We start from the raw sequence: 72,089 nt of genomic DNA on the forward strand, positions 1-72,089 counted from the left end.
GCCATCTCATTCTCCGTCGTCCCCTTCTCCTTCCGCCCCCGACCTTTCCCAGCATCAGAGTCTTTTCCAGTGAGTCAACTCATCGCATGAGGTGGCCAAAGTATTGCAGTTTCAGCTTCAGCATCAGTCCCTCCAATGAACATCCAGGATTGATCTCCTTTAGAATGGACTGATTGGATCTCCTTGCAGTATAAGGGACTCTCAAGAGTCTTCTCCAACACCACAGTTCAAAAGCATTGATTCTCAGGCTCTACTGAAAAGCCACAGTCATCAAGACAGTATGGTACTGGCATAAAGACAGAAATATGGATCAATGGAACTAAATAGAAAGCCCAGAGATAAATCCACGCAACTATGGACACCTTATTTTCGACAAAGGAGGCAAGAATATTCAATGGAGAAAAGACAATCTCTTTAACAAGTGGTGCTGGGAAAACTGGTCATCCACTTGTAAAAGAATGAAACTAGAACACTCCCTAACACCATACACAAAAATAAACTCAAAATGGATTAAAGATGTAAATGTAAGACCAGAAACTATAAAACTCCTAGAGGAGAACATAGGCAAAACACTCTCCGAGATAAATCAGAGCAGGATCCTCCATGACCCAGCTCCTGGAATATTGGAAATAAAAGCAAAAATAAGCAAATGGGACCTATTTCAAAATAAAAGTTTCTGCACAGCAAAGGAAACTATAAGCAAGGTGAAAAGACAGCTTTCAGAATGGGAGAAAATATAGCAAATGAAGCAACTGACAAATAATTAATCTCAAAAATATACAAGCAACTCCTGCAGCTCAATTCCAGAAAAATAAACGACCTAATCAAAAAATGGGCCAAAGAACTAAACAGACATTTCTCCAAAGAAGATATACAGATGGCTAACAAACACATGAAAAGATGCTCAACATCACTCATAATCAGAGAAATGCAAATCAAAACCATAATGAGGTACCATTTCACACCAGTCAGAATGGCTGCTATCAAAACGTTTACAAGAAATAAATGCTGGAGAGAATGTGGAGAAAAGGGAACCCTCTTACACTGTTGGTGGGAATGCAAACTAGTACAGCCACTCTGGAGAAGAGTGTAGAGATTCCTTAAAAAACTGGAAATAGAACTGCCATATGACCCAGCAATCCTACTCCCGGGCAATACACACCAAGAAAACCAGAATTGAAAGAGACACATGTACTCCAATGGCGGAGAAGGCAATGGCAAGCCACTCCAGTACTCTTGCCTAGAAAATCCCATGGACGGAGGAGCCTGGTAGGCTACAGTCCATGGGGTCGCTACGAGTCAGACATGACTGAGCGACTTCACTTTCCCTTTTCACTTTCACACATTGGAGAAGGAAATGGCAACCCACTCCAGTGTTCTTGCCTGGAGAATCCCAGGGACGGGGGAGCCTGGTGGACTGGCGTCTGTGGGGTCACACAGAGTCGGACACGACTGAAGTGACTTAGCAGTAGCAGCATGTACTCCAATGTTCATTGCAGCACTGTTTATAATAGCCTGGACATGGAAGCAACCTAGATGTCCATCTGCAGATGAATGGATAAGAAAGATGTGGTACATATACACAATGGAGTATTACTCAACAATTAAAAAGAATGCATTTGAATTAGTTCTAATGAGGTGGATGAAACTGGAGACGATTATACAGAATGAAGTAAGCCAGAAAGAAAAACACCAATACAGTATACTAACGTATATATATGGAATTTAGAAAGATGATAATGATAATCCTGTATACGAGACAGCAAAAGAGACACATATGTATAGAACAGTCTTTTGGACTATGTGGGAGAGGGCGAGGGTGGGATGATTTAGGAGAATGGCATTGAAACATGTATATTATCATATGTGAAATGAATCGCCAGTTCAGGTTCGATGCACGATACAGGATGCTCGGGGCTGGTGTACGGGGATGAACCAGAGGGATGGGATGGGGAAGGAGGTGGCAGGGGGGTTCAAGATGGGGAACACATGTACACCCGGGGCAGATGCATTTCAGTGTATGGCAAAACCAATGCAAAAATTTAAAGTAAAAAAAAATATATATATATATATATATGTAAAATAAAACTAATTGGTAGAACAGAAAACAGAAAAAAAAAAAAAAATGAAACCGGGAAGTTTTTGGTGGAGAATCACCACTAACATAGAGGTCTGTTACTCCATTTTATGAAACAAATTATAGAGCAGTCAGAACTTTAATGTTTAATATACACTCTATTACTCTTAAAGATGTCAAATTTTGGGAAACAATGTATATGTTAACCTTAATTTAAAGACTAAAAGTGTTTTATATACATGTTCCCTCGTGGCTCAGATGGTAAAGAATCTGCCTGCAATTCAGGAGGCCCACATTCGATCCCTGGGTTGAGAAGATCTCCTGGAGAAGGGAATGGCTATCCACTTCAGTATTCTTGTCTGGAGAATTTCACGGATGGAGGAGCCTGGTAAGCTACAGTCCACGGGATTGCAAAGAGTCAAACACAATAGCAAATAATACTCTACAGGTTTCTGTCTTGTCTATCGTTATATCTTTGTATAAAGGTAGGCATTACAGGTTCAAAACAGAAAACCTGGATAGAATGGAAACATGTAGACCTTGAATTTCCCTTAACCAAGGCTAATGCAGCCACATGAGATATGGAGTCTGCCATAATTATCAAGAAGGATGATAAAAGATTAGAGACGATAGTCCTACAAAAATTGCCCTTGGAGTCTGTGATAAACTTAAATTCATAAAATCTAATAGTTGAAAAAAACACTGAGCTTCATATTAAGGTTTATGAAAATAAAATGTTTCATCGGTAATAAATATAGTCACTGACTGATGCATTTAAAATTCATTTCTATGTCAATATCAAGCAAAATTGTTCTTGAAAATTACTTTGGCAGAGTTTTGTTTTAAAAATCTAGCTATACTATCATGACTTTGTCATATATTACTTAATATATTTCCAGGCTATCCTGATTGCAAAGTAGGTATATGAGAAGTATTTGATTTATTTTGGATCATTCTAGCTGGCATCAAAAACAAACAACAACAACAACAACAAAAAAAAAAAACTGCTATTATGTAGAAAATCTTTATCTGTGCAAGGATGATGATGTAGAAGCACTTCAAACAGGGTTTCCTTAGTTGCAGGACTTCTCAGTGTATTAACATGCTAATATAACATATTATGAATCTCCAAGAGAAGGGATTAATAAGCACCATTTCCCATTTAAAATAAGAAACCTCTGCTCTTCTATCTCTTTGCCCTGCATAATAATATAACATTCTGTCAGTTACAATTAAAAGCTAAATCTTAAATTGGCAAAACTGTGACAAAACTTAATTTCAAGAGTCAATGAAAATATATGACCAAGTAAATATAAACTACATTATATTATTGGATTGTACTTGTCAAATTTACCTCCTATAACTAATGCTTTATCTGGCTCAAGCTCACTTTTTAAAACATCCTACTCAACCAGTCATTACAATAATGTTTTAAGCATCTAGATTTTTATAAGATGCATAAAATGTGTGTATATCTCATCATGCTTTAGAAGGAGCTGTTAAGGATTTATGTTGGGGACTATTTTTACTACTTTCAGTTCAGTTCAGTCGCTCAGTCATGTCCTATTCCTTGTGACCCCATGAATCACAGCATGCCAGGCCTCCCTGTCCATCACCAACTCCCGGAGTTCACTCAAACTCATGTCCATCGAGTCGGTGATGCCATCGAGCCACCTCATTCTCTGTCATCCCCTTCTCCTCCCGCCCCCAATCCTTCCCAGCATCAGTCATTTCCAGTGAGTCAACTCATCGCATGAAGTGGCCAAATTATTGGAGTTTCAGCTTTAGCATCAGTCCTTCCAATGAACACCCAGGACAGATCTCCTTTAGAATGGACTGGTTGGACCTCCTTGCAGTCCAAGGGACTCTCAAGAGTCTTCTCCAACACCACAGGTCAAAAGCATCAATTCTTCGGAGATCAGCTTTCTTCACAGTCCAACTCTCACATCCATACATGACCACGGGAAAAACCATAGCCTTGACTAGACAGACCTTGGTTGGCAAACTAATGTCTCTGCTTTTTAATATACTGTCTAGGTTGGTCATAACTTTCCTTTCAAGGAGTAAGCGTCTTTTAATTTCATGTCTGCAATCAGCATCCGCAGTGATTTTGGAGCCCAAAATATTAAAGTCTGACACCATTTCCACTGTTTCCCCATCTATTTCCCATGAAGTGATGGGACCAGATGCCATGATCTTTGTTTTCTGAATTTTGAGCTTCAAGCCAACATTTTCACCCTCCTCTTTCACTTTCATCAAGAAGCTTTTGAGTTCTTCACTTTCTGCCATAAGGGTAGTGTCATCTTCATATCTGACTTTATTGATATTTCTCCTGGCAATCTTGATTCCAGCTTGTGCTTCTTCCAGCCCAGTGTTCCTCATGATGTACTCTGCATAGAAGTTAAATAAGCAGGGTGACAATATACAACTTTGACGTACTCCTTTTCCTATTTGGAACCAGTCTGTTGTTCCATGTCCAGTTCTGCCTCTTGCTTCCTGACCTACACACAGGTTTCTCAAGAGGCAGGCCAGGTGGTCTGGTATTCCCATCTCTTTCAGAATTTTCCACAGTTTATTGTGATTCACAGAGTCAAAGGCTTTGGCATAGTCAATGAAGCACAAATCACTGTTTCTCTGGAACTCTCTTGTTTTTTCGATGATCCAGTGGATGTTGGCAATTTGATCTCTGTTTCCTCTGTCTTTTCTAAAACCTGCTTGAACATCTGGAAGTTCACAGTTCATATATTGCTGAAGACTGGCTTGGAGAATTTTGAGCATGACTTTACTAGCATGTGAGATGAGTACATTTGTGCGGTAGTTTGAGCATTCTTTGGCATTCCCTTTCTTTGGGATTGGAATGAAGACTGACCTTTTCCAGTCCTGTGGCCACTGCTGAGTTTTCCAAATTTGCTGGCATATTGAGTGCAGCACTTTCACAGCATCATCTTTCAGGATTTGAAATAGCTAAACTGGAATCCCATCATGTCCACTAGCTTTGTTCATAGTGATGCTTTCTATATCCCACTTGACTTCACATTCCAAGATGTCTGGCTCTACGTGAGTGATCACACCATTGTGATTATCTGGGTCATAAAGATCTTTTTTGTACAGTTCTTCTGTGTATTCTTGCCACGTCTTCTTAATATCTTCTGCTTCTGTTAGGTCCATCCCATTTCTATCCTTTATCGAGCCCTAATACAGTGCAAGTGGGTACTTAGTTTCCTGACATGGGCAAACCATAGTGATAAGGAATTTAGGAGAGCAGACTATGATTAGAAATCTAGTCAGGTTAGCCGTTGAATTCAGGAAATGTTGTCAATCTTTCAGACTAAATTTTTAAAAATCATTACCCTGGATGACCATGACTGCCCTATGTGCTGAATATGGAGTTTCTTCATCAGTGCTGCTAGTTAGTGTGGCCTAATTTGCCACAGGAAGGACTTACTTCCCTACACTTTTTAGCATTTCTTTTGTCTTTCTTCTTTTAAGTCATCCTACTTCATCCTAACTTTGAATAGCAGCCTGAGGATCATACACTCTCTTAGAATATACCTGTGGGAAAGGGCATTGACTCAGTGTTTGTAAGTTGTCCTAGGCTGGATTTTTTTTTTTAACCTTTGTTGTTTTTAAGCCTCAAGCTTTACATCTCCTCTCTGATGATCAAGTCTTATTTGTTAAGATTAAGGAGGGCTCACATGTAATATGGATTGGATTCCTCTTGAGTTTTAGTGGGACATATTTGTAAACCTAGAGTCAAATAAGAAAGAAATCAGAAAACAAGACTGTATACTTGTTTGTTCTGGATGATATTGCAAAATTGCAGCCAAATACTCTCTCCATATATATACATATATAAAAGCTGAAGAAAGGTCAATTCATGTAACTAAATGTTTTAATTGCTATTGCAAATTTCCCTAAAGGGCCAATCTGCATGAATTCATTCTCCATTTCTCCTTGAAAATATAATAAAATCATTTTTCTTTCCCCTGCATTTATTTATGTGCATTTTTACTGTACTTGTGTGTATTTATCTACTCTGTCCTTCACTCTAAATTAAGCCATAAAAATTTGATTTCATAAAAATGTCTATTCAATCCTACCACAGAAATTTAAATGGGGAAAAAAGAAAACATAAACTGTGATTTCTCATCGACTGGCATGTCATTTCAAAAGTACATGTTTAGAATATGCTGTCTTTTGAAATACATTGATAGATCTCTAACAGTTTTATTGCCATATGAACTTCACTTTCAGCTCTAACATATTGTATGGTTTCAAATTGTAACAGACAAATGAAATTCAAATACCTCTCAAATTAAGAGACATGTTTTGAAGTTGTCCTTTCATTCTGTACAGCCATTTAGTTTTCTTTGTAAATCATTTGAATACAAGTTATATGCTGCTGATGCCAAGTCACTTCAGTCGTGTCCGACTCTGTGCAACCCCTTAGATGGCAGCCAACCAGACTTCTCTGTCCCTGGGATTCTCCAGGCAAGAATACTGAAGTGAGTTGCAATTTCCTTTTCCAACAAGTTATATGACTAAAGCATTAATTTATTTGGTGTAACAATGATATTAATTTTTAGAGGAGCTATTAATTTTATTTACAAAAAGTTGGTAATGTGTTCAAATCAATTAAGTGTCCAACTATAAAAACCAATTATTAGTTAAAATGACTTTTTTAAAGAACACCTTTCAATAGTTCCATAATATTTTACAGAAGGATGCACAAATTGTTGGTTAAAAAGTCATGAAGCTGCAGTCACCTGAAATGAAACTAATGATAAGAAAAACTACTTTATTTTTTAATAAATTTATTTATTTTAATTGACGGCTAATTACTTTACATTTTTGTGTTGGTTTTGCCATACATTGACATACTATTTTGTCAAATCATACTTAAGAACACTTTTTTAGAAATGACTGCTCAAGTCTTAAAATGTAAGCAAATTTCTAGCTAATATGGTAAAACATGCCCTTATGAAACATTACAATGAAGGTACAAAAAGTTTCAGTTTACAAGGAGAAATAAAACAGAAAAGAAGGAAACAGACAACAGCATTTTAGAAGTGTTGACAGAGTTTTGGTTGATGGAATGGTAACTGACTTTGTTGAGATGGAAGGCTGAGACCTAAGGACTACAGTAAAGAAAGTGACCAAAAACACACATACCTGTGCCTTATTGACCAATAATGCTGCTCTCTCACAGAAGCTTTTTCTATATATTTCCTCTTTCTTTAGTGTATTTAGCCAAAAATCCATGTCTACAAATCATGAATATTATTATTTCAGCATTAAAAATATTTTTAGTATTCACTCAATGAAAAGAGACCTTGCCTATTAAAAACAATCTTTTTAAATTCTGTATTTCCTCAAGATACCACCCTCTTTTTATCTATTAACAGCTAGTCTCCTCTATTCCTCAATTGAATATAATTTGATTTTTGTCTTTATCATTCAATTTAAACTTCTGTTCTGGTGGTCACTAGTGACTTTGTGTCTAATAAACATTTCTCAGTCTTCATCTTTCTTGACTTCTTAGCAGAATTTGACTCTCCTGACTACACTTTACATTATGAAATATTCTTGGCCCTTGTCTTCCTAACAAAAACCAAACAGAGCAATCCCTCTTTTCTAACTTTAGGGAGTTTTCATTTCCCTAACAGTTCACTCCTTTTCTATCTTCATTACAGGCTCATTTTCTCTATCTATTAAGTCAATATTGAAGTTCATCCACTTTGAATGGCAGGCCCTCTTATTCTCTCATTTTATATTCCCTCAGGCAAACTCTCTAGGTCTGCAACTGTCCTAACCATTTATATGATGTCCAGTCTCAAATCTTTATCTTCATCATAGGACTTTCTTCTGTAATCCATATTTAAGAATGCATTTATCTAACTAGCATATCCTCTAGGTTGTTTCCAAGGAAATTCAAAACACTACAAGACCAAGATGAAACTGGGTGATCTTCCATGCCTGAACATGATCTTCTTTCATCATTCTCTATTTGATTTAACGGACACCACCATAAACCTAGAAATACAGGAGTTAGCCCTGACAAGTCATTTTCTCTCACTTCTCCTTCTTCCACAATGTCATCAAATCCTGTCTACATCTCAATATCTCTCAGACCCATCCATGTCTCTCATCCTCCATTTCCATTTCTCTTTCTGATTCTAAATTACTAAAAACTTTCTCTTGAGTTAGTACTTCAATCTTCTAACTCCTGGCTTCTCTTCAAGACCTTTCTAACATTTTGCATAACACTGAAGCCAAAATGACATTAATAAAATGCAAATCTCCTTAGGTAACTCACTACTGAAAATCCTTAAATAGTTTCAAACTGCTATTAGAATATAGACAAAACCTAACATAGTTTATATGGCCTTGTATGGTCTGGATTCTACCTATTCTTCCAGTCTTATCTCAAACCACAGTTTCCCTTGCTCTCCTCATCCCACGTTTAAGTTATTTAAATGCGCTTTTACTGTGTTTCAAAATAAGGCATTTGTGTATGCTACTAACTTGTTTCACAGTTTTTCACACATCCATCTACTCCCAATCATCATTTATAGACATATTTTCATTTTTCAGAGCTCAGCTCAAATACAACTTTGTCAAAAGTATTTCCCTAGTTAACCTCACTTGTACCCTCAAATCTATACCCCTCAAGTCTAGGTCAGATTACTTCACTATAGATTCTCATGGTGATATATTTATTCAGATCGTTTTTCTCTGTTTGTTATTAGACATCCATTAGTATGATTATTTGATTTTCAGTGATGTCACTAGATTTTACACTCATTAGGGCAGCAACTATGCCTCGTTAACTCACTGATGTCTAATACCTCACACCCTGATAGACACCTTGCTTGATAGACAGTAGGAGTTTAATAAATATTTGCTAAAAAATCTATTAAATAATGAATTATTATGCTTGGAGAAAGAGCTTTGTGTCTCATACATAGGAATCCTGAGATCAATGAAGAAGCATTCTATGGTAAGCTCCTACGGATAGCATCAGTGAACTTGAAAATGGGTTAATATAAATTACCCAATAAAACATAGAAACAGATTGAAAAAGAGAGAGAATAGAGTGTTCAAGAGCTACAGAGACAATAATTATCTGAGACATAATTATGAGACAAATTATCTGACATACAGATAATTAGAACACAAGAGAATTGACAGCAAATGGGCTGAAAAGAAATATTTGGAGACATATTGGTTAATATTTTTCTGAAATTAATGGAAATATTAAAACCACAGTTCCAAAAATCTCAGAGATCCTTTCTTCAAGAAGGTAATCCACTGTTGTTGCTGTTGTTGAGTTTCTAAGCCATATCTGACTCTTTGCCACCTGATGAACTGCAGCATGCCAGGCTTCTCTGTCCTCTATTATCTCCAGGAGTTTGCTTTAATTCATTTAAACACCAATACAGTATACTAATGCATACATATGAAATTTAGAAAGATGGAAATGATAACCCTGTATACGAGACAACAAAAGAGACAAGATATATAGAACAGTCTTTGGAACTCTGTGGGAGAGGGCGAGGGTGGGATGATTTGGGAGAATGGCATTGAAACATGTATATTATCGTATGTGAAACGAATCACCAGTCCAATTTCAACGCATGATACAGGATGCTCCAGGATGGTGCATGGGAATGACCCAGAGGGAGCATAAGGGGAGGAGGGAGGTGGGAGAGGGGATCAGAAAGGGGAACTCATGTACACCCGGGGCAGATTCATGTCAATGTATGGCAAAACAAACCAATATAACATTGTAAAATATTTAGCTTCCAATAAAAAAAATTGCTTGCCAAACTATGGTTTAAACGAATAAATTAATGACATTGGCAAAGAGAATATTTTAAGGAAAAGATACAACAATTTTCTGTCTATAAGGAAAGTATTTTAAATATGAGCAGATTTAGAAAAAAAAAAAAACATGTCATACGTGCAGTAATCAAAAAGAAAACTAACATGGCTATCTTAGACAAGTAAACTTCAGATTGATAAAAACATCAGGGATGAAGATAGACATTCAGTTCAGTTCACTTCAATTCAGTTGCTCAGGCATGACCGACTCTTTGCGACCCCACGAATCACAGCACGCCAGGCCTCTCTGTCCATTACCAACACCCGGAGTTCACACAAACTCATGTCCATCGAGTCGGTGATTCCATCCAGCCATCTCATTCTCTGTCGTCCCTGTCTCCTCCCACCCCCAATACCTCCTAGCATCAGACTCTTTTCCAGTGAGTCAACTCGTCGCATGAGGTGGCCAAAGTATTGGAGTTTCAGCTTTAGCATCAGGCCTTTCAATGAACACCCAGGACTGATCTCCTGTAGAATGGACTGGGTGGATCTCCTTGCAGTCCAAGGGACTCTCAAGAGTCTTCTCCAACACCACAGTTCAAAAGCATCAATTCTTCAGCGATCAGCTTTCTTCACAGTCCAACTCTCACATCCATACATGACCACGGGAAAAACCATAGCCTTGACTAGATGGACCTTTGTTGGCAAAGTAATGTCTCTGCTTTTTAATATGCTATCTAGGTTGGTAGTAACTTTCCTTCGAAGGAGTAAGCGTCTTTTAATTTCATGGCTGCAATAAGTATCTGCAGTGGTTTTTGGAGCACAAAAAAATAAAGTCTGACAGTGTTTCCAATGTTTCCCCATCTATTTCCCATGAAGTGATGGGACCAGATGCCATGTTCTTCGTTTTCAGAATGTTGAGCTTCAAGCCAACATTTTCACTCTCCTCTTTCACTTTCATCAAGAGGCTTTTGAGTTCCTCTTCACTTTCTGCCATAAGGGTGGTGTCATCTGCATATCTGAGGTTATTGATATTTCACCCAACAGTGTTGATTCCAGCTTGTGCTTCTTCCAGCCCAGCATTCCTCATGATGTACTCTGCATAAAAGTTAAATAAGCAAGGTGACAATATACAACGTGGATGTACAACTTTACCTATTTGGAACCAGTCTGTTGTTCCATGTCCAGTTCTAACTTTTGCGTCCTGACCTACATACAGGTTTCTCAAGAGGCAGGTCAGGTGGTCTGGTGTTCCCATCTCTTTCAGAATCTTCCACAGTTTATTGTGATCCACATGGTCAAAGGCTTTGGCATAGTCAATGAAGCGAAAATAGATGTTTTTCTGGAACTCTCTTGCTTTCTCCATGATCCAGCGGATGTTGGCAATTTGATCTCTGGTGCCTCTGCCTTTTCCTAAATCCAGCTTGAACATCTGGAAGTTCACGGTTCACATATTGCTGAATCCTGGCTTGGCGAATTTTGAGCATGACTTAACTAGCGTGTGAGATGAGTGCAACTGTGCAGTAGTTTGAGCATTCTTTGTCATTGCCTTTCTTTGGGATTGGAATGAAGACTAACCTTTTCCAGTCCTGTGGCCACTGCTGAGTCTTCCAAATTTGCTGGCATATTGAGTGAAGCACTTTCACAGCATTATCTTTCAGGATTTGAAACAGCTCAATTGGAATTCCATAACCTCCAGTAGCTTTGTTCATAGTGATGCTCTTTAAGGCCCACTTGTCTTCACATTCCAAGATGTCTGGCTCCCGGTGAGTGATCACACCATCGTGATTATCTTGGTCGTGAAGATATTTTTGAACAGTTCTTCTGCGTATTCTTGCCACCTCTTCTTAATATCTTCTGCTTCTGTTAGGTCCATACAATTTCTGTCCTTTATCAAGCCCATCTTTGCATGAAATGTTCCCTTGATATCTCTAATTTTCTTGAAAAGATCTCTTGTTTTTCCTATTCTGTTTTTTCCCTCTATTTCTTTGCATTGATTGCTGAGGAAGGCTTTCTAAAGTCTCCTTGCTATTCTTTGGAACTCTGCATTCAGATGCTTATATCTTTCCTTTTCTCCTTTGCTTTTCGCTTCTCTTCTTTTCACAGCTCTTTGTAAGGCCTCCTCAGACAGCCATTTTGCTTTTTTGCATTTCTTTTCCATGGGGATGGTCTTGGTCCCTGTCTCCTGTACAATGACACGAACATCCATCCAGAGTTCATCAGGCACTCTATCTATCAGATCTAGACCATTAAATCTATTTCTTACTTCCACTGTATAATCATAAGGGATTTTATTTAGGTCATATCTGAATGGTCTAGTGGTTTTCCCTACTTTCTTCAATTTCAGTCTGAATTTGGCAATAAGGAGTTCATGATCTGAGCCACAGTCAGCTCCTGGTCTTGTTTTTGCTGACTGTATAGAGCTTCTCCATCTTTGGCTGCAAAGAATATATTCAATCTGATTTCGGTGTTGACCATCTGGTGATGTCCATGTGTAGAGTTTTCTCTTGTGTTGTTGGAAGAGGGTGTTTGTTTTGTCCAGTGCATTCTCTTTATAAAATTCTATTATCCTTTGCCCTGCTTCATTTCCTGCTCCAAGGCCAAATTTGCCTGTTACTCCAGGTGTTTCTTGACTTCCTACTTTTGCATTCCTATCCCCTATAATGAAAAGGACATCTTTTTTGGGTGTTAGTTATAAAAGGTCTTGTAGGCTTTCATAGAACCGTTCAACTTCAGCTTCTTCAGTGTTACTGGTTGGGGCATAGGCTTGGAATACTGTAATATTGAATGGTTTGCCTTGGAAACTAACAGAAATCATTCTGTTGTTTTTAAGATTGCATCCAAGTACTGCATTTCGGACTCTTTTGTTGACCATGATGGCTACTCCATTTCTTCTAAGGGATTCCTGCCCTCAGTAGTTGATATAAATGATCATCTGAGTTAAATTCACCCATTCCAGTCCATTTTAGTTCACTGATTCCTAGAATGTCGACGTTCACTCTTGTCATCTTCTGTTTGACCACTTCCAATTTGCCTTGATTCGTGGACCTAACATTCTAGGTTCCTATGCAATATTGCTCTTTATAGCATCGGACCTTGCTTCTATTCTGAAGGAGATCAGTCCTGTGTGTTCATTGGAAGGACTGATGCTAAAGCTGAAACTCCAATACTTTGGCCACCTCATGCGAAGTGTTGACTCACTGTAAAAGACTCTGATGCTAGGAAGGATTGGGGGTGGGAGGAGACGGGGACAACAGAGAATGAGATGGCTGGATATCATCACTGACTCGATGGACATGAGTTTGAGTGAACTCCGGGAGTTGGTGATGGACAGGGAGGCCTGGCGGTCACAAAGAGTTGCACACAACTGAGCAACTGAACTGAACTGAACTGAAGGAACAGAGCAAGAGAATTAAGAATGATGAGGAGAAAATTATGAAATTGTAAAATTGAAAACAAGAATGAATGGACAAAATAATGAAAACAAAGATAGATTATTTCACAATATTATTAAAATTGATAATTCTCTACCCAAACTGATCCACAGAAACAGAGAAATAACATTAACCCACAAATTTGACAAAATAATAAGAAATGTACAAATTGGTGAAAGATATCTATCACATGACAGTCAAGAAGAGATAGATAAATTGATGATGTAAATTCATAGTTAAAAAGACTTCTGCATTAAAAAAACCTCACTTCTCCTGTGTGTTTCTCATTTATTCTCACACTACTATAAAACAATACTTCTGACATCTGATGTGTGGGTTTCATTCCCACACCAAGCAATTCTCTGTGACATCAGTTGAATGTTCTATGATTTAACTATATCCTGACACTCTCTACCTGAAGACAGTATCAGATAACATAGGTTGAGAGTTCAATCCTGTGAGACTGAACACCACTTCAGGTGCCAATGACAAGTAGTAGGTCTCCATGTTGCCTACAACTTTTGTCTAATTTGGTTACAAATCAGAGGTTCCCATGACCTCCTTTTTTTCAGATTTTATTATTATCTAGAAGAGCTCACAGAACTCAGGGAAGCATTCACTTACATCTAACAGTTCATTATATAATAAAGAATAAAAGCACTACTATCAACCAGGGAATTCCAAGAGATTTAGGAACTCTGTGTCAAGAATGAGAGTCAAAGACGAAAGTATTAGAACAAAAGATGCTCCTACTGCTTATATAACTTAAGATATTACAAGGGTTTTGGCAGTTCTATGTCAGGTATCAGAGGTCTAGACCAATGCTTGTATTTACTATTATCTCACATTTTCCAATAAAGAAAACTTTAGACAGAGGAGGTCTCACTGATGAAGCATACCCATCCTTGAAGAGATAATAGTATCTCCTCTACAAAAATTCTTCACCACAAAAGAGATCAAAGATTTACAGCTGTTTTCATGCAGACAACAGTTCAGTTCAGTTCCTTAGTCATGTCCGACACTTTGTGACCCTGTGGACTACAGCACACCAGGCTTCCCTGTCTATCACCAACTCCCAGAGCTTGCTCAAACTCATGTCCATCGGCTTGGTGAAGCCATCAACCATCTCAACCTCTGTTGTCCCCTTCTCCTCCTGCCTTCAATCTTTCCCAGCATCAGGGTTTTTGCAGAGACAGTTTTTCACATCAGGTAGCCTAAGTTTTGGAGTTTCACCTTCAGCATCAGTCCTTCCAATGAATACTCAGGACTGATTCCTTTAGGATATACTGGTTTGATCTCCTTGCAGTACAAGGGACTCTCAAGAGTCTTCTTCAACACAACAGTTCAAAAGCATTAGTTCTTTGGCACTCAGCTTTCTTTATGGTCCAACGCTCACATCCATACATGATGAATGGAAAAACCATAGCTTTGACTTTGTTGGCAAAGTAATGTCTCGTTTTTTAATATGATCTCTAGGTTTCTCATAGCTTTTCTTTCAAGGAGCCAAGTGTCTTTTAGTTTCATGGTTGCAGTCACCATCTGCAGTGGTTTTGGAGCCCCCAAAAATAAATCTGTCACTCCTTCCATTGTTTCCCCATCTATTTGCCATGAAGTGATGGGACCGGATGCCATGATCTTTGTTAAATAGGCAGGGTGGCAATACATAGCCTTGATGTATTTCTTTCCAAATTTGTAACCAGTCGGTTGTTCCATGTCCGGTTCTACCTATTGTTTCTTGACCTGCATACAGATTTCTCATGAGGGAGATAAGGTGGTCTGGTGTTCCCATCTCTTTAAGAATTTTCCATGGTTTGTAGTGATCCACACAGTCAAAGGCTTTGGTTTATTCAATAAAGCAGAAGTTTTTCTGTAATTCTCTTGCTTCATCTATGATCAAATGGATGTTGGCAATTTGTTCTCTGGTTCCTCTGTCTTTATAAAATTCAGTTTGAATATCTTGAAGTTCTCAGTTTACGTACTGTTGAATTCTTGCTTGGAGAGTTTTGAGCATTACTTTGCTAGAATGTTAGATGAGTGCAATTGTACAGTAGTCTGGACATTCTTTGGCATTGCCTTCCTTTGGGATTGGAATGAAAACTGACCTTTTCCAGTCCTATGGACACTGCTGAGTTTTCCAAATTTTCTGGCATATTGAGTGCAGGACTTTCATAACATCGTCTTTTAGGACTCAAAATAGCTTAACTGGAATTCTGTCACCTCCACTAGCTTTTTGTAGTGATGCTTCATAAGGCCCACTTACACTCAAGGATGTCTGATTCTAGGTGATTGATCACACAACCGTGGTTATCTGGGTCATTAAGTTCTTTTTTGTATAGATCTTCTGTGTATTCTTGCCACCCTTTCTTAATATTTTATGCTTCTGCTAGATCCATACAGTTTCTGTCCTTTGTTGTGCCCATCTTTGCAAGAAATATTCCATTGGTGTCTCCAATTTTCTTTAAGTGATCTCTGGTCTTTCCCATTCTATTGTTTTCCTAAATTTCTTTTCATGATCACTGAGGAAGGCTTTCTTATATCTCTTTGTTATTCTTTGGAACTCTGCATTCAGATGGGTATGTTGTTCCTTTTCTCCTTTTCCTTTAACTTCTCTTCTTTTCTCAGGTATTTGAAAGGTCTCCTCAGACAACCATTTGGCCTTTTTGTATTTGTTTTTCTTGGGGGTGATCTTGATCCCTGCCTCCTGTACAATGTCACAAACCTCCATCCATAGTTCTTCTGGCACTCTGTCTATCAGATCTAATCCCTTAAATCCATTTGTCACTTCCACTGTATAATCCTAAGGGATTTGATTTAGGTCATACCTGAATGGTCTAGTGGTTTTCTGTACTTTCTTCAATTTTAATTCTGAACTTAGATTACTATGATAGTGAATGTTTTGATTTGGAAACGAACATAAATCATCTTGTCAGTTTTGAGATTGCAGCCAAGTAGTGCTTCTTTTGACTATGAAGGCTACTCAATTTCTTCTGAGGGATTCTTGCCCACAGTAGTATATATAATGGTCATCTGAGTTAAATTCACCAATTTCAGTCCATTTTACATCACTGATTCCTAAAATGTCGATGTTCACTCTTGCCATTTCCTGTCTGACCACTTCCAATTTACCAATTCATGGACCTAACATTCCACATTCCTATGCAGTATTATTTTTTACACCATTGAAATTTACTTTCATCACCAGTCACATCCACAACTGTTGGATCCACAAGTGTTGTTTTCACTTTGACTCCGTCTCTTGATTCTTTCTGGAGTTATTTCTCCACTGATCTCCAGTATCATACTGGGCGCCTACTCACCTGGGGAGTTCATCTTTCAGTGTCATATCTTTTTGCCTTTACATAATTTTCATGGGGTTCTGAAGGCAAGAATATTGAAGTGGTTTTTCATTCTCTCTCCAGTGGACCATGGTTTGTCAGAACTCTCCACCATGACTTGTCCATCTTGGGTGGCCCTACAAGGAATGGCTCCTAGTTTCATTGAGTTAGACAAGGCTGTGGTCCATGTGATCAGTTTGATTAGTTTCCTGTGATTGTGGTTTTAATTCTGTCTGCTCTCTAATGAACAAGGTTAAGAGGCTTATGGAAGCTTCCTGATGGGAGACAATGACTGTGGCAGAACCTGGATCTTGTTCTGGTGGGGGGCATGCTCTGTAAATCTTTGATCCAATTTTCTGTTGATGGGTGGTGCTGTGTTCCCTCTCTATTATTTGGTCTGAGGCCAAACCGTGGACCCATGCCTCCACCTGAGACTCCTGGACACTCACAGGCAAGCCTGAATCAGTCTCTTGGGACACTGCTCCTTTCTCCTGGCTCCTGGTGTGCACAAGGTTTTATCTGTGCTCTCCAAGATTATTTTCCCCCTGTCCTGTGGAAGTTCTGTAATCAAATCCCACTGGCCTCCAAAGTCAGATTCTTTGGGGGTTCTTAATCCCTTTGCCGGATCCCCAGGTTGGGAAATCTATTGTGGGTCCTAGAACTTTATGGCGGCTCTATGGTGGGGGTCAAGGCAACCTCCTCCAAGAGGGCTTATGCCACGTCCTGTGTCACCCAGGCATGCTACAACCAGAGCCCCTGTCCCTATGGCAGGCCACTGCTGACCCTTGCCTCTTCCCTTAGACTATAACTAAACAAAAACATTAAATCAAAATTACAAGTCAATATCTTTCATTAATACAGACAGAGAAATACAGAACAAATATTATTAAGTCACATTATTAATGCAGAAAAAGGATAATAACTCAAGATGAAGTGGAGTTTATCCCTGGAATACAAAGTTAGTTCAACATTCAAATATCAAACTGTATGAGATATCTCCTGAAAGGGAGAGTAAGGAAGTCTGTATATCCATTCTTCCCTAAAAGCTGTGAAATCAGCTTTATGAAAAATTTTTAAATTAACCAAATGCAACAGTTGCAAGTGTATTGACGAAAAACTGTTGAACCTTGCTAAGAAAAGCAAGTTCTGTAATATTTTTACTTAGTCACTTCTCATCCCCTCTTATAGCTTCATCAGTTCAGTTCAGTCGCTAAGTTGTGTCTATTTGTGACCCCATGGACTGCAGCACACCAGGCTTTCCTGTTCATCACCAACTCCCAGAGCTTGCTCAAACTCATGTCCATTGAGTTGGTGATGACATCCAGCCATTTCATCCTCTGTCATCTCCTTCGCTTCCTGCCTTCAAACTTTCCCAGCATTAAGGTCTTCCCAGTGAGTCAGTGCTTCACATTGGATGCCCAAAGTATTGGAGCTTCACCTTCAGCACCAGTCCTTCCAATTAATATTCAGTACTGATTTCCTTTGTGGGCTGGAAGAAGCACAAGTTGGAATCAAGATTGTCAGGAGAAATATCAATAACCTCAGATATGCAGATGACAACACCCTTATGGCAGAAAGTGAAGAGGAACTCAAAAGCCTCTTGATGAAAGTGAAAGAGGAGAGTGAAAAGGTTGGCTTGAAGCTCAACATTCAGAAAACAAAGATCATGGCATCTGGTCCCATCACTTCATGGGAAATAGATGGGGAAACGGTGGAAACCGTGTCAGACTTTATTTTTGGGGGCTCCAAAATCACTGTGGATGCTGATTGCAGCCATGAAATTAAAAGACGCTTACTCCTTTGTAGGAAAGATATGACCGACCTAGACAGCATATTACAAAGCAGAGACATTACTTTGCCAACCAAGATCTGTCTAGTCAAGGCTATGGTTTTTTCAGTGGTCATGTATGGATGTGAGAGTTGGACTGTGAAGAAGGCTGATCGCTGAAGAATTGATGCTTTTGAACTGTGGTGTTGGAGAAGACTCTTGAGAGTCCCTTGGACTGCAAGGAGATAAATCCAGTCCATTCTAAAGGAGATCAGTCCTGGGTGTTCATTGGAAGTACTGATGCTAAAGCTGAAACCAATACTTTGGCCACCTCATGCGAAGAGTTGACTCACTGGAAAAGACTCTTATGCTGGGAGGGATTGGGGGCAGGAGGAGAAGGGGACGACAGAGAATGAGATGGCTGGATGGCATCACCGACTCGATGAACATGAGTTTGAGTGAACTCCGGGAGTTGGTGATGGACAGGGAGGCCTGGCATGCTGTGATTCATGTGGTCGCAGAGAGTCGGACACGACTGAGCGACTAAACTGAACTGAACTGAAGGATTTTAATCCTACAGGGAATATACTGTGATAACCTATAATGGAAAAGAATCTGAAAAAGAATATTAAATATATTCTGAATCATTTTTTTGTAAACTAGAGTCTAACACAACACTGTAAATGAACTACACTCCAATTAAAAAAATATTCTAAGAGGGTTGTAAGCAAGAAGTCTTCATGGAGGAAGTGGTATTCAGTGTGAGGACTTAGTTATGATAGTAGGCAGGGGAAGCAGGAGTGGCTGGGCTGGGGAGATGGTGGGAGTGAGTGAAAGGGACAGTACATTGTCCCTTGAGTATTAGAAAAAAAATTCTATTTATAAGAAAGTGGAATTACTTTTTAATTCTCCAATAATCCTTTGAATATCCTTTAAGACTGTGTTTTTCTAACTTAATTTCTGATATTTTTTTTTCATTTAAACTCTGTAAGATTTAAACTTATATGCATTTCAGCTAGTGTAATTAGACTAGTTGAACTTGTTTCCAACAAGTAGAAAAACACAGTAAACATATTAAAATCCTTACATAGACATTTCTTCCTTTTTTTTTCCCAGAAGCTTTTAATTTTAATTAGGTCCCATTTGTTTATTTTTGCTTTTATTTCCAGTATTCTGGGAGGTGGGTCATGGAGGATCCTGCTGTGATTTATGTCGGAGAGTGTTTTGCCTATGTTCTCCTCTAGGAGTTTCATGGTTTCTGGTCATAGATATTTCTAAAACCAAAAAAAAAAAAAAAAACAAAAAACTTAGTGTCTAAATCTGGTTAGATTCTTTATATTTAATATATGAAAACTGAAATTTCATGAACAAAGGCATAATTTGTAAAAAAATTTTGTGAAGTCCAAGGAGATGAATTATCTGTATGTTACAGAATTTCCAAATGAGAATTATATACATGTATATAAGTAATTTTGCACTGAAAGTTTTGAGAAACAATGATAACTGGTATATTTCCTAATCTAATGTGCACTATTTTAACACACAGCAAACCTAACACAATTATGACAAAATGTCTCTTTTGTTTCAGTGAAAGTGAAAAGTGAAAGTCGCTCAGTCGTGTCCAACTCTTTGTGACCCCATGGACTATACAGTCCATGGAATTCTCCAGACCAGAATACTGGAATGAGCTATGTAGCCTTTCCCTTCTCCAGGGGATCTTCCCAACCCAGGGATCCAGCCCAGGTCTCCTGCATCACAGGCAGATTCTTTACCAGCTGAGCCCCAAAGGAAGCCCAAGAGTACTGGAGTGGGCAGCTTATCCCTTCTCCAGCAGATCTCCCTGACCCAGTAATCGAACTGTGGTCTCCTGCATTGTAGGCAGATTATTTACCAACTGAGCTATGATGGAAGCCCGTTCACATATTATATTTTCTGTTGTGCTGTGTGTCCTGTGCTTGACTGCTTAGTCGTGTTCGACCCTTTTCAACCCCAGCGACTGTAGCCCGCCAGACTCCTCTGTCCATGAGATTCTCCAGGCAAGATTATTGGAGTGGATTGTCATGCCCTTCTCCAGAGAATCTTCCCATCCCAGGGTTGGAACCCAGGTGTTCCATATTGTAGGCAGATTCTTTACCAACTGAGGCAGCAGGGAAGCCCATATTTTCTGTTAGTGCCCAATATTTCTCTTTCGCCACATCTATTATAGCCATACTGAATTTCTTTTAGTCTAACAAATGTTTTATTCTTTTTGACTTACAGCCTTCATAAATGTGGTTCTCCCTGGCTAGAAGATCTCAGCTCTCCACTCCCACCCCCAATACCAGCTCCATTTTGCTAAATCCTTTGGAACTTTTACTCCAACTCAATCTGCTAAAATATAGCTTCTTGAAGGAAAAAAATTATTGCTAGAGTGTGTCAGCTCCTTTGTTATACATTTTTATAGCTAATGTTTCCCTTTCTTTTAAACATGCATCACACTTGTAGTGATTTGTAAATGACTATATTTCCCATTTGAGTTTTTACTTTATGAGGAGTATCTCTAGTGTTTACAGCAGAATTCTCACATAGTAATTGTTAATCAATATTTGTTGAATGAAAGAATAAATGGATGGTGCAGAATAAAGAACATTTTACTAATTGCTGTGGAATCTTCAGGAGTGGGACTATTTCAGTTAAAGAAAGTGTATGAGATATAAGAAGTTTATTAACAAAAGCGAAAAGCAAGAAACACACATAGGAGACATTTGGAAAGCAGTTATCAGAAAAAAAAATTGCCTGTAGAAAAGGGTTTAAGTAGAAAAATGATGATACCTAAGGGTGAAATTTAGATTTGAGGCAGTCTGTATCACATAGAACGCTGTGATAAACTATATGAGTTTGTCATTTAGTTTGAAAGAGATGGGAGGCCATATCATTATGAAGGGAGTGACAAGATCAAGGTTGCAAATTAAGAAAAAAATATTGTAGTATTATTTAGATCTGGGGAAATAGCAAAGCAGTTATGCTATTATTGTGTCATTCGCTCTTACTCCATAACTCAGATTATATCCAGTTTATAGAAATTAGGAATGGGCCATGGCATTAGTTACCTATTGATGATTCTGCTACTGCTGTTAGTTTTAGCTAACATTCACTTAGCACGTACTTAGAGGTGCAGAACTATTTTATGACCTGTATGTGTATTACAAAAGTAAATCTTTAAAACAATATTTTGAGATATGATCTCTTATTGTCCTCACATTTCAGATTATGAAAATGAATCTCTGAGAGATTATTTAACTTGTCCAAGGTGTGCAGGAGATGTGAAGGTATATGAAAATGAATCTCTGAGAGATTATTTAACTTGTCCAAGGTATGCAGGAGATGTGAAGGTATATTGAAATCCTTTTTTTTTTGGAAGGGGATACACATGATTCAATAAAGACTAATATCTGATGGACATAAGGTAAGCAAGTTTTGAAGAAGGGAATGGAGAAGGAAATGGCAACCCACTCCAGTGTTCTTGCCTGGAGAATTCCATGGACAGAGAAACCTGCTGCTGCTGCTAAGTCACTTCAGTCATGTCCAACTCTGTGTGACCCCATAGACGGAAGACCAGGCTCCCCCATCCCTGGGACTCTCCAGGCAAGAACACTGGAGTGGGTTGCCATTTCTTCTCCAATGTGTGAAAGTGAAAAGTGAAAGTGAAGTCGCTCAGTAGTGTCAGACCCCTAGCGACCCCATGGACTGCAGCCTACCAGGCTGCTCAATCCATGGGATTTTCTAGGCAAGAGTACTGGAGTGGCTTGCCATTGCCTGGCAGGTTGCAAAGAGCTGGACACAACTGAGTGACTAATACACACTCATAAGCAAACTTTATCCTGGGTATGGGTGGTAACTACCATTCCAAGCTACCAGAGTGACAGACACTTTCTGATTTACCCAATATTCTAATAGGATGTTATTCAATGCACATACTATTGTTATTAAGGGCTTATTCATTGCTTCATTTTTCCTTTGCTCCCTATATAATAGGCAGTACTAAACACAGTTTGTACTTTTTTCTTATGTTCCACAATTACTGCCATGCATCTCAGCATTACACAATCCTGATTGAATACCAATAATTAAGAACATGCTTATTTACAATGAATTATATTTCATAACCAAAACTTTATATTCACTTGCAGATAGGATAACTTTTAGATTAGTATTTCTGAAATGCACTGGGATATTAATGGGTCTCTGCTGCATGTTTGTAAAAATAATTTAATTAGTTTAATACACACTGGCTTGAATGAAAATGAATCAGATTTCTTTACATCATGCCTTTTCAGAAATATTTATTATGTAAAGATATATACACATATATATTTGCATTTATGTGTGTATGTGTATGGGCTTCCCAGGTGGTGCTGGTAGTAAAGAACTCACCTGACAATGCAGGAGATGTAGGAGATGCGGGTTCAATCCCTTGGGTCAAGAAGACCCCATGAATGAGGGCATGGCAACCCACTCCAGTATTCTTGCCTAGAGAATCCCATGGATAGAGGAACCTGGTGGGCAGCAGTCCATAGGGTCACACAGAGGACATGACTGAAGGTATTTAGCATGCATGCATGAATGCATGTATGTATATCTGCACAAATGAATAAAATGATGGTTTTTAAAGACACTAAAAATGCTGTGGAATTTGGTTTTTTTTTTCTATCATTGGTTATCTTTGAAAAAATACTTTCAAGAGATCAGTGAACATATAAACAAAACTGTAGTAAATAAAGGTAGTAGTATAGCATGATTTGGAGAAATAACCGAAATCAAAAACAATAATATTTTATTATTGTTACTATTGTAAGTGTTTTTCATATTGTTTTAAAGCTGAAGAGACATTATCATATTTGAAAATCATAAGATACCACTTGAGGAGGGACTAAAAACACAGTGAGTGAGTGGGTAGGCAGATAACTGGTGGATAAAAATTAGGAGATAATAAGAATGTGGTCAAAAGTACACAAAAAAAATTAGAGTTGCAGTTTCTAAAAGGAGAAAAAAGAAAGAAATTGAAGTCGCTCAGTAAGGTCTGACTCTTTGTGACCCCATGGACTGTAGCCTACTAGGCTCTTCCGTCCATGGGATTTTCCAGGCAAGAGTACTGTACAAAAGAGGACATACAACCTATACGTTCAACTTAACATTTATAAAATGAAAACTAATATAACCATATCCTGATCAAGAAATAGAATATTGCCAGTACTTCAGAAGCGTCACATTTACCCTGACTAAACCAAATAAGCATCTCTTCTACTTAGAGAGAACAAGAAGCCCAATTTTCATAATAATTATGCACTTTCTTTCATTATAGGTTAATCATCTATGTAGGCATTACTATATAACCTAGATTATTTTTTCTATCTTTGAAACGTATATAATTGGGATCATACATTATGCATTGTTTTGTGTTTGTCTTACTTTGCTTAGCATTATGCTTGTGAAATTCACCGGTACTCCACACATCTTCAGGTCTTCTATTTTCATTGCTCTATAATGTTCTGTTTGCCAGCTATACTACTGATGGATACTTGGATTATTTCCACTGTTGACTGGAAGAAAAATTCACTAGAGAGTTGCAAATTTAGTTTTATCTAAGATCTTACCAGGGTCTACAGTCCAGAAATCAACCTCTCAAATAACTGAGGAAATGTTCCAGACAAACATGGTTTTCAGGAAAATTTTATATTTTTTCAGAACAAAGGACATCAAGCATGACAGGGGTATATTCTTTCAATATTTCAGAAGAAACAGATTAGTATGAACACAATGAGTTAGCATTACTTTGGCATTTGGGAAAGGAATTTTATCTTCCAAGGAGTACTAGAACAGGCATCCCAGGAAAGGAGTTTCAAAGTGGACATTATCTGGATACTGCATTCTCTTGTTCCCACTAGGTGGAGCCAGTGGTAAAGAACCTGCCTGCCAATGAAAGTTCAACCTCCAGGTTGGCAAAATCCCCTGGAGAAGGGAATGGCAACCCACTCCAGTATTCTTGCCTGGAGGATTACATGGACAGGGGATCCTGGCAGGCTACCATCCATAGGTCGCAGAGTCAGACACGACTTAGCACTCAAGTCAAGCTGCCTTAGCACGCAATTTGACTTGCCTATTCAGGTCAAATCATGAATAAGCCAGAATGGTTTCCTCATACTTACCTCAATATGTGAAAATTTCTTCCATCATCATGTTGCTTATTGTGAAAAATGACACCCTGTAGATACTAATATATTTCCCAGTGCATATGAGAGTTTTAAAAATATTTTCTTGTTAGTGAGATAACTGGATAATAGTATCTGCATATCTTGGGGAGATTAATAACCAATTATCTCACACAGTGTGCCAATTTATATGCCAATCATTGCTATATGAAATATCTCTTTGCAGCACGTCCCTGTTAGCATCTGATATAAACTAGCTTCAGCTTTTGTCAGTCTAATAGAACCGCAGTGCTATTTTTTGTTAGTTTGAATTTGTATTTGCCTGATCACTTATCTGTATGCAGGTCAGTAAGCAGCAGTTAGAACTGGACAATGGAACAGCAGACTGGTTCCAAGTAGGGAAAGGAGTTCTTCAAGGCTGTATATTGTCAACCCACTTATTTAACTTATATGCAGAGTACATCATGAGAAACGCTGGGCTGGATGAAGCACAAGCTGGAATCAAGATTGCCGGGAGAAATATCAATAACCTCAAATAGGCAGATGACACCACCCTTATGGCAGAAAGTGAAGAGGAACTAAAGAGCCTTTTGATGAAAGAGGAGAGTGAAAATGCTGGCTTAAAAATCAACATTCAGAAAACTAAGATCATGGCATCTGGTCCCATAACTTCATTACAAATAGATGGGGAAACAGTGACAGACTTCATTTATTTATTTATTTTTGGATCCAAAATCACTGGAGATAGTGACTATAGCCATGAAATGAAAAGAACACTTACTCCTTGGAAGAAAAGTTCTGAGCAACCTACACAGCATATTAAAAAGCAGAGACATTACTTTGTCAAAAAAGGTCCGTCTAGTCAAAGCTATGGTTTTTCCAGTAGACATGTATTGATGTGAGTTGAACCATAAAGAAAGCTGAGCACTGAAGAATTGATGCTTTTGAACTGTGTTGCTGGAGAAGACTCGAGATTTCCTTGGACTGCAAGGGGATTCAACCAGTTAATCCTAAAGAAATCAGTCCTGAGTATCCATTGGAAGGACTGATGCTGAAGCTGAAACTCTGATATTTTGACATAGATGCGAAGAGCTGACTCATTTGAAAAGACCCTGATGCTGGGAAAGATTGAAGGCGGGAGAAGGGGACAACAGAGGATGAGATGGTTGGATGGTATCACCAACCCTATGAACATGAATTTGAGTGAACTCCGGGAGTTGGTGATGGACAGGGTGGCCTGGTGTGCTGCAGGGGTTGCAAAGAGTCAGACATGACTGAGAAAATGAACTGAACTGATCACTTATGAAGTTGAGTACATTTTCCCTAGTTTATTGGCTATTTGGATTTCCTTTTTTATGAAACATTGATTCTAGGAGTTTTGCCCATATTTCTACAGAGCTATCTTTTTGCCTTTGTAGGAGTTACTTTCACATTTTGCATATTAACCCTTTGTTGATTTTATATGTTACCAATAACTCTACCAAGCTTGAGCTTGTACTTTACTCACTTTATTATATAACTTGATGAACAGATGGTGAGCCTAGCAACATTTTGTATTACGTGTGTGTGTGTCTTAAGAAATCCTTGCCTGCCTTGTGATTGTTAAGAAATTATTTTTTGTCACCTAAACTTTTCAAAATTTTACTTTTCAGATTTGAGATTTTAATCTACCTGCACTTCATTGCTGTGTTTGACTACATGTTGGAGTCCTTTTTATGTGTATATGAATTGCCCTGAAAGCATTTACTGAAAAATACATTATTTTCCCCCTAGTTTTTATTGAAAATGCACCATAAATGTGCCCATAAATGTAAGAATATGCTTCTGGATAGAGTTGTATTCTATCCTACTGGTCTATCTGTGTAATTATCACACTGTCTTAATGACTATAGTTTTGTAATGAGTCTTAGTATATAGCAAGATCACATCTTTCATATTGTTCTCCTTTTTTGATAAAGACTTGGCTATTCTTGACCCATGACATATCCTGTTAAATATTAGAATCAGATTTTCACTTCTGCACTGAAGCTTTATTGGAACATATATGATATTGTGTGGAATTTATACATTAATTTGGGAAACAATTGAAATTTTTATAATATTGAGATTTCCTGGCAAATATATGATACAGGTCTCTATTGAGTTATGTCTGACTTTTACTAATAAGAGAAAAAATTCCCTCTAGAGGTTTTCACTTTTAAAGATATCCATACATGCTTGATATCTGAATGTTATTTTTACAGCTTTCTTTTAAGTTGCATATTTTGTTTGTTGCTAACATATTTGGAATTTATACTTATATTGATTTTTTAAAAAATTTTATTGGAGGCTAATTATTTTACAATAATATATTGGTTGGTTTTGCCATACATTGACATGAATCCACCCTGGGTGTACATGAGTTCCCCCTCCCGAACCCCCCTCCTTCCTCCCTCCTCCCCTTAGCCTCCCTCTGGGTCATCCCCGCATACAAGCCCCGAGCATCCTGTAACATGCATCGACCCTGAACTGGCTATTTATTTCACATATGATAATATACATGTTTCAATGCCATTCTCCCAAACCATCCCACCCTCACCCTCTCCCACAGCGTCCCAATTTTTATCCAATAACCTTGAAAATGTCTTATTAATTATAACAGAATTTATAAATACAAATTCTGTATCATCTTTTATTCCAGTTCTCATGCCTTTCTTTTTCTTTGCTCCAGTGCAATGTAGAATGGAAACAATGGCAGTAGTTATCCTTCTATTGTTAAAAATATGAAAGGTAGAACTTTCAATATATATTTACATTTATTAAGTTTATTGTATAATGATCTTGTATCTTGCAATCTTGTTCTAATATTAATAGTTTTTTAGTTGATTCTTTATGTTTTTCTGTACAAAAATCATGTCATCTGCAAATATAGCTTTAGTTTTTATTTTCTAATTTATATGTTATTTCATTTTCTTGTCTAATTTTTCTGGCTACAACCTGCAGTACAATGTTGAATAGAAGTAGCAAAAGTAAGCATTGTGTTTAATTCCTGAACCTAAGAAGAAAACATTCAGTATTTTGACATTAAGTATAATGTTTCTCGGAGAAGGCAATGGCAAGCCACTCCAGTACTCCTGCCTAGAAAATCCCATGGATGAAGGAGCTTGTTAGGCTGCAGTCCGTGGGGTCGCTAAGGGTCGGATACGACTGAGCGACTTCACTTTCACTTTTCACTTTCACACATTGGAGAAGGAACTGGCAACCCACTCCAGTGTTCTTGCCTGGAGAATCCCAGGGAAGGGGGAGCCTGGTGGGCTTCCGTCTATGGGGTCACACAGAGTCGGACACGACGGAAGTGACTTAGCAGCAGCAGCAGCGTAATGTTTCTAGTGGGATTTTTATTGATACCATGTATCAGGGACATGAAGCTACTTTGTATTCCCACTTGATTGAGTCTTATTTTCATGAAAGAGTGCTGCTGCTGCTGCTGCTGCTAAGTCACTTCCGTCCTGTCCAACTCTGTGTGACCCCATAAACGGAAGCCCACCAGGCTTCCCCGTCCCTGGAATTCTCCAGGCAAGAACACTGGAGTGGGTTGCCATTTCCTTCTCCAATGCGTGAAAGTGAAGTCGTTCAGTTGTGTCCGACCCTTAACGACCCCAAGGACTGCAGCCTACAAGGCTCCTCCGTCCATGGGATTTTCTAGCAAGAGTACTGGAGTGGCTTGCCATTGCCTTTAGACTTCCTCAAATGCTTTTCTGCAACTGCTGAATTGATAGTATGATTTTTGGCCTGAATTCTGTTATTATGATAAATTTCACTAATTGATTTATTGAATAATAAACCAACTTTGCATTCCTGGGATAAGTTCCACTTGATCATGGTAAAAATCCTTTGTATTTGCTGCTGGATTCAGTTGGCTAGTATTTAATTGAAAATTTTTGCACCTTTATTTCATAGGGAATATTTATCTGTAGTTTTCTTGTGATATATTTGTCTGGGTTTGGAATCATTATTGGACTCATAGAATGAGTTAAGAAATCTTCTATACTATTTATTGTAAGATTTTGTGACAGATGGGTAGTATTCTTTTAAAGTTTTTGATGTGCTGTTCTTAGTTGCCCAGTAGTGTCCGACTCTTTGCGACCTCATGGATTGTAGCCACCAGGCTCCTCTGTCCATAGGGATTCTCCAGGTAAGAATACTAGAGTGGGTTGCCATGCCCTTCTCCAGGGGAGAGAAAACAGCAATAAGGCCGTGTTCTCCAAGGCTTTATTGGTAGGAATATTTTACATGACTAATTCAAGCTCTTTACTTATAAATCTGGTCAGATTTTCTATTTCTTCTTGAGTAGTTTCTATCTTTCTGAAAAGTAAAATTTTTAATCTAGGATATATATATATTTTCTTTTTAATAAAAATAAATTGTTATCAAATTACTGTTTTAAAAATTTACAGTGTGTGCAATTCAGTAGATTTTAGTATATTAGCAATGTTGTGCAACCTCTCACCACAATCTAATTCTGGAACTTTTACATCAACCAAAAAAAGGACACCTTCACTTGATATTAATAGTAATCTCTCAAACCTAGTTAACTTATCAGATTCTAAAGTTATCCTGAGTCTTTTCTTTCTTCTTGGAAAATCAAGTATCCCAGTGTAACTTCAGATCAGTTCAGTTCAGTCGCTCAGTCGTGTCCGACTCTCCGCGACCCCATGAATCACAGCACGCGGGCCTCCCTGTCCATCACCAACTCCCGGAGTACACTCAAACTCATGTCCACAGAGTCAGTGATGCCATCCAGCCATCTCATTCTCTGTCGTCCCCTTCTCCTCCCGCCCCCAACCTTTCCCAGCATCAGAGTCTTTTCCAGTGAGTCAACTCGTCGCATGAGGTGGCCAAAGTATTGGAGTTTCAGCTTTAGCATCAGTCCCTCCAATGAACATCCAGGATTGATCTCCTTTAGAATGGACTGGTTGGATCTCCTTGCAGTATAAGGGACTCTCAAGAGTCTTCTCCAACACCACAGTTCAAAAGCATCAATTCTTCGGCGATCAGCTTTCTTCACAGTCCAACTCTCACATCCATACATGACCACGGGAAAAACCATTGCCTTGACTAGACGGACCTTGGTTGACAAAGTAATGTCTCTGCTTTTTAATATACTATCAAGGTTGGTCATAACTTTCCTTCCAAGGAGCAAGCGTCTTTTAATTTCATGGCTGCAATCAGCATCTGCAGTGATTTTGGAGCCCAAAAAAACAAAGTCTGACACTGTTTCCACTGTTTTTCCATCTATTTCCCATGAAGTGATGGGACCAGATGCCATGATCTTTGTTTTCTGAATGTTGAGCTTCAAGCCAACCTTTTCACTCTCCTCTTTCACTTTCATCAAGAGGCCTTTGAGTTCCTCTTCACTTTCTGCCATAAGGGTGGTATCATCTGCATATCTGAGGTTATTGATATTTCTCCCGGCAATCTTGATTCCAGCTTGTGCTTCTTCCAGCCCAGGGTTCCTCATGATGTACTCTGCATATAAGTTAAATAAGCAAGGTAACAATATACAACCTTGACGTACACCTTTTCCTATTTGGAACCAGTCTGTTGTTCCATGTCCAGTTCTGACTGTTGCTTCCTGACCTGCATACAGGTTTCTCAAGAGGGAGGTCAGGTGGTCTGGGATTCCCATCTCTTTCAGAATGTTCCACAGTTTATTGTGATCCACACAGTCAAAGGCTTTGGCATAGTCAATGAAGCAGAAATAGATGTTTTTCTGAAACTCTCTTGCTTTCTCCATGATCCAGCGGATGTTGGCAATTTGATCTCTGGTGCCTCTGCCTTTTCTAAAACCTGCTTGAAAATCTGGGAGTTCACGGTTTACATACTGCTGAAGCCTGGCTTGGAGAATTTTGAGCATGACTTTACTGGCGTGTGAGATGAGTGCAATTGTGCGGTAGTTTGAGCATTCTTTGGCATTGCCTTTCTTTGGGATTGGAATGAAGACTGACCTCTTCCAGTCCTGTGGCCACTGCTGAGTTTTCCAAATCTGCTGGCATATTGAGTGCAGCACTTTCACAGCATCATCTTTCAAGACTTGAAATAGCTCAACTGGAATTCCATCACCTCCACTAGCTTTGTTCGTAGTGATGCTTTCTAAGGCCCACTTGACTTCACATTCCAAGATGTCTGGCTCTAGGTCGGTGATCACATTATCATGACTATCTTGGTCGTGAAGATCTTTTTTGTACAGTTCTTCTGTGTATTCCTGCCACCTCTTCTTAATATCTTCTGCTTCTGTTAGGTCCATACCATTTCTGTCCTTTATCGCGCCCATCTTTGCATGAAATGTTCCCTTGGAATCTCTAATTTTCTTGAAGAGGTCTCTTGTTTTTCCTATTCTGTTGTTTTCCTCTATTTCTTTGCATTGATCACTGAGGAAGGCTTTCTTATCTCTCCTTGCTATTCTTTGGAACTCTGCATTCAGATGCTTATATCTTTCCTTTTCTCCTTTGCTTTTTGCCTCTCTTCTTTTTACAGCTATTTGTAAGGCCTCCTCAGACAGCCATTTCGCTCTTTTGCATTTCTTTTCCATGGGGATGGTCTTGGTCCCTGTCTCCTGTACAATGTCACGAACCTCCGTCCAGAGTTCATCAGGCACTCTATCAATCAGATCCAGTCCCTTAAATCTATTTCTCACTTCCACTGTACAATCATAAGGGATTTGATTTAGGTCATATCTGAATGGTCTAGTGGTTTTCCCTACTTTCTTCAATCTAAGTCTGAACTTCGCAATAAGGAGTTCATGATCTGAGCCACAGTCAGCTCCTGGTCTTGTTTTCGCTAACTGTATACAGCTTCTCCATCTTTGGTTGCAAAGAATATAATCAATCTGATTTCGGTGTTGACCATCTGGTGATGTCCATGTGTAGAGTCTTCTCTTGTGTTGTTGGAAGAGGGTGTTTGCTATGACCAGTGCATTCTCTTGAGAAAACTCTGTTAGCCTTTGCCCTGCTTCATTCCGTGCTCCAAGGCCAAATTTGCCAGTTACTCCAGGTGTTTTTTGACTTCCTACTTTTGCATTCCAGTCCCCTAGAATGAAAAGGACATCTTTTTTGGGTGTTAGTTCTAAAAGGTCTTGTAGGTCTTCATAGAACCGATTAACTTCGGCTTCTTCAGCATTACTGGTTGGGTCATAGGCCTGGATTACTGTAATATTGAATGGTTTGCCTTGGAAACGAACAGAAATCATCCTGTCATTTTTAAGATTGCATCCAAGTACTGCATTTCAGACTCTTTTGTTGACCATGATTGCTACCCCATTTCTTCTAAGGGATTCCTGCCCACAGTAGTAGATATAATGGTCATCCGAGTTAAAGTCACCCATTCCAGTCCATTTTAATTCACTGATTCCTAGAATGTCGACGTTCACTCTTGCCATCTCCTGTTTGACCACTTCCAATTTGCCTTGATTCATGGACCTAACATTCCAGGTTCCTATGCAATATTGCTCTTTACAGCACCGGACCTTGTTTCTATCATTGGTCACATCCACAACTGGGTATTGGTTTTGCTTTTGCTCCATCCCTTTATTCCTTCTATAGTTATTTCTCCACTGATCTCCAGTAGCATACTGGGCACCTACCGACCTGGGGAATTCCTCATTCAGTATCCTATCATTTTGCCCTTTGTTACTGTTCATGGGGTTCTCAAGGCAAGTATACTGAAGTGGTTTGCCATTCCCTTCTCCATCAAAAACACCTCCTAGCTTGTAAGCTATTTCTTTTATATTTCTTTTCTTTCTCATTCTCTCTTGTCAAGATCTAAAGTTACTATTATAAGCCAGTGTTTATTTCATCTCACAAATTTACAATATCCTTTAAGCTGCTTCTGGTTCCTCTTATCTCAGGCCTTCAATCCGGGTTCACTTTCCTTTAAAATGTCTTTTAGTGTTAATTAGAAAACTATATCCTACAGTTTTAATTTTTGTGAAATGTGTTTATGTCATTCTTATTGTTAAAACATATTCTTACTTGGTCAGAACTCAAGTACTGACTTTCTTTTTTCCCAATAATGGAAAGTATTCCATTGTTATAGCAGAGGATTAGCTTTAAGTAAAGCTTTTACTCCTTTGAACGTACTCTATCTGCTTTCAATTCTACTCAGCCAGATAACCAAGAACTTATTTATAGCTGAACAAGTGATATCTATTACTCATTGCAGTGAGGGAAAATATGCACCATGGAGAATCATGGGGTGTCTGAGTAAGCAGATATGAAAAAAAATTACTGAATATAGGAGTCAGGCTTTGACTGGGTGATTTGGAGGAAACTCTAACAAAATGAAGGTTAATTATACACTGAATACTACTGTAATGTGAGATCATTTCAAGATTGCATCTATGAATAAATTTTATTTATAGGAAAAAAGACTAGAATGAGGTTAACATTATAATTGCTAAAGAAGTGGCACTCATTCATGTTGATCAAGAGAAGAGGTTTCTGTTACTTATTAGTTTTGCAGTGACCCTATTTTTTGTTGTTCTTTGCTTAGAAAAACTTATGAAGCAGTCTTATTTTATCTCATTTATCAAAGTAATCTTGTCTGAGGTTAGTGTTTACTGACATTATCTTTAATAGGAAAATGGCACCACCTAGTTGTGACTGTCAGGGCATATCCTGAATGATAGAATCTGTTGTCTATTTTGTTGTTGTTGTTGTTTGTTTGTTTACTATTATCTCTGGAAAAATTTAACTCTTATTTTAACCCATAGTGTTCTATGGATTAAAGTGCAACATTCAAAAAATTAAGATCACGTGTTAGTATACGTATTGGTGTTTTTCTTTCTGGCTTACTTCACTCTGTATAATAGGCTCCAGTTTCATCCACCTACACAGTATACTAACTCATGTCTATGGAATTTAGAAAGATGATAATAATAACCCTGTATACGAGACAGCAAAAGAGACACACATGTATGGAACACTCTTTTGGACTCTGTGGGAGAGGGCAAGGGTGGGATGATTTGAGAGAATGGCATTGAAACATGTATATTATCATATGTGAAACAAATCGCCAGTCCAGGTTCGATGCGTGATACAGGATGCTTGGGGCTGGTGTACTGGGATGACCCATAGGGATGGGATGGGGAGGGAGGTGGGAGCAGGGTTCAAGATGGGGAACACATGTACACCCGGGCAGATTCATGTCAATGTATGGCAAAACCAACACAATAATGTAAAATAATTAGCCTCCAATTAAAATAAATAAATTAAAAAAAAAAAAAACTAAAAGAAAAAGAACCAGTATCCTTGAGACTGGGCCCCAGCTCTACTGTTTATTGACTAAGTTACCTTAATCATTCTAGCCTTAGGAAAAAAAAAAAATAAGATCATGGCATCTGGTCCCATCACTTCATGGCAAATAGATGGGGAAACAGTGGAAACAGTGGCTGACTTTATTTTCTTGGGCTCTAAAATGATTGCAGATGGTGACTGCAGCTATGAAATTAAAAGACGCTTGCTCCTTGGAATAAAAGCTATGGCCAACCTAGACAGCATATTAAAAAGCAAAGACATTACTCTACCAACAATGGTCCATATAGTCAAAACTATGGTTTTTCCAGGAGTCCTATATCGATATGAGAGTTATACCATAAAGAAAGTTGAACACTGAAGAATTGATGTTTTTTAGTTGTGGTGCTGAAGAAGACACTTGAGATTCCCTTAGAAAGCAAGGTGATCAAATCAGTCAACCCTAAGTGAAATAAGTCCTGAAAATTCACTGGAAGAACTGATGCTGAAGCTGAAGCTCTGATACTTTGGCCATCTGATGAGAAGAACTGACTCTTTAGAAAAGACCCTGATGCTGGGAAAGATTGAAGACAGGAAGAGAGGGGACAATAGTGGATGTGATGGTTGGATGACATCACTGACTTCATGGACATGAGTTTGAGGCAAGCTCCGGGAGTTGGTGATGGACAGGGAAGCCTCACGTGGGCAGTCCATGGTGTTGCAAAGATTAAGACATGACTGAGTGACAGAACTGAACTAGAGGAAATGGAAAACAATAAAAAAGTATATGAATAAATATACACTTACAACTTTTAGTAAGTGTCGTTAATGAAACAAATAGGGTTACATGATACAATGAAAAGAAACCACCTAATGTTTTAAACAGGGAAGTAACATGCCATAATTTATGTTTTGCTTTTAAAACGTCAAAGCATTAGATTGTTCAGTTCAGTTCAGTCCCTCAGTCGTGTCCAAATCTTTACGACCCCATGAAACACAGCACGCCAGGCCTCCCTGTCCATCACCAACTCCCGGAGTTCACTCAAACTCATGGCCATCGAGTTGGTGATGCCATCAAGCCATCTCATTCTTTGTTGCCTCCTTCTCCTCCTGCCCCCAATCTTTCCCAGCATCAGAGTCTTTTCCAGTGAGTCAACTCTTCTCATAAGGTGGCCAATATTGGAGTTTCAGCTTTAGCATCAGTCCTTCCAATGAACACCCAGGACTGATATCCTTTAGAATGGACTGGTTGGATCTCCTTGCAGTCCAAGGGACTCTCAAGAGTCTTCTCCAGCACCACAGTTCAAAAGCATCAATTCTTCAGTGATCAAATTTCTTCACAGTCCAACTCTCACATCCTTACATGACCACGGGAAAAACCATAGCCTTGACTAGACGGACTTTGTTGGCAAAGTAATGTCTCTGCTTTTTAATATATTATCAAGGTTGGTCATAACTTTCCTTCCAAGGAGTAAGCGTCTTTTAATTTCATGGCTGCAATCAGCATCTACAGTAATTTTGGAGCCCAAAAAATAAAATCTGACACTGTTTCCACTGTTTCCCCATCTATTTCCCATGAAGTGATGGGACCAGATGCCATGATCTTTGTTTGCTGAATGTTGAGCTTCAAGCCAGCATTTTCACTCTTCTCTTTCACGTTCATCAAGAGGCTTTGAGTTCCTCTTCACTTTCTGCCATAAGGATGGTGTCATCTGCATATCTGAGGTTACTGATATTTCTACCAGCAAACTTGATTCCAGCTTGTGCTTCTTCCACCCCAGCATTCTTCATGATGTACTCTGAATAAAAGTTAAATAAGCAGGGTGACAATATACAACCTTGACGTACTCTTTTTCCTATTTTGAACTAGTCTGTTGTTTCACGTCCAGTTCTAACTGTTGCTTCATGATCTGCATACAGATTTCTCAAGAGGCAGGTCAGGTGGTCTGGTATTCCCATCTTTTTCAGAATGTTCCACAGTTTATTGTGATCCACACAGTCAAAAGCTTTGGCATAGTCAATGAAGCAGAAATCGATATTTTTCTGAAACTCTCTTGCTTTCTACATGATCCATCAAATTTTGGCAATTTGATCTCTGGAGCTTCTGCCTTTTCTAAAACCTACTTGAGCATCTGGAAGTTCATGGTTCACATATTGCTGAAGCTTGGCTTGGAGAATTTTGAGCATGACTTTACTAACGTGTGAGATGAGTGCAATTGTGTGGTAGTTTCAGCATTCTTTGGCATTCCCTTTCTTTGGGATTGGAATGAAGACTGACCTTTTCCAGTCCTGTGGCTACTGCTGAATTTTCCAAATTTGCTGGCATCTTGAGTGCAGCACTTTCACAGCATCATCTTTCAGGATTTGAAATAGCTCAACTGGAATTCCATCACCTCCACTAGCTTTGTTCGTAGTGATGCTTTCTAAGGCCCACTTGACTTCACATTTAGATTGTTAGCTGTCTCACAGTATCTATTCCTCCATTTTTTTAAATAACAAAGACTTGACTGGACTACAGTCAACTGATGAAATTTTTATTTCCCAGCTTCCTTTACAACTAGATATGGCCATATGACTAAGTTCAGGCCCATGGAAATGGAAATATAATATAGGTCACTTTTAGAACTTCTTAAAAGGATTGAGCATTCTCTTTCCTGAGCTGTTTCTTTCCTCCCCATTCTCTGGCATCTGATATAAACTTCAAGACACTGTTTTGAACCCAGAGATGAAAGCTAAATATTGAAAACACAGAGCTGGTGTGCCAGTCTTCAACTGCTTACACCTGAAATGTTACATAAAAGAGAAATGCAGATATATCTTATTAAATCCACTGTACTTTGGAGTCTCGTCATAGCAGCTTTGTGTCATTACTAATAGCTTCTTTGTCGAGAAGGAATTGTTAATGGTCAATAGTGGAAGCGGGAAAATCCATTTGGAGGCTATTGCAGTAATTGAGAAGATAGATGATGGTACTTGAAATAGGATGGTGGTAATAGATGTTGAGAGAAGTGGATGGATTGGTGGTATGTTTGAGAGATAAAGGTAACATGACCTGCTGAAAGGTGGGATCTTGGGTTGAGGGAGAATAATAAATAAAGGATCAGTCCAAGGTTTCTAGCTATTGATTGAAATGGGGAAGTATAGATTGGAAGAGCACAAACTTTTGTGGGTGGTTTGAATAGGCAGTAAAATCAAAAGAAACAAGGGAGAGAAAATTGATCAATAAGTTGTCTTCTCATCTGTGAAATTTTCCCCAATTTCCTGGGCAGAATTAGTCAAAAGGTCCATATATCTTCAAGGCCATTTTGTGCACGCTTTCATAAGAACATTTATTGAATTGAAATACTTTTTTCAGTTGTGTATCTCCTTGAGTGCAACAGACCTTGCCAGCATTCATCTTCACACCTCTAGTTTCCATCAAAGTTTTCAAGGCTATATTAGATACTCAACAATTTTATTTCCATTCTTTTTTGAAGCAGTGTTAGTAGTAATGCTAAGACTAATTCTTTCAATTTTTACGTCTATTTTTGTTAATTTTTCTTTGTTTTCCGTATAAAATTTTTTGGAAAATTTGGCATACATAAAACAATAAGATTTCGGCACACATAAAAATTTATTATATGGTAGAGATGATCATAAATGATATGTTTCTTCATCTTGGCACTTTCATCACTTTTTTTTTTTAAATTTCATTAGAAGTATTGATAAGCAGTAAGGATTAATTTGGAAAATGGAAATAGAAGTCGCTTCTTAGTGTGGCTATAATGAAACAAAGCAAACCTAGAATTTGAAGTTACTCAATATATATATACAACAACATTAATTTGAACAAACTAGAAGGCATTTCGGAGAAGGCAATGGCAAGCCACTCCAGTACTCTTGCCTAGAAAATCCCATGGATAGAGGAGCCTGGTAGGCTGCAGTCCATGGGGTCGCTAAGGGTCAGACACGACTGAGCGACTTCACTTTCACTTTTCACTTTCACACATTGCAGAAGGAAATGGCAACCCACTCCAGTGTTCTTGCCTGGAGAATCCCAGGGAAGGGGGAGCCTGGTGGGCTTCTGTCTATGGGGTCACACAGAGTCGGACACGACTGAAGTGACTTAGCAGCAGTAGCAGAAGGCATTTGCTTAAGTTGTATAATTGAAAAAGCCCATGGAAAGCAGAAGGATGGAAAACTCTGGATTCTACTGAGTTTGAAGCTGATATTTTAAAAGACGACAATTTAGCAGTGGGTTTTCTGATAGATTTCAGGTGTAAGAGAGGCATGTGAAAAATGCTTGTGGAAGTAACTTTGATCAACTTCATGTAAAAAGGGATAAAGTGTGAGGAGCCAAAATACAAGCTAAGAAGTAGGAACTTGGTTATTTTAAACAAAAGTTAAATACTTCAGAAATACACTGAGACATACATTTTAAAATCAGCTTCACAATGAGTGTAGGTAATTTGCTATCATGTTTTGAGTAATATTCCTGATTCTTTCACATGACTCTTCTGTAGGATAGTTTCCAATATATTCTAGAATTATGGTACTTAAATTTTTCTAAGTAAATGGTAGAAAAAATGAATGAGTTCTTTTATACATACATTTCCTTTTGAATACAAGTAGAATAAACCTTATTATATATCCTTAATTCTCTAAGACAAATCTGCAGTTTCCTCAAATACAGAGGACAGTTCAGTTCAGTTTAGTCATTCGGTTGTGTCTGACTCTTTAGGACACCATGAACCACAGTGCGCCAGGCATCCCTGTCTATCACCAACTCCCATAGTCCACCCAAATCCATATCCATTGAATCGGTGATGCCATCCAACCATCTCATCCTCTGTCGTACCCTTCACCTCCTGCCTTCAATCTTTCCCAACATCAGGGTGTTTTCAAATGAGTCAGCTCTTTGCATCAAGTGGCCAAGATATTGGAGTTTCAGCTTCAACATCAGTCCTTCCAATGAACACCCAGTACTGATCTCCTTTAGGATGGACTGGTTGGATCTCCTTGCAGTCCAAGGGACTCTCAAGAGTCTTCTCCAACACCACAGTTCAAAAGCATCAATACTTCAGCGCTCAGCTTGCTTTATAGTCCAACTCTCACATCCAAACATGACCACTGGAAAAGCCATAGCCTTGACTAGACGGACCTTTGTTAACAAAGTAATGTCTCTGCTTTTTAATATGCTGTTGGTCATCACTTTCCTTCCAAGGAGTAAGCGTCTTTTAATTTCATGGCTGCAATCACCATCTGCAGTGATTTTGGAGCCCAAAAAATAAAGTCAGCCACTGTTTCCACTGTTTCCCAACTATTTGCTATGAAGTTATGGGACCGGATGCCATGATCTTAGTTTTCTGAATGTTGAGCTTAAGCCAGCTTTTTCACTCTCCTCATTCACTCCCATCAAGAGGCTCTTTAGTTCTTCTTCACTTTCTGCCTTAAGGGTGGTGTCATCTGCATATCTGAGGTTATTGATATTTCTCCCAGCAATCTTGATTCCAGATTGTGCTTCCTCCAGCCCAGTGTTTCTCCTGATGTACTCTGCGTATAAGTTAAATAAGCAGGATGACAATATACAGCCTTAACGTACTCCTTTTCCTGTTTGGAACCAGTCTGCTGTTCCACGTCCACTTCTAACTGTTCCATCCTGACCTGCATACAGGTTTCTTAAGAGGCAGGTCAGGTGGTCTGGTATTCCCATCTCTTTCAGAATTTTCCACAGTTTATTGTGATCCACACAGTCAAAGGCTTTGGCATAGTCAATATAGCACAAATCATTGTTTTTGATGATCCAGCGGATGTTGGCAATTTGATCTCTGCCTTTTCTAAAACCAGCTTGAGCAACTGGAAACTCACGGTTCATGTATTGCTGAAGCCTGGCTTCACAATAGATTGTATTGGTAGGCTTCTGAGGTGGCGCAGAGACGTGGGTTCAATTCCTGGATTGGCAAGATTCCGTGGACTAAGAAATGGCAAACTGCTCTAGTATTCTTGCCTGGAAACTCCATAGATAGAGGAGCCTGGCAGGTTATGATCCTTGGGGTTACAAAGAGTCAGACACGACTGAGCAAACACAGACACACAGACACATAAAATTTGCATTTTTGTCTCCAAATATTTACTCTCCTTTTCTCTAAAAGGATTCTACATTTCTGCAAGCAAAATTAAGCATGAGCTAAAATAATAATACACATTGTTTTCTAAGCAACAAATATTGAGTTACTTGTTATTGTAGTATGACTAACAAAAACTAACTTAAAAAATGCCTAGACTCAATTTAGAATGCAAGAATAAAGATTACTTAATTTCATTATCCTTTTGTTGTTGTTCAGTCGCTAAGTTGTGTCTGACTTATTACCTTTATTAGCTTTTAAAAGTATGGACTGAAATATGAAAATATCAGAGTCAAACTGAAGGAAAAAATTAAATTCTTTGAGATGGACTAGCTGGAATCCACAGATGGCCCATGATATTCCTCAGTTCAGTTCAGTTCATTTCAGTCCCTCAGTTATGTCCAACTCTTTGCGACTCTATGGACTGCAGCACGCCAGGCTTCCCTGTCCATCATCAACTCCTAGAGTTTACTCAAACTCATGTCTATCGAGTCGGTGATGCCATCCAGCCATCTCATCCTCTGTTGTCCCTTTCTCCTGTCTCCAGTCTTTCCCAGCATCAGGGTCTTTTCAAATGAGTCAGTTCTTCACATCAGGTGGCCAAAGTATTGGAGTTACGGCTTCAGCATCAGTCCTTCCATTGAATATTCGGCTCTGATTTCCTTTAGAATGGACTGGTTGATGTTCCTAAGATGTTAATAAATTCCTGTTTGTTTATACTGCTATTGAATATAATTTACATGATTAAAATATAGAGAGAGTAGCTCTTAAATGTTCTCACCATAAGAAAAAAAAAGCTGTAACTATGTATGGTGACGTATGTTAACTAGACTTATTGTGGGGGCCTTTTCACAATATGTTCATATACAAAATCATTATGCTGTGCACTTGAAACCAATATAATGTTATATGTCATTTAATGCATATAAAATACTATAATAGCATTAAACTAGAAATCAACAGTAGAAAGTGTGTATGTTAGTCACCCAATTGTGTTTGACTCTGCTACTCCATGGACTGTAGCCCACCAGGGTCCTATGTCCGTGGGATTCTTTATGCAAGAATACTGGAGTGGGTAGCCATTCAGGGGATCTTCCCAACTCAGGGATCAAACCTGAGTCTCCTGCATTGCAGACAGATACTTTACTGGCCGAGCCTCAGGGAAGATCATCAACAATAGAAAGATAGCTGATATATCACCAAATTCTTGTAAGTTAAATAAAGATTTCTAACTGACACATTAGTCAAACCTGTTTGTAGGTCAAACAGCAACAGTTATAACAGGACATGGAAAAATAAACTGGCTCAACACTGGGACAGGAGTACCTCAAGGCTGTATATTAGAGTACATCAGGTGAAATACTGGGCTGGGTGAAGCACAAGCTGGAATCAAGTTTGTCGAGAGAAATAGCAATAACCTCAGATATGCAGATGACACCACACTAATGGCAGAAAGGGAAAAGGAACTGAAGAGCCTCTTAATGAAGGTGAAAGAGGAGAGTGAAATAGCTGGCTTAAAACTCAACATTCAGAAAAGTAAGACCATGACATCTGGTCCCATGGCAAATAGACAGAGAAAAGACAGAAAAATTGACAGACTTTATCTTCTTGGGCTCCAAAACCACTGCAGATGGTGACTGCAGCCATGAAATTAAAGGGTGCTTGTCCCTTGGAAGAAAAGCTATGACAATCCTAGACAGCATATTAAAAAGCAGAGACACTGTTTTGTTGTCAAAAGTCTATATAGTCAAAGCTATGGTTTTTCCAGTAGTCATGTATGGGTGTGAGAGTTTGACCATAAAGAAGGCTGAACACCTAAGAATTAATACTTTCAAGCTATGTTGCTAGGGAAGACTCTTGAGAGTCCCTTGGACAGAAAGGAGATCAAGCCAGTCAATACTGAAGGAAATCAGTCCTGGATACTCATTGGAAAGACTGATTCTGAAGCTGAATCTCCAATACTTTGGCCACCTGATGTGAAGAGACAGCTCATTGGAAAAGACTCTTTTGCTGGGGAAGATTGAGGGCAGGAAGAGATGTGGGCAACAGAAGATAAGATAGTTGGATGGCATCCTTGACTCAATGGACATGATTTTGAACAAACTCTGGATGATAGTGAAGGACAGGGGAGCATGGCATGCTGCAGTCAATGGGGTCACAAAGAGTCAGACACATGCCACACTGAACAACAGCAAATAAACATTTCTGACTGATCCAAGAAGAAATTCAAGAGACTTTTAAAATGTTTTGATAAATGATAAGGAAAATGCAATGAAAGTGGTGATTAGAAGGAGATATATAACATTGATTTCCTATATTAGTAAAGAATAAAGATCTAAAATCAATAATCTAAGCTCCCACTTTAGGAAGCTAGATAAAGAAGATAAATTTAAATCCAAAGTTAGTAGAGAAAAAGAAACTAATAAAAATTCATTCAGTATCAATGGAATTGAGAAGATGAAATTAATAGAGGATAGGGACTTCCTCAGCAGCTCAGTGCTTAAGACTCCCCAGTTCTACTGCAAGGGAAGTGGATTTGATCCCTGGTAGAGGAACTAAGATCCCACATCCTACATAGCTTACAGTGTGATTAAAAAAAAAAAAAGTAACAAGAAAACCAAATATGTTTCTTTGAAAAGATCAATAAAATTGATAAATTTCTTGTTTTAGCAATAATACATTTGAAGAAATATGGAAATATGGTGAGATAGGACACATTGAAAGAGAGATACCAGTCGAGTTGGGAGACTGACCCAAGAAAACATTGGTATAATTTAGGTCAGAAAACGTTTTGCCTATGTTTACTTTTATTTTTATGGTGCCATGTTTTATAGTTAAGATTCTAAGTGATTTAGAGTTTGTTTTTGTGAATGGTATAAGGGTGTGTTCTAAGTTCATTGATTTACATGCAGCTATCCAATTTTCCTAGCATCACTTGCTGAAGAAACTGCAGTTTTCTCATTTTATATTCTTACCTCCTTTGTTGAAGATTAATTGACTGTAGGTGTTTGGTTTTATTTCTGAGCTCTCTATTCTGCTTCATTGACCCATATGTTTGTTTTTGTGGAAATATTAATACAAACAAAAACAAAAATAAACAAATGGGACCTAATCAAACTTTCAAGCTCTTGTACAGAAAAGGAAACCATAAACAAAGTGTAAAGACAATGTACAGAATGAAAGAAAGTATTTGCAAATGATGCCACTGACAAGGCTTAATTTCCAAAATATACAAACAGCTCAAACAGCTTAACGGCAACAAGAAATAAACAAACGACTCAATCTAAAAAATAAAAGACCTAAATAGATATCTCTTTAAAGAAGTCATTCAGATGGCCAACAGGCACATGAAAAGATGTTCAATATTGCTAATTATTCAGTTCAGTTCAGTTCAGTTCAGTCGCTCAATTGTGTCCGACTCTTTGCGACCCCATGAATCACAGCACGCCAGGCCTCCCTGTCCATCACCAACTCCTGGAGTTCACTCAAATTCATGTACATTGAGTCGGTGATGCCATCCAGCCATCTCATTCTCTGTCGTCCCCGTCTCCTCCTACCCCCAATCCCTCCCAGCATCAGACTCCTTTCCAGTGAGTCAACTCGTCACATGAGGTGGCCAAAGTATTGGAGTTTCAGCTTTAGCATAAGTCCTTCCAATGAAAACCCAGGATTGATCTCCTTTAGAATGGACTGGTTGGATTTCCTTGCAGTCCAAGGGACTCTCAAGAGTCTTCTCCAACACCACAGTTCAAAAGCATCGATTCTTTGGCGATCAGCTTTCTTCACAGTCCAACTCTCACATCCATACACGACTATGGGAAAAACCATAGCCTTGACTAGACGGACCTTGGTTGGCAAAGTAATGTCTCTGCTTTTTAATATGCTATCTAGGCTGGTCATGACTTTCCTTCCAAGGAGTAAGCGTCTTTTAATTTCATGGCTGCAATCAGCATCCGCAGTGATTTTAGAGCCCAAAAAAATAAAGTCTGACACTGTTTCCACAGTAATCAGTAACAATTCTTATCACTCCTGTGTGCCAAATGCAGTCAGTGGCCTCACACTCTAGTAAAAGAGACAGAAAATAAATGGGTGGATTTTAAGGTAGATTTGACTTGAACTATTGAAAAATGTACCTGGCCATATATATGTGAGGTACACAAAATTTCTTTGGCATGAAGAAAAATTATTAGAAGGTAAATAAAGGTCTGCAGGGAGTGATGGGAGACCACTTGTGACCATCTGTGGAGCAATGTGCCACTCAATCTGTGGATATTCAGATTTTCTGGTTTGTTCCATCGTTTCTGCCAGGCTTCTAAATCTCCTTTGTGACTAAAATGAAATCCTGCTGCCTGTCTGGAAATGAAGCAGGAGGTTATTTCTCTGGATGTTCATTTCATTGATCTCAGAATGTGTTTTTGAGTCTGGGGAGCTCTCATCATCTATAGCTAACGGGGACAAGGTTTTAAATGTGGGTTGTTCTCTGACAATTTTCTAATTAGGTCAATAAACAAGTATACTAAAGAAATGCTATCTTTGCAAGCATTTGCTAGCTGTGCATCTGAAGATTGCCCTGGAGACCTCGCTTTAATCAGATTCAGCAGGGTGTCTACACAGTTTCATCGTCTGTAGAATTTTCAGTGTTTCACTTCAGACACAAATTTAGGAAACTGTAGCTAATATGTGATGTCACAGTGACACATATCAAAATATAAATTTACTTTTCACCATTTGCACTAGATCTTCACCAAAGCTCTGCCTGGTCCTCCACTTTTCAAATATTTACTCCTCAGATTTGGGGAATTCAGCCTTGTTTGTCACAACATTGTTGATAAGAGTAAAAATCAGCATAACTTGGTTGTGGAACCATAGACACAGTGTCTGTCTATGGAACACGGTGCAGCCCTGTAATTTCTATCCCTGTGCTGCTGTTGCTGCTGCTAAGTCACTTCAGTCGTGTCCGACTCTGTGTGACCCCATAGACAGAAGCCCACCAGGCTCCCCCGTCCCTGGGATTCTCCAGGCAAGAATACTGGAGTGGGTTGCCATTTCCTTCTCCAATGTGTGAAAGTGAAAAGTGAAAGTGAAGTCGCTGTGCTAGAATACTGAAAAACCAGTTGGTAGGGGGATATGTACTTTACAAATTTATTTTTTAATACATGTGTGCTGTGCTGTGCTAAGTCGCTTTAGTCATGTCCAGCTCTTTGTGACCGTTTGCACCATAGCATGCCAGGCTGTTCTGTCCATGGGATTCTCCATGCAGGAATACTAGAGTGGGTTGCCATGCCCTCCTCCAGGGGATCTTCCCAACCAGGGTATTGAACTGAAGTCTATTATTGCTCCAGCATTGGCTGGTGATTAGAAATAAGGATGGACTGTTAACAGTGTTCACATAATTTACAGCTGAATCACGGGAATATTTTTTTCCATATCTGAATACTCTATTTTCCAAATACCAGTGGATCACTGGTATATGCATAACTAGCATGTTGCTGCTGCTGCTAAGTCACTTCAGTCGTGCCCGACTCTGTGTGACCACATAGAGGGAAGCCCACCAGGCTCTGCCGTCCCTGGGATTCTCGAGGCAAGAACACCGGAGTGGGTTTCCATTTCTTTCTCCAATGTGTGAAAGTGAAAAGTGAAAGTGAAGTCGCTCAGTCGTGTCAGACCCCTAGCGACCCCATGGACTACAGCCTACCAGGCTGCTCCATCCATGGGATTTTCTAGGCAAGAGTACTGGAGTGGCTTGCCGTTGCCTTCTCCGGCATAACTAGCATCAGTTCAGTTCAGTTCAGTTCAGTTCAGTTCAGTCGCTCAGTCGTGTCCGACTCTTTGCGACCCCATGAACGACAGCACACCAGGCCTCCCTGTCCATCACCAACTCCCGGAGTTCACTCAAACCCATGTCCATCGAGTTGGTGATGCCATCCACCATCTCATTCTCTGTCGTCCCCGTCTCCTACTATCCCCAATACCTCCCAGCATCAGAGTCTTTTCCAGTGAGTCAACTTGTCGCATGAGGTGGCCAAAGTATTGCAGTTTCAGCTTTAGCATAAGTCCTTCCAATGAACACCCAGGATTGATCTCCTTTATAATGGATTTATTGGATCTCCTTGCAGTCCAAGGGACTCTCAAGAGTCTTCTCCAGCACCACAGTTCAAAAGCATCAATTCTTTGGCGATCAACTTTCTTCACAGTCCAACTCTCACATCCATAAATGACTACGGGAAAAACCATAGCCTTGACTAGATGGACCTTGGTTGGCTAAGTAATGTCTCTACTTTTTAATATGCTATCTAGGCTGGTCATAACTTTCCTTCCAAGGAGTAAGCGTCTTTTAATTTCATGGCTGCAATCAGCATCCGCAGTGATTTTAGAGCCCCAAAACATAAAGTCTGACACTGTTTCTACTGTGTCCCCATCTATTTCCCATGAAGTGATGGGACCAGATGCCATGATCTTCATTGCTAATTATTAGAGAAAGGTAAATCAAAACTACAGTGAGGTATCACCTCACACTGATCAGAATGGCCATCATTAACAAGGTTACAAATAACTAATGCTGGAGAGGTATGGAGGAAAGAAAAATTCCCTATACTGTTGGTGGGAATGTAAGTTAGTGAGGCTATTATGTAAAACAATATGGCGACTCTTCAAAAAATTGTTTAACAAAAGTCCATGTAATCCAGGATTCCCACTCCTTGGCATATATAATTCACCCCTATGTTCATAACAGCACTATTTATAGTAGCCAAGGCAAAGAATCTATGTAAATATCTACCAGCAGTGTAATGGATAAAGAAAATGCAGTACATATATACAATAGGATATTATTCTGCCATAAAAAGGAATGAAATAATGTCATTTGCAGAAACATAGATGCAACTGGAGATTAGCATACTAAGTGAAGTAAGTCAGAAAGACAAAATACCATATGATATCACTTATATGTGGAATCTAAGATATGACATGAACTTATCATACATAGAGAACAGACTTGTGGTTGCCAAAGGGGATGTGGGGTAGGGGGTAGATGGATTGGGAGTTTGGGATTGGATTAATAGATACAAACTATTATATATAGAATGAATAAACAACAAGGTTCTACTCTATAGCACAGAGAAATACATTAAATGTCCTGTGATAAACCATAATGGAAAGAGTATATATAAATGAATCACTTTTCTGTACAGCAGAAATTAACACAACACTGTAAATCAACTATACTTGAATAAAATAAACAAGAAAACAAAAAGTCATACCCTCCTAAACAATGCATATGTCAAAGAAAACAATTATTATTACTTTGAACTAAAAGAAAGTAAAAATACAATTTATTGAAATGTGTGGATGCAATGAAAGCTTAGAGAAGAGTTTACCTCACTGAATACATACACTAGAAGAGAATAAAGATCTAAAATTAATGATCTAAGCTTATATCTTCGAAAATTTGAAAAATAAGAGAAAATTAAATTGAAAACATACAGAGGGAAAGAGACAAAACATAGAGCTCAATGAAATTGGAAACAGAAAATCAACAAGGAAAATAAATAAAAGCCAAAGCTGCATACTTTGAACAAATATAAAATCAAGAAGGCTTTCAGTTCAGTTCAGTTCAGTCACTCAGTTGTGTCTGACTCTTTGCAACCCCATGAATTACAGAACGCCAGGCCTCCCTGTCCATCACCAACTCCCAGAGTTCACTCAAACCCACGTCCATCGAGTCGATGATGCCATCCAGACATCTCATTCTCTGTCGGCCCCTTCTCCTCCTACCCCCAATCCCTCCCAGAATCAGAGTATTTTCCAGTGAGTCAACTCTTCGCAGGAGGTGGTTAAAGTATTGGGGCTTCAGCTTTAGCATCAGTCTTTCCAATGTACACCCAGGACTGATCTCCTTTAAAATGGACTGGTTGGATCTCTTTGCAGTCCAAGGGTCTCTCAAGAGTCTTCTCCAACACCACAGTTTAAAAGCATCAATTCCTCGGCAATCAGTTTTCTTCACAGTCCAACTCTCACATGCATACATGATCACTGGAAAAACCATAGACTTGACTAGATGGACCTTGGTTGGAAAAGTAATGTCTCTGCTTTAGTAAAGCTAACTAAGAAAAATAAGGAAAGCACAAATTACTAATATCAGAAATGAAAGACAGGGCTGTAACTACTGAGCTCATGAACATTAAAAGGATAATAAAGAAACACTATGAACAACTCTATGTCTACACATTTGATAACTTCAGTTAAAAAATTCTTGACAGATAAAATTTGCCAAAACTCATTAGAAGTCATACAGAATATGAATCAGCCTATATCTTTTAATAAATTTAATCAATAATTAATAAACTTCCAAAACTGGATGCACTAGGTCCAGATGGGTTCACTGATGAGTTCTACCAAACATTTAAAGAATTCTTACAAAGTCTCTATAATATCTTTCAGAAAATAGAAGCGGAGAGAGTATGTCCAAACTTATTTTATGAGGCCAGCATTATCCTAAAATTAAAACCAGATAAAGACATTAAGATAAAAACAAAACCTACATATCAATATCTCTCATTAATATTGATGTAAAATTTCTCAGCAAAATGTTGGGATATCAAATTGTATATATAAAAAATTATACACTATGACCAAGGTGAATTTATCTCAGTTATGCAAGTGCAGTTCAACATTTGAACATCAATTAATGCATTTCATCACATTAACAAACCAAAGAAGAAAAATTGCATGATCATATCAATAGATACAGAATATACATTTGACAAAATATAGCAGCTATCTATGATTAAAAACTCTCAGCAAGCTAAGAGTACAAAATAATTTTCCAAACTTGGTAAAGAATATCTTCAAAAGGCCTCCAGCTGACGTAATACCTATGAATCAATTTTCTCACTAAGATCAAGAACAATAGAAGAATTTCTCCCTCACCACTCCTTTTCACTCCTGGATCTAATCAATGATTATAGCAAGGTTACAGGATACAAGGTTAGTGTAAAGACGTCTGCTTCCCTATATATCATAAATGAACAAGTGAATTTTGAAATAAAAAATGCAATACCATTTACATTAGCCCCCAACACAGAACACTTATGTATAAATCAAATAAAATATTTCTAAGATCTATATGAAAGTGAAAGTGATATTTGCTCAGGACTGTCCAATTCTTTACAACCCCATAGACTACAGTCCATGGGATTCTCCAGGCCTGAATACTGGTTGGATAGCCACTCCATTCTCCAAGGGATCTTCCCAACCCAGGGATTGAACCCAGGTCTCCCGTATTGCAGGCAGATTCTTTACCAGCTGAGCCACCAGGGAAGTCCAAGAATACAGGAGTGGGTAGCCTATGGCCTATCCTTTCTCCAGCGGATCTTCCCCACCCAGGAGTTGAACCTCGGTCTCCTGCATTACAGGTGGATTCTTCATCAGCTGAACTACCAGGGAAGCCAGGAAAACTACAAAATTATGATAAAAGAATCAAAGAACTAAACAGCATAGAAATAGTCCATGTTCGTAGACATTATGAACATTGTCAAGATTTTATTTCTTCTCAACTTGATCAATGAAATTCCTTTAAAATGCAGCAAGTTATTTCTGAATATCAATAAACTGATTCTTAAGTTCATTTTGAGAGGCAAAGACCAAGAAGAACCAATACAACATTGAAGGAGAAGAACAAAGTTGGAGGACTGACACCATCCAGCTTCAAGACTTACTATAATGCTAGAGTAATCAAGACTGTGTGGTATTAGCAAAAAAAAAAAAAAAAAAAAGAGAGAGAGAGAAATAGAGCAATGAAATAGAATAGAAGCTCAGAAGTAGACTTATTTAAATATAATTAACTGATCTTTGACATAGAATCAAATGCCATACAGCACAAAGAGTCGCAGTGTCGGACACGACTTAGCTACTGAAGTGAACTGAACTGAAACTGTACTTTCTCCTACCGCAAGCATCTGTAGGTTTTAACTTGTTGAAAGTCATTCAGAAATGAATGTAACTTAAAGCATTCCCCTTGCCAGTAAAATTTAACTTTTAGAAACCTCTTCAAATGTACAAGTATGTTAGCAAAGTTAGAGCTTTACCGATGACTTTTTCCCCCTTTAGTTTTTAATTATCTGGCACTAGTCACCTGAAGATTCAAACTAGAACAGATGATAAGCAGATAAAAAACTGAAAGAAATGTCATATCACTTTCATCCAAGGGTATTCTGATAACATTATCACACAAATATATCCCATAACTACATACATTTCAGCGTCTATGAACACTAAAATATTCTTGCACTTTTCACAGTGGTTTTGTTTCAATTTACAACAAAGGGCTAACCACAAAAGCTGCAAAAAGTGGTCACACATAGTGTGATCTTTAAACAAAAGTTTATTCATGAAGTACCCACTTCTCTGCCAGTGTTCTCCAACTGACTGGTTGCTCAGCTGGTACTATAATAATCACCACATGGTACACTAGCAGGCACTGAGCAACCAGCAATCAGGCATTTGCTATGCATTTAAAAACAAATATCAAATGTAATTCTCTAGAAAAGTTTTGTACATTTTATATAGACTATCGATGATTTGACTATTTGCACCTTTTGGGGGACATTTTTTTCTTAGAACAATGATATATAGAGAATATGACAACATATGTATATGTTTATATATATATATATATACATATATTCCTATTATTTGGGATGCATGAACTCTTTGGAAAATGTTGGTAAACATACACACACATTGTCTGCCAAATATAGACTGGGTGGTAAAGCAAACATCTATTTTTCACACTTCTGGAATCTGAAACTCTGAGATCAGAGTACCAACATGATCAAATTCTGGTGAGGAATCTCTTCTAGGTGGCAGATTGAATATTGATCCTTATTTTTGTATCCTCACATGCCAGAAAGATGGCTGGAGAGCTCTCTGGAATCCTTTCTATAAGGACATTGATCGCATTCATGAGAGCTTCACTCTCATGACCTAATACTTTCTAATGCCAGCATACTGGAGGTTAAGATTTCAACATATAAATTTTGATGGAAACTCAAACCTTCAGTCCAATGTGCATGCACACATGAACACATATACACACAAAGAAACCTTGATGCTCCACAAAATATGAAAGGGCTATTGTCCTCTAAATAAGGGGATATCAACTGTTTTAATGGGAACTTACAGTACAAAATAGAGTCTATACAATTCACCCTAAAATACATAGCTGTATGTTTCTTTATGTAGCTAAATGAAAAGTTTCATGAAGTTTAAAAGTGAACACTAATATTTTTCTCCTGTTCTATTCAATTTCATAAAATTAACCTCTCTGAATGTGACCTACTAATATAATTTTGTAAAACATCATCATGACTGTCATATGAAAATAATTCTAAATGTTATGCAATAATATCAAGTACCAATATTCATATTTATTTCAAACTAAATGAATTTATTAAAGTAACACTTTGGGAAAATGTAATAGAAACTGCACTAAATGTTATTTATTATTTTTTTCTTTTTTAAAAAAACTCAGTATTATTTATTTATCTTACATTACAATATTGTATTGGTTTTGACATACAATGACATGAATCCGCCATGGGTGTACATGTGTTCCCCATCCTGAAACCCCCTCCCACCTCGCTCCCCATCCCATCCCTCTGGGTCATCCCAGTGCACCAGACCTGAGCTCCCAGTATCATGCATCAAAACTGGACTGGCGATTAGTATCACATGTGATAATTTACATGTTTCAATGCCATTCTCCCATGTCCTCCTGCCCTCCCACTTGCCCTTTCCCACAGAGTCCAAAAGAGTGTTCTATACATCTGTGTATCTTTTGCTGTCTCGCATACGGGGTTATCTTTACCATCTTTCTAAATTCCATATATATGCGTTAGTATACTGTATTGGTGTTTTTCTTTCTGGCTTACTTCACTCTGCGTAATAGGCTCCAGGTTCATCCACCTCATTAGAACTGATTCAAATGTATTCTTTTTATTTTATTTTAAATCTAGCACAGATTACACATTAAAAAATAAATTTTATGCTTGAAACTAGCACAATATTTTAAATCAACTATGCTTCAAGTTAAAATATTTTTAAAGAAAGTTTTTCGCATTTGCAGTTTCAAAAAAATGCTTTAATACAAAAAATCATATAAATATTAATTTTGTTACTGCTGCATTTATATTTGAGCCAGATCACAGCAAACAGCAAGAAAATATTTTTTAATTCTTGTATAAATTTGTATCTTAACTAGATTTTTATTCAGAATGTTTGGCTTATGATTTTTTCTTTTTTGTGTGGCTTACATGTTCTTTTTTTTTTAATTTTTCTATTTTAATTGGAGGCTAATTACTTTACAATATTGTACTGATTTTTGCCATACATTGACATGAACCACCCCAGGTGTACATGTGTTCCCCATCTTGAAAGTCCCTCCCACCTCCCTCTCCATACCATCCCTTTGTTTCATCCCAGTGTACCAGCCATGAGGATCCTGCATCATGCATCGAAACTAGACTGGCGATTCGTTTCACATATGATAATATACATGTTTCAATGCCATTCTCCCAAATCATCCCACCCTCAACCTCACCCACAGAGTCCAAAAGACTGTTCTGTACATCTGTGTCTCTTTTGCTATCTCGTATACAGGGTTATCGTTACCATGTTTCTAAATTCCGTACATATGCTTTGTATTGGTATTTTTCTTTCTAGCTTACTTCACTCTGTATAATAGGCTCCAGTTTCATCCACCTCATTAGAGCTCAAATGTATTAGATTCAAATCTATTCTTTTTAACTGCTGAGTAATACTCCATTCTGTATATGTACCACTGCTTTCTTATCCATTCGTCTGCAGATGGACATCTAGGTTGCTTCCATGTCCTGGCTATTATAAACAGTGCTGCAATGAACATTGGAGTACATGTGTTTCTTTCAATTCTGGTTTCCTCGGTGTGTATGCCCAGGAGTGCGATTGCTGGGTCGTATGGCAGTTCTATTTCTAGTTTTTTAAGGAATCTCCACACTGTTCTCCATAGTGGTTGTACTAGTTTGCATTCCCACCAACAGTGTAAGAGGGTTCCCTTTTCTCCACACCCTCTCCAGCATTTATTGCCTGTAGAAGTTTGGATAGCAGCCATTCTGACTGGAGTGAAATGGTACCTCATTGTGGCTTTGATTTGCATCTCTCTGCTTATGAGTGATATTGAGCATCTTTTCATGTGTTTGTTAGTCATCTGTATGTCTTCTTTGGAGAAATGTCTGTTTAGTTCTTTGCTCCATTTTTTGATTGGGTAGTTTATCTTTCTGGAATTGAGCTGCAGGAGTTGCTTATATATTTTTGAGATTAATTCTTTGTCAGTTGCTTCATTTGCTACTTTTTTCTCCCATTCTGAAGGCTGTCTTTTCACCTTGCTTATAGTTTCCTTTGCTGTGCAGAAGCTTTTAGTTTGAATTAGGTCCCATTTGCTTATTTTTGCTTTTATTTCCAATATTCCAGGAGTTGGGCCATGGAGGATCCTGCTCTGATTCATGTCGGAGAGTGTTTTGCCTATGTTCTCCTCTAGGAGTTTAATAGTTTCTGGTCTTACATTTACATCTTTAATCCATTTTGAGTTTATTTTTGTGTATGGTGTTAAGGAGTGGTCTAGTTTCATTCTTTTACAAGTGGTTGACCAGTTTTCCCAGCACGATTTGTTAAAGAGATTGTCTTTTGTAAATTGTATATTCTTGCCTCCTTTGTCAAAGAAAAGGTGTCCATAGTTGTGTGGGTTTATCTCTGGGCTTTCCATTTTGTTCCATTGATCTATAATTCTGTCTTTATGCCAGTACCATACTGTCTTGATAACTGTGGCTTTGTAGTAGAGCCTGAAGTCTGGCAGGTTTATTCCGCCAGTTCCATTCTTCTTTCTCAAGATTGCTTTGGCTATTTGAAGTTTTTTGTATCTCCATAAAAAATGTGAAATTATTTGTTCTATCTCTGTGAAAAATATCATTGGTAGCTTGATAGGGATTGCATTGGACCTATAATTTTTTGGGGTAATATATTCGTTTTCACAATATTTATTCTTCCAATCCACGAACACGGTATATTTCTCCATCTATTAGTATCTTCTCTGATTTCTTTTCCCAGTGTTTTATAGTTTTCTATATATAGGTCTTTTGTTTCTTTAGGTAGATATATTCCTAAGTATTTTATTCTTTTCGTTGCAACGGTGAATGGAATTGTTTCCTTAATTTCTCTTTCTATTTTCTCATTATTGGTGTATGGGAATGCAAGGGATTTCTCTGTGTTGATTTTATATCCTGCAGCTTTACTATATTCATTGATTAGCTCTAGTAATTTTCTCGTAGAGTCTTTAGGGATTTCTGTGTATAGGATCACGTCATCTGCAAACAGTGAGAGTTTTACTTCTTCTTTTCCAATTTGGATTCCTTTCATGTCTTTTTCTGCTCTGATTGCTGTGGCCAAAACTTCCAAAACTATGTTGAATAGTAGTGGTGAGTGTAGGCACCCTTGTCTTGTTCCTGACTTTAGGGGAAATGCTTTCAGTTTTTCACTATTGAGGATAATGTTTGCTGTCGGTTTTTCATATATAGCTTTTATTATGTTGAGGAATATTCCTTCTATTCCCACCTTCTGGAGGGTTTTTATCATAAATGGATGTTGAATTTTGTCAAAAGCTTTCTCTGTATCTATTGAGATTACCATATGGTTTTTATCTTTAAATTGGTTAACGTGGTGTATTACATTGATTGATTTGCGGATATTGAAGAATCCTTGGATCCCTGGGATAAAGCCCACTTGGTTATGATGCATGATCTGTTTACTAATTTGTTGGATTCTGTTTGCTAGAATTTTGTTAAGAATTTTTGCATCTATGTTCATCAGGGATATTGGCCTGTAGTTTTCTTTTTTTGTGGCATCTTTATCTGGTTTTGGTTTTAGGGTGATGGTGGCCTCATAGAATGAGTTTGGAAGTTCACTTTACTCTGCAATTTTCTGGAGGAGTTTGAATAGGATAGGTGTTAGTTCTTCTCTGAATTTTTGGTAGAAGTCAGCTGTGAAGCTGTCCGGTCCTGGGCTTTTGTTTGCTGAAATATTTTTGATTACAGTTTCGATTTCTGTGCTTGTGATTGTTCTGTTAAGATTTTCTAATTCTTCCTAGTTCACTTTCGGAAAGTTGCACTTTTCTAAGAATTTGTCCATTTCTCTCAAGTTGTCCATTTTATTGGCGTATTGTTGCTGATAGCAGTCTCTTATGATCCTTTGTATTTCTGTGTTGTCTGTTGTGATGTCTCCATTTTCATTTCTAATTTTTTGATTTTATTCTTCTCCCTTTCTTTCTTAATGAGTCTGGCTAATGGTTTGTCAATTTATTTACCCTCTCAAAGAACCAGCTTTTGGCTTTGTTGATTTTTGCTTTGGTCTCTTTTGCTTCTTTTGTATTTATTTCTGCCCTAATTTTTAAGATTTCTTTCCTTCTACTAACCTTGGGCTTCTTCATTTCTTCCTTTTCTAATTGCTTTAGGTGTAGAGTTAGGTTATTTGGTTGACTTTTTTCTTGTTTCTTCAGGTTTGCCTGAATTGGTATCAACCTTCCCCTTAGCACTGTTTTTACAGTGTCCCATAGTTTTTGGGTTGTTGAGTTTTCATTTTCATTCATTTCTATGCATATTTTGATTTATTTTTTATTTCTTCTGTGATTTGTTGGTTATTCAGCAGCATGTTGTTCAGCCTCGATATGTTGGAATTCTTAATAGTTTTTCTCCTGTAGTTGACATCTATTCTTACTGCATTGTGGTCAGAAAGATGCTTGGAATTATTTCAAATTTTTTTTTTTTAATTTGCCAAGGCTAGATTTATGGCGTAGGATGTCATCTATCCTGGAGAAGGTTCCATGTGCACTTGAAAAAAGGTAAAATTCATTGTTTTGCAGGGAAATGTCCTGTTGATATCAATTAGTTCTAACTGGTCTATTGTATCATTTAAAGTGCATGTTTCCTTGTTAATTTTCTGTTTAGTTGATCTATCCAAACGTGTGAGTGGGGTATTAAAGTCTCCCACTATTATTGTGTTACTGTTAATTTTCCCTTTCATGCTGCTGCTGCTGCTGCTAAGTCACTTCAGTCGTATCTGACTCTGTGCGACCCCATAGATGTCAGCCCACCAGGCTCTGCCATCCCTGGGATTCTTCAGGCAAGAACACTGGAGTGGGTTGCCATTTCCTTCTCCAATATGTGAAAGTGAAGTTGCTCAGTCTTGTCCAACTAGAAGTGACCCCATGGACTGTAACCCACCAGGCTCCTCTGTCCATGGGATTTTCTAGGCAAGGGTACTGGAGTGGCTTGTTAGCATTTGTCTTACATATTGTTATGCTCCCATGTTGGGTGCATATGTATTTATAATTGTTATATCTTCTTCTTGAAATGATCCATTGATCATTATGTAGTGTCATCTTTGTCTCTTTTCGCAGCCTTTGTTTTAGTCTATTTTATCTGATATGAGTATTGCTACTCCTGGTTTCCTTTGGTCTTTATTTACATGGAATATCATTTTCCAGCCCTTCACTTTCAGTCTGTATGTGTCACTTGTTTCAAGGTGGGTCTCTTGCAGACAACATATATAGGGGTCTTTTTTGGTATCCTTTCAGCCACTTTTTGTCTTTTGGTTGGGGCATTCAACTCATTTACATTTAAGGTAATTATTGATAAGTATGATCCCACTGCCATTTACTTTGTTGTTTTGAGTTCGATTTTATACACTCTTTCTGTGTTTCCTGTCTAGAGAAGATTTTTAGCGTTTGTTGGAGAGCTGGTTTGGTGGTGTTGAATTCTCTCCGCTTTTGCTTGTCTGTAAAGCTTTTGATTTCTCCTTCCTATTTGAATGAGATCCTTGCTGGATACAGTAATCTTGGCTGTAGGTTATGTTCTTTCATAATTTTAATTACGTCCTGCCATTCCCTCCTGGCCTGAAGTATTTCTATTGAAAGAGCAGCTGTTATCCTTATGTGTTATTTGTTGTTTTTCCCTTGCTGCTTTTAATATTTGTTCTTTGTCTTTGATCTTTTTTAAAAATTTGATTAATATGTGTCTTGGGGTGTTTTGCCTTGGTTTTATCTTGTTTGGGACTCTCCGGCTTTCTTGGACTTGGGTGATTATTTCCTTCCCTATTTTCGAGAAGTATTCAACTATTATCTCAAGTATTTTCCCATGGTCTTTCTTTTTTGTCTTCTTTTTCTGGGATTCTTATAATTCGAATGTTGGGGCGTTTAACATTGTCCCAGAGGTCTGAGATTGTCCTCATTTATTTTAATTCTTTTTCCTTTTTTCCACTCATTTTCATTTATTTCTACCATTCTATCTTCTACCTCACTTATCCTATCTTCTGCCTCCTTTATTCTATTGTTGGTTCCCTCCAGAGCGTTTTTGGTCTCATTTATTGCATTATTCATTATTGATTGGCTCTTTTTTATTTCTTCTAAGCCCTTGTTAAACCTTTCTTGCATCTTCTCGATCTTTGTCTCAGGCTGTTTATCTGTAACTCCAATTTGTTTTCAAGGTTTTGGATCATTTTCACCATCATTATTCGGAATACTTTTTCAGGTATATTCCCTATCTCTTCCTCTTTTGTTTGGTTTGGTGGGCATTTATCTTGTTCCTTTACCTGCTTGCTCTTTCTCTGCCTTTTCGTCTTGTTTTTATTGCTGTGTTTGGGGTGGCCTTTCTGTATTCTGGCAGTTTCTGGTCCCTCTTTATTGTGGAGTTTCCTGGCTGTGGGTGGGGTTGGACAGGTGGCTTGTCAAGGTTTCTGGGTTAGGGAAGCTTGTGTCGGTGTTCTGCTGGGTGAAGCTGGATTTCTTATCTCTGGAGTGCAATGAAGTGTCCAGTAATGCGTTTCGTGATATCAATGGGTTTGGTGTGACTTTGGGCAGCCTGTATATTGAAGTTCAGGGCCATTTTCCTCTGTTGCTGGAGAATTTGCATGGTATGTCTTGCTGTGGAACTTGTTCGCCCTTGGGTGGTTCTTGGTTTCAGTGTAGGTATGGAGGCGTTTGATGAGCTCCTATCGATTAATATTCCTTGGATTCCGGACTTCTCAGGTGTTCTCAGGATTTGGACTTAAGCCTCCTGCCTCTAGTTTTCAGTCTTATTCTTACAGTAGCCTCAAGACTTCTCGATCATTCTCATTTGACTGGATACTGCAGGCAGAAATCTGGGAGACTGGCAGAATTCTTATCTTTGTCTGGTTTATGTTAGAAGTCCCAGGACTTCTCAACAACAGCAGCAGCCCTGTCAGGAACAGGATGTGAGTAACTTCTGTTCCCACCACCGAGTTATTTCTCCTAGCAAAACCTGAAAAACCGGCTTCCCTCCTGGATGCTGCAGGGTGGGTCTGCACTAAGTTTTAAAAGTGTATACTGTGTTATTATTTTTTGTAACTATCTGTACAAGATTTTACCTAAATGGCACTTCTTCAGTTTCTAAATATCATGATGTACATTGAAAAACATTCAAATATGAACAAACTTATAAGGAAAGTCATTTTTATTAATTACTTGAATCACTAATAATTATTTTCTGACCTTGCAAATAATATAGTTTACTTCTGTTCAATCACTGGACTATAAATCTAACAAATCCTAGGAATTTATTTTGAAGCTTATTTCTGTAAAATGTCACCTGAATGTAAATTTTAAAAATATACTTCTAAAGTTATATCAATTTATAGTTTCACATCAATGCATAATAGAATTTGATATACCATCTCAAGATGAATATTATCTTGCAATTTAAAGTGAAAATACTCACACTATGGCTTACAGAAAAGTTACTACAGAAAGGATCGTAATTAAAAGCAATAACCCTGTCTCATTCCTTCCTACCACCAATCCCATTTCTGAGCCAAAAAGAGCCACCTTATTTGTTTCTGGTTTTAACTTTCATAGTGCGTTATTCCATAACTCTAAAAAGTATGCTAAGATGAATACTAATTAGTTTATCATTTTAAACATGATCCATTTGATTCCTGTTATTTAGATTAGGATTTAATTCACATATTGATATATATCTCTACATTTGCTCATAACCTCCCTGGCCAAGAAAATCATTAATGCTATTTCATTTAGTGATAGTTTTTATGGCTTTATATAAAATACCTATATCTCTAGCTCTAAACTGTATTTCATAGGACAAATTTGCAATCAGTCTTATTATTTTCTTTTTCCCCTCCACTTATCAGCTCCATCTTCTGTATGTTGGCTTTTGCAAATCATTACTAATGGCAAAAAATGGTATTTAGCTATATTTTTTACTATGTGCTGAAATCATGACTATGCGTGAAATTGAGCCTAAAATACATTAAATATCTCTCATTCTTAGTTCAAAGTCCTGATAGAGATGAATCAGCTGCAAATATAGTTAGGGATCAGTAAATCCCCACAGGGCTCACTAAGATTTCCATAACTAGCCTACATTCTCCAGTTACCAGTCTACCCCACCTCATTCTCACCTTGACTGGGAGAGAAGAAAGAAGGCATTACATTTTTGAAACCAAAGGAAAATGTTAATGAAAGTGAACCATTTATAAATATTTAAAATGACTGCAGGAAATGTCCATTAGCATCTTGTTACCCATTTAGAATTTGTTGCACTTCACAATTTCCCAGACTAGACTTGGTATCACCAACTGAATAATATATGGTGCCAGTGGGCCTAAATTTGCAGTAAGCGTATCCCTTCCCCAGGGAATCTTCCCAACCCAGGAATCGAACTGGAATTTTCTGCATTGCAGGCAGATTCATTGCCAACTGAGCTACCAGGGAAGTCCTATATGCACAGTATATCATGCGAAATGTCAGGCTGGATGAATCACAAGCTGAAGCCAAGATTGCTGGGAGAAATATCAACAACCAACAAGACATGCAGATGATACCACTCTAATGGCAGAAAGTGAAGAGAAACTAAAAAAGATTTTTCATTACAGTGAAAGAGGAGAGTGAAAAAGCTGTCTTAAAACTCAGCATTCAAAAATAAAGATCACGGCATCTATTCCCATCACTTCAAAGAAAATACAAGGGGCAAAAGTGGAAACAGTGACAGATTTTATTTTTTTGGGCTCCAGAATCACTGCAGATGGTGACTGCAGCCATGAAATAAAATAAATAAATAAATAAATAAATAGGCATTTGCTCCTCGGAAGGAAACTATTACAAACCCAGACAGTGTATTAAAAAGCAGAGACATCACTTTTCTGACAAAGGTCTGTATAGTCAAAGCTATGTTTTTTTTTTTTTTTCAGTAGTCATGTATGGATGTGAGAGTTGGACTATAAAGAAAGCTCAGTTATGAAGAATTGATGCTTTTGAACTGTGGTGCTGGAGAAGACCCCTGAGAGTCCCTTGGAAAGCAAGGAGATCAAATCAGTTAATACTAGAGGAAATCAACCCTAAATACTCATTGGAAGGGCTGGTGCTGAAGCTGAAGGTCCAATACTTTAGCCATCTGATGCAAGGAACTGACTCATTGGAAAAGACCCTGATACTGGGAAAGATTGAAGGCAGGAGGAGGTGAAGGGAACCTCGGAGGATGAGATGTCTGGATGTCATCACTGACTTGATGGACATGAGCTTGAGCAAGCTTCAGGAGTTGGTGATGGATGGAGCAGCCTGGTGTACTGTAGTCCATGGAGTCATAAAGAGTGGGACAAGATTTAGCAATTAAACAACTACAAAATATTCCATTGTGTATATGTACGGTATCTTTTTTATCCACTCCTGTGTCTATGAACATTTGGTTTGCTTCCATGTCTTGGCTATTGTAAATGGTGCTGCAATAAACTTTGAAGTGCATGTATATATTCAAACTATTGTTTCCACCAGATATGTTCCCAGGAATGGGATTGTCAGATTATATGGTAGCTCTAGTTTTAGTTTTTTATTAAAATAATAATAATAATTTGGACCATTTTAAAAGTATTTACTAAATTTGTTAAAACATTGTTTCTGTTTTCTGTTTTGGTTCTTTAGCCATGACATGACACATGTGGTATCTTAGCTCCCTGATTAGGGATCAAACCCCCTGCCTCTGCACTGGAAGGCAAAATCACTGGACGGCTAGGGAAGTCCCAGTTTTAGTCTTCTTAGGAACCTCTATACTGTTCTCTCTAATGACTGTACAATTTACAATCCCACCAACAATGTAAGAGGAAGAGGGTTCCCTTTTCTCCACACTGTCTCCCACATCTATAGTTCATAGATTTTTAAATGATGGCCAGTCTGACTGGTATGAGGTGATAGCTCGTATTTTTTATTTGGATTTCTCTAATAATCAGTGGTATTGAACATCTTTTCATGTGCTTTTTGGCCATCTGTATGTCTTCTTTGGAGAAATGTATACTTAGGCCTTATGCCCATTTTCTGATTTGGTTGTTTTTTGTTTTTGTTTTTTGTTTTTTTTTTTGATATTGAACTGCGTGTTCTGTTTGTATATTTGGAAGATTAATCCCTTGTTGGTCACTTAGTTTGCAAATATTTTCTCCCATTCTGTGGATTATTTTTTGTTTAGTTTATATTATGCTCTTCAAAAGCCTTTAAGTTTAACTATATTCCATTTGTTTATTTTTGCTTTTATTTTCATTACCATAGAAGACAGATTTAAAAAAATCTTTCTGCAATATGTCAGAGAGTGTTCTGCTTCTGTGTTCCTCTAAGAATTTTTATATTATCTTGACTTCTATTAAGTCTTTTATCCATTTTGAGTTTATTTTTGTATGTGGTTATTAAAGAATATACTAAATCTATTCTTTTGCATGTAGCTGTCCACTTTTCTGAGCAGCATTTATTTAAGAGATTGTCTTTTCTCCATTGTATATTCTTAACTCCTTTTTCATAGATTTGGTGACCATAGGTGTGTGGGTTTATCTCTGGACTTTCTTTCCTGTTCCTTTGATCTTTATTTCTGTTTCTTCTGTGTGTGTGTGTGTGCGCACGCACGTGAACATATTTGTGTGTGCGCACTCCAGTACTATATTGGTTTGATGTATGTAGCTTTGTCATACACTCTGAAGTCAGGTAGCCTGATTTCTCTAGCCCCGTTTTTCTTTCTGAAGATTGCTTTGGCTATTTGAGGTCTTTTGTGTTCCCATAAAAACTGTAAAATATTTTTGTTTTAATTCTGTGAAAAGTGTCCTTGTTAATTTGGTAGGGATTGCACTGAGTCTGTAGATTACTTTGGGTATTATAATAGTTTTTGCAATACTGATCATTACAATTCAAAAACATGATATATCTTGCTTCATCTGTTTCTGTCATCTTTGATTTCTAGCATTGATATCTTATAATTTTATGATCAGGCTTTTTATCTCCTTAAGTAGGTTTATTCATAAGTATTTTATTATTTTTGTTGCAATGATAAATGGAATTGTTTCTTTAATTTCACTTTCTGATCTTTTGTTGCTGATGTATAGAAATGCAAAAAAGTATGAATTTTTCTATGTATGAATTTTGTATCCTGCCACTTTATCAAATGCTTTGATGAACTTTAGTAGTTTACTTATAGCTGCTTTAGGATTTTCTATGTATAGTATTGTGTCATCTGCAAACAATTACAGTTTTAATTATTTTCCAATTAGTATTCCTTTTGTTTCTTTCTCTTCTCTGATTGCTGTGGCTAGGACTTTCAAAAGTATGTTGAATAACAGTGGCAAGTGTGGAACCCTTATTTTATTTCTAGTCTTAGGGGAAATTCTTCCACTTTTCACCATTGAGAATGTTTGCTGTGTGTCATTTATGGTGTGTATTATGTTGAGGTACGTTATCTCTATGCCCAATTTTTAGAGAATTTTTATTATAAATAGTTGCTGTTTTTTTTTGTCAAAAGGTCTTTCTGCATCTATTGAGATGATCATATATTTTTTCAGTTTATTAATGTGATATATCACATTGATTAATTCGAATATATTGAAGAAACCTTTCATTCCTGGGATACACCACATGATCATGGTGTATGATCCTTTTAATGTATTGGTGAATTTGCTTCACTAGTATTTTGTTGAGGATTTTTGCATCTGTATTCAACAGTGATATTGTCCAATAATTTTCTTTTCTGTGATATCTTTCTCTCCTTTTGCTATCAGGGGGACGATGGACTTCAGAATGAGCTTGGGAGTGTTCCTTCCTCTTCAATACTTTGGAAGAGTTTCAGCAGGATAAATATTAACTCTTCTTTAAATGTTTAATGCAATTTACCTGTGAAGCCACCTGGTCCTGAGCCTTTGTTTGCTAGAATTTTAAAAATCAGTTTCATTTCAGTACTTTTTATTTGTCAATTCATGTTGTCTTTCTTCCTGGTCCAGTCTTGGAAAATTGTACCTTTCAAGAAATTGTTCATTTCTTCAAGGTTGTCCACTTTATTGGTATATACTTGCTTGTAGTAGACTCTTATGATACTTTGTATTTCTGTGGTGTCAGTTGTAACTCCTCTTTTTAATTTCTAACTTTATTGATTTTAGTCCTCTCTTTTTTCTTGATGATTCTGGATATAGGATTATCAATTTTCTTATTTTCTCAAAGAACCAGCTTTTAGTTTCATTGATCTTTGTTATTATTTTCTTCATCTCTATTTTAGTTATGTCTGATCTGATCTTTATGATTTCTTTCCTTGTATTAACTTTGAGTTTTGTTTGTTCTTCATTCTCTAGCTGCTTTAGACGCAAGGTAGGTTGTTTTGTTGGGATTTTTATTGTTTCCTGAGGTAAGATTGCATTGCTATTAACTTTTCTTTTAGAACTGCTTTTGCTTTATTCCACAGATTTTGGATAATCATGTTTTGTTATTTATCTCTAGGTATTTTTTTTCACTTTCTCTTTGAATTATTCAGTGATCCATTGGTTGTTTAATAACATTGTTTAGCCACCATATGTTTGTGTTTTTACAGTTTTTTCCATAGTTGATTTCTAATCTCATAGTATTGGAGTCAGAAAAGATATTTGATATGATTTTCGTTTTCTTAAATTTACTGAGGCTTGATTTGTGGCCTAAGATGTGATCTATCCTGAAGAATGTTCCATGTGCACTTGAGAAGAAAGTGTATTCTGTTGCTTTCAGGGGAACTGTCATGTAGATATCTATTAAGTCTCTGGTCTAATGTGTTTCCTTATTAATTTTTTGCCTGGATGACCTATCCAGTGGTGTAAGTGAGGAGTTAAAGTCCCCAACTATTATTGTGCTATTGCCAATTTCCACTTTTATGGCTACTAGCATTTGCCTAATATATTCAGATGCTCTTATGTTGGGTTCATATTTATTTACAATAAATATATATTTTGGATTGAATCCTTGATTAATATGTAATGTCTTTCTTTGTCTCTTGCAGCAGTTTTTATTTTCAAGTCTAGTGGTTATCATATTGAGTATTGCTACTCCAATTTTCTTTTGATTTTCATTTGCATGGGATATCTTTTTCTATCCACTCACTTTCAGTCTTCATGTGTCCCTAGGTGTGAAGTGGATCTCTTGCAGATGTTTTTTTTATGAGTCTTGTTTTTGTATTCATTTAGCCAGTCTGTCTTTTAATTAGAGCATTTCAACCTTTTGCATTTTAAGATAACTATTGATATGAATGTTCTTATTGCCATTTTCATATTTATTTTGGGTTTATTTTTGTAGATCTTTTCTCTTCCATTCCTGTTTTGTTCTCTTATCACTTGATGACATTTTCAGTGTTGTGTTCTGGTTACTTTATTCTTTTTTTATGTATATGTACTGCAGTATTTTATTTTGCTGTTCCCATGAGGTTTTGATATAGCAGTCTATTTGTAAACAAGTTTATTTTAAGTTGCTGGAAGAAATATGTATTTAACCTGCTTATTAAATAAGTTAACCTTCATGGGGTAAAATTTTAAAAATAGGATTCATCTTTTTTGGATTAATTTTTCAAACATCCTCAGTCCAATATATCTTATTTGTTTTTTATGACAAGCTAGGAAAGTAACAGAATATTTCTGTTTACATTCACATGAGTATCTTTAAAAATTTAAAGAAAATACAGTACAGTATAAGATCAGAACTTTTATATAATTTATAGTTTACTCCCATAAATCCCTTTCCCTTGATATTAGTTTGTGTGATAGAAGTGCATTTTCTTATTTTATTCACCCCCCCCCCACACACACACAATTCGTTCCCATTTCTGCTGCTTAAGCACTGAGGAGGGTAAGTGGTAAATTAGTAATTGTCTTTTGATTTAGTTGGTGTTGTTTTAAATTCTCTTGCCTATTAAGTGCCCTATATTATATAAGGCGACCAAGTGTTTACTTTTTTTTTTTTCTTGGATTCATTTTGTGAATTCTGTGGAGATATATTTGCCAGAGAACTGCATATTTCACAATTACTTAGTGCAGAAGATAGATAGATTATATATTCCTGTATATTTGATAGATTCTGAATCCCTGTATGAATTCTTTATGACATCTATAGCACAGGCATAATAGCTGTATCATAAACATAGATCTAAAAAACTATGCTTAAATTTCTTGCCTTGTATATGAAAAAGCACTTATCAAAACGATGGTACCTAAGATACCTCTCACTGATCTTGTCTTTTGTGATGAAATTAATTTATATCTCAGTAGTCCACATTCATTTGATGATTTTTTTAAATTTTTTAAAGTTATTTATTTTTAATTTATTTCTTTTAATTGGAGGCTAATTACTTTACATTATTGTATTGGTTTTGCCATACATTGACATGAACTGCCCCGGGTGTACATGTATTCCCCATCTTGAACCCCCCTCCCACCTCCATCCCCATCCCATTCCAGGTTTGATGCATGATACAGGATGCTCGGGGCTGGTGCACTGGGATGAACCATTTAGTGAATTTTTAAACATTTTTTTTTACATTTATCAAAGACTGTTGTGCTCAGTCATGTTCAACTCTTTTTGAACCCATGAACTGCAACCCGCTGGGCTCTGCTCTCCATGAAATTTTCTAGGTAAGAATATTGAAGTAGGTTGTCATTTCCAATTCCAAAGGATATTCTTGGCCCAGGGATTGAATCCAAGTCTTGTAGCTTTTTATAAATACATGATAGCCATAGGACAATGTGAAAACAGAAATCAGAAGTTTCAGTCTCAAAATCAATATTTAGATGCTACTATTTCTGCTAAAATAGCTAAATCTGTATACACATGCACACAGGTTAACTACAAAACTGGTCTGAGAATGTAGAAAACACCAACTGTTTCATAAGATAATGAGTTATTATTTAGAAGAGAGAAGAGAACAATCTGAATGATATAAAACAAGAGTCAATAAAGGATAAAGAATTATCCCGCCCATTGCTTATTTTTGTTAATAAAGTTTAACTGGAACATAATAACATACATGTGTTTGCTTATTGTCTTTGACTTCCTTTGTGCTACAACACCAGTTAAGTCGTCCAGTTTAGTGGTTCTCTTAACTGGTGTCATAGCACATCAGCTAGAGATAGTTGATAAAGAGTTCATAGACTGAAAAAGGTGAAATATTTATGATCTGTCCTTTTAGAGAAAGTTTACTGAATCCTGATCTAAAAGAATAAATAAATGTTTCACTTCTTAAGATATGTGAAATACTTGGCAGAAATAGTTAGATACCAGAATGTAATAAAAAGTTTAATGCTGCCAGAAATCCTGTAAATGACAGCAGGAAGGGGCTCCTGTATTATCAGAAAAGATTCTTGTTCTGATATTTTTTGAAAATCTGTAAGTCCTGATTTATATAAAAGTATCATAACACTAATATTGAGAGTGAAGTCATTGATGGTATTAATATAATTGCTAAAATATACCTGAAAAATTAATTATTTAGCATTACTATTACACTATTTCTAAGTATACTATTAATTGCTTGCATGCCTAGAAATAAAAAGTCAATGGGAAGGATGGTCAATTCCACTAACATAACAAATATTGAAGTGTTATGAAAATTATCAGTAGGATAAATTGTTAACGTAGCACAGATGAAAACTATATACATTAGAAGAGCAGCATAGTACTTCTTATTCTGACAAACAGGTGTATATAAGAATATTTTTCTCCAACCTTCATAGTATTTCAGTGATATATTCACCTTCCCTGAGCTGACACCTTCCCTTAGCTTACACCTGTGTTTTAAGATTAAAATTTAAAAAGTTATTTAAATATAATATTTGATACTAGCTGAACTTAAGATTCAGGTGATGATTTAGTAGCAGTTATCAGAGTCTGAAATATTATAAATTCTTGAATTCTTTATACCTTGCCTAATTATGTACTGTAGAAAGAAGTTGTAGGCACACTATTCTCATTTGTATGGAAAGATTAAAACACTGAGACAGACTTGTATTAAATTAAACCTCAAGACAGGTGCATTTCACCTGATTTTGGTGTATATTTTTATTCTTTTTTCAAAAACAAACAGAGCTGTGGTTTGATTATGCTCTCTGTTTGTGAATGTAATTGAAAGAGGGTATTGAGTACAGTTTCATCCAATCAAGACAATATAAAGGACTATAAATCTGTTTCAATGTGAAAAAACGTATTCAGAAATCTGTTTCCTTATATTTTCTTCCACATTATTTGTTTGCATGAATTTAGAGGTTATTTGGTAATAAAATCTAAAGTGGCGTAGGATCTAATTCTTATAGTCAGACAAAGAATACTTATCTGGGACAATTTCTTTTATCATGATAAAAATTAGCATTTTGAAACTGAGCTTGAAATTAATATAGGGAAGAAATAAAAGTGGTTTGAGGACAAAGATATTCTTCCTTATGCTTTCTGTGGTAATTATCTTCCTTAAGAGGTTTAAGTCGGTTAAATCTGATTAAACTGATAGGTAGTGATGCAATCACACACATATTTGTCAGCCTAGAATAGAACACAAAAACACCATGAAAGGTGTGTACATTTAGAAGTTTAGATTCAGCAATTATTTAATGAGTTCATATCAAAAGACAGATCAAACAGCCCAGCTCTACCTCTCATTATCTGTGTGTATTGAACTAAGTAATTAACTATCTCTATTTAAGGGACTAGATCTGATAGAAGGAGTGCCTGATGAACTATGGAGGGAGGTTCCTGACAATGTAAAGGAGACAGAGAGTAAGACCATCCCCAAGAACAAGAAATAAAAAGAGCAAAATGGCTGTCTGAGGAGGCCTTACAAATAGCTGTGAAAAGAAGAGAAGCGAAAAGCAAAGGAGAAAAGCAAAGACATACCCATTTGAATGCACAGTTCCAAAGAATAGCAAGGAGAGATAAGAAAGCCTTCTTCAGCAATCAGTGCAGAGAGATAGAGGAAAACAATAGAATGGGAAAGACAAGAGATCTCTTCAAGAAAATTAGAGATAGCAAGGGAATATTTCATGCAAAGATGGGCCCAATAAAGGACAGAAATGGTAGGTATCTAACAGAGGCAGAAGATGTTATGGAGAGGGGGCAAGAATACACAGAACTGTACAAAAAAGATCTTCACGACCCAGATAATCACGATGGCGTGATCACTCACATTCACCTATACCTGCACATCCTGGAATGTGAAGTCAGGTGGGCCTTAGGAAGAATCAATATGAACAAAGCTACTGGAGGTGACAGAATTCCAGCTGAGCTCTTTCAAATCCTAAAACATCATGCTGTGAAAGTGCTGCACTCAATATGCCAACAAATTTGGAAAACTCAGAAGGGGCCACAGGACTGGAAAATATCAGTTTTCATTCCAATCCCAGAGAAAGGCAATGCCAAAGAATGCTCAAACTACCACACAATTGCACTCATCTCACACGGTAGCAAAGTAATGTTCAAAATTCTACAAGCAAGGCTTCAGCAATACATGAATTGTGAACTTCCAGATGTTCAAGTAGGTTTTAGAAAAGGCAGAGGAACCAGAGATCAAATTGCCAACATCCGCTGGATCATGGAAAAAACAAGAGAGTTCCAGAAAAACATCTATTTCTGCTTTATTGACTATACCAAAACTTTTGACTGTGTGGATCACAATAAACTGTGGAAAATTCTGAAAGAGATTGGAATACCAGACCACCTGACCTGCCTCTTGAAAAACCTGTATGCAGGTCATGAAGCAACAGTTAGAACTGGACATGGAACAACAGACAGGTTCCAAAGTAGTACGTCGAGGCTGTATATTGTCACCCTGTTTATTTAACTTATATGCAGAGTACATCATGAGAAACACTGGGCTGGAAGAAGCACAAGCTGGAATCAAGATTTCCAGGATAAATATGAATAACCTCAGATATGCAGATGACACCACCCTTATGGCAGAAAGTGAAGGACTAAAGAGCATCTTGATGAAAGTGAAAGAGGAAACTGCAAAAGTTTGCTTAAAGCTCAACATTCAGAAGACAAAGTTCATGGCATCTGGTCCCATCACTTCATGGCAAATAGATGGGGAAACAGTGGCTGAGTTTATTTTTCTGGGCTCCTAAATCACTGCAGATGGTGATGGCAGCCATGAAATTAAAAGACACTTACTCCTTGGAAGGAAAGTTATGACCAACCTAGACAGCATATTAAAAAGCAGAGATATTACTTTGTCAGCAAAGGTCCATCTAGTCAAGGCTATGGTTTTTCCAGTGGTCATGTTTGGATGTGAGAGTTGGACTTTAAAGAAACCTGATCACCGAAGAGTTGATGCTTTTGAACTGTGGTGTTGGAGAAGACTCTTGCAAGTCCCTTGGACTGCAAGGAGATCCAATCAGTCCATCCTAAAAGAGATCAGTCCCGGCTGTTCATTGGAAGGATTTTTGTTGAAGCTGAAACTCCAATAGTTTGGCGACCTGATGCAAAGAGCTGACTCATTTGAAAAGACCCTGTTGCTGGGAAATATTGAGGGCACGAGGAGAAGGGGACGACAGAGTATGAGATGCTTAGATGGCATCATTGACTCAATGACCATGAGTTTGGGTAAACTCAGGGTGTTGGTAATGGACAGGGAGTCCTGGCATGCTGAGTTTCATGGGGTCGCAAAGAGTTGGACATGACTGAGCAACTGAATTGAACTGAATTATTGATTTCCTCATCCATAAAATTGGGAAAAATAATATATAATCAAACAATATTTTGTAGAAACTAATGTGGCATAATAGGGCACTTAGCAGGAACTAACATAGTAATTGGTAAGGAATATATCTAAATATATAATTATGATGTGAAAAATATCATTTCTTGAAAATATTGATATCATATTGAATTATAGCTCCTGTCATCGTCATCAGTTCAGTTTAGTTCATTCCCTCAGTCGTTTCTGACTTTTTGCAATCCGATGGACTGCAGCATGCCAGGCTTCCCTGTCCATCAACAACACCGGAGCTTACTCAAACTCATGTCCATCAAGTTGGTGATTCCATCCAATCATCTCAAATCTATCGTCCCCTTCTCCTCCTGCCTTCAATCTTTCCCAACATCAGGGTTTTTTCCAGTGTGTTAGTTCTTCACATCAGGTAGTCAAAGTACTGGGGCTTCAGCTTCAGCATCAGTCTTTCCAATGGATATTCAGGACTGATTTCCTTTAGGATTGACTGATTTGATTTCCTTGTAGTCCAGGGGACTCTCAAGAGTCTTCTTCAACACCACAGTTCAAAAGCATCAATTCTCTGGTGTTCAAATTTCTTTATGGTCCAAGCCTCACATCCATACATGACTACTGGAAAAAAAAATAGCTTTGACTAGATGGACCTTTGTTGGCAAAGTAATGTCTTTGCTTTTTAATATGCTGCCTAGGTTGGTCACAGCTTTTCTGCCAAGGAGCAAGCATCTTTTAATTTCATGGCTGCATTCACCGTCTGCAGTGATTTTGGAGCTCAAGAAAATAAAGTCTCACTGTTTCCATTGTTTCCCCATCTATTTTCCATGAAGTGATGTGACCAGATGCCATGATGTTCAATTACTGAATGTTCAGGTTTAAGTCAGCTTTTTCACTCTCCTCTTTCACTTTCATCAAGGGGCTCTTTAGTTCCTCTTTGCTGTGTACCATAAGGGTGGTGCCATCTGCATATCTGAAGTTATTGAAGTTATCTGAAGTTATTGAAGTTATCCCTGCAATCTTTATTCTAACGTGTGCTTTATCCAGCCTGACATTTTCCATGATGTACTCTGCATATAAGTTAAATAAGCAGAGTGGCAATATACAACCTTGTTGTACTCTTCCCAAAATTAGACCAATCCTTTGTTCCATATCCTGTTCTAACTGTTGCTTCCTGACCTGCATACAGGTTTCTCAAGAGGCAGGTCGGGTGGTCTGGTATTCCCATCTCTTTCAGAATTGTCCACAGTTTATTGTGATCCACACAGTCAAAGGCTTTGGAATAGTCAATAAAGCAGAAATAGATGCTTTTCTGGAATTCTCTTGCTTTCTCCATGATCCAGCGGATGTTGGCAATTTGATCTCTGGTTCCTCTGCCTTTTCTAAAACCAGTTTGAACATCTGAAAGTTCACAATTCATGTATTGTTGAAGCCTTTTTTGGAGAATTTTGAGCATGACTTTACTAGCGTGTGAGATGAGTGCAATTGTGCTGTAGTTTGAGCATTCTTTGGCAGTGCCTTTCTTAGGGATTGGAATGAAAACTAAGCTTTTCCAGTCCTGTGGCCACTGCTGAGTTTTCCATGTTTGCTGACATATTGAGAGCAGCACTTTCACAGCATCATGTTTTAGAATTTGAAATAGCTCAACTGGAATTCCATCACCTCTACAAGCTTTGTTCGTAGTGATGCTTCCTAAGGCCCACTTGACTTCACATTCTAGGATGTCTGGCTCTAGGTGAGTGTGAGTGATTACACCATCGTGATTAACTGGGTTGTGAAGATCTTTTCATTACAGTTCTTCTGTGTATTCTTGCTACCTTTTCGTAATAATCTTCTGCTTATATCAGGTTCATATCATTTCTGTCCTTTATTGAGCCCATCTTTGCATGAAATATTCCCTTGATATCTCTAATTTTCTTGAAGAGATCTCTAGTCTTTCCTGTTCTTTTGTTTTCCTCTATTTCTTTGCACTGATCGCTGAGGAAGGCTTTCTTATCTCTCCTTGCTATTCTTTGGGAC

This window comes from Moschus berezovskii, chromosome X (assembly GCF_049115385.1).
Source record: "Moschus berezovskii isolate FMDL1 chromosome X, NW_MosBer_1.0, whole genome shotgun sequence".
In the NCBI taxonomy this organism is placed as follows: Eukaryota; Metazoa; Chordata; class Mammalia; order Artiodactyla; family Moschidae; genus Moschus; species Moschus berezovskii.